Consider the following 72,089-nt stretch of genomic DNA (forward strand, 5'->3'; position numbering starts at 1 on the left):
AGAAACTAAGAGAGAACTTCTCACAAAAGAAAAGCAGTAATAGGAGGCCAACACCGTGCAAAGGGTATTCTTTCAGTTTTGTTACTCTTTAAAGTATTCGGTTTATAAGACGCAACCCAAATTTAGAAAAAAAAGGTAAAAAAAAGGGGTCCATCTTGCAATCTGGTGATATCTTACTGGGAGCAAGACTGCCAGGACCCAACAACCACCATTTTTCCCCCCCTAGAAAGACACGACACCGTTCTCTTATAAATTAAAATACTTTTATTTGAATTTTCCATTTTGGAGAGAGGTATGGGGAAAAAACCACTCTCATCTTTTGGCATAAAATTTGGTCGCAGCTTTTAACCAGGCATTAACTTGCCAACATCACGGGGTTCAGGCAAATGTACCGCCATCCGGCCGTCCGGCGCGGGTATTTCACCACCACTTTTTCTACCCCTTCCGCTGCTGCGACTTAAAACACAGTAAACTCCAACAAACTTGGAAAACAAAAGGGAGGGAGGGTGGGAAACAGGTCCGGGTCCTGCAGCCGAGAGGCTGGAAGCTGGGCAGCACGATGATATGTATCCAGGAGGCGGGGCTTAGGCCAGTCACACCACAGGAGGCGGGGGCGGCAGGTCAGTGTCTTTCCAGGGGGGAGAACTCTATTTTAACATGCAGAGGGGCCAGCAGTCAGGGGGCAGCATCTCAAGTTTCTGGCTGCAGTGCCCCTCAGACTGCCAGGACCCAACAACCACCATTTTTCCCCCCCTAGAAAGACACAACACCGTTCTCTTATAAATTAAAATACTTTTATTTGAATTTTCCATTTTTGGAGAGAGGTATGGGGAAAAAACCACTCTCATCTTTTGGCATAAAATTTGGTCGCAGCTTTTAACCAGGCATTAACTTGCCAACATCACGGGGTTCAGGCAAATGTACCGCCATCCGGCCGTCCGGCGCGGGTATTTCACCACCACTTTTCCTACCCCTTCCGCCAAGGAGCAGCACAGCGCCAGCCAGCTGCGACCCCACCCAAAAAACTGAAATACCTGAGCCGTCCCAGGAATTTCCGCAACCACCATATCCACAACATCATCATTCGGGATGTACCCATCTGAGCTTAAGGACAGCCAAATATTGCCTTCCAGCTGGCGGTGCCAGACCTCCAACCTTTTTTTTTTTTTTTTTTTTTTTTTAAAACACTTTATTAACAGCACAACTTGGGTAGGCCCTGATCGCTCATGCGCCATGAGAGATCCATATCACATTCTTCCTTAGCGCCTTGCCCCCTGGGCCAGAGGGTAACCTTCGGCCGGATCGTTGTAACACTCCGAACGAAAACAGGGAAACTTGTACCTCTGTGACCAGATAAGGGTAAGAGGCCTAGCTAGACGGCCTTGGACCAGATACTTGAAGCCTATGTGTATCACCAAGTCGGTTGGAGAAAAGAGAGCTCACACAATCTTGATCACCTCTGATAGACCCACAGCTGAGCCAAGCTCCGGCAACCTCTCCAATTACATCCACTGTAAAGGGAACAAAGGACCGACCACCAAGGCGAAGATCCGCTCTCCTCGCAGCCAACATATACGGAAGTAACCTCGGACCCAGTCACTAGGCCGACTTAGATCTGAAAGGAAAAACACTGTCAAAACAGAGAATTCTCGTAACCATCAAACACCTCTTCTTTCCAAGGTGTTACTGGCAAAACCCAAAACCCCCTTTTTTTTTTTTTTTTTTTTTATAAAAAGAAACAAATCACAATCATGTCATTTTACATTAGCCCTGTACGCTGTTCTGAATCTTCTTACGTGCCTGATAAAACCCGATTTCAAAAACAACTCAGTACTAACGTCCCTCACAATGCATTTCAATTGCAGTCACCAAAACCACTGAAACTGTGCTCATGTATGCTGGCCCCCGAAGCCTTGGAACACCCCAACTCTGGGAGAGTACGTACCGGGTACCACGGCTGACAAACACCGAAATAACCAGGAACCGTCGCATTACCGACCAAAACCAGCCCACGAAAAGGAGGACTAAATCCGTGACGCTAAAATGAAGGGCCGTCGTCGTGGGTAAAAACTGGTCCCATCACACACGCTCGCCTAATAGACATGACCGAGTGATGGAAAAAGAGATCCAAAACATCAATGTATAGATTTGCAATGGGGCGAACAATCCAAAAAAAACCCCCTTTTTTTTTTTTTTTGAAACAATCTACGGCTAGATAAGAATAGGCCTACTGTGATCCACTCGCTTGCCGCTAAACATCCAACCCTTCAATACCTTACACCCCACAAGCCCTCATCGCTTCAGTACCGTTCCACAATTTAAAATGGGAAGACCGACCTCGTCACAGGTTGCTTGCAACCGAACATGGTGCACGTTCGCTGAATACTGCCGGGTGTGTATTACTAGAGGGTGGCTTGGAAAATCATCACGCACATCAACCACCGAAGCAATACCCGCTGCATAACGTACATAGAACCGTCAGGTCAATGCAAAACGGGGGCCCGGATCATAGGCCTAACTTCACCAAACACCCCACCATCTAGCTGAGAACTCCAAACCTTGATCCTGCTGGTGGGTTGAGTTACCAAAATACCTGAGATTGGGATTGCAATAAGGTGCCCGATACTAACCCGGAACCCAGATGCCTGTTTTGCCTCCAACCCTGCGTTGACCCATAAACATTCCAAGCCACAAAAAAAACCTAATCAGCCTGATTACTTATTCGAGGAAAGGGCTGTAGTTGGTTAAGGCTTTTACCCACCGGCATCGTCGGACCACTGGTCATTCTCCTATTTCCCAGTCCACCCCCCTTATTGTGTAGCTGGAACCGAAATAGTGGGAAGGCGCAATCAAAGTTAGGTTAATGGACCATGCCCCCCCCCCGGGCCCAGCATAAGGAGCATTTTTTTTTTTTTTTATATATATAACTATATAAACACTTTGTATCGCGAATGATCCCAAACAGCTGGCCCTGCAACACCGTAATACTCCATCTAAAAATCTGTCTGTTCCTCCTCTTGAAACTATTTTGGCCTGGCACGGTGGCTCAATGGCTAGCTGCAGCCCTGGGGTCCTGGGCCCAAATCCCACCAAGGACACCATCCGCAAGGAGCCTGTACGTTCTTCCCGTGACTGCGTGGGTCTACTCCGGGCACTCTAGCCTCCTCCCACACCCCCATAAACATACAGGTATGAAATCCAGACCGTAAGCCCCGATGGGGCAGCGTCCCCAATCCATGCAACGCACACAAAAACTAAAAGTGAATTTATACCTTTTAGAATATTTAAGTGGAAGTAATTGTCCAAAAATATTAGCGAGCCTAATTATTCTGCGAATAGCTAACCTTGCCGGTTTTCCCATCTCACTTGTTTATTTTCAGTTCCTACGGTAAGGAAAACCAACTAAAACATACGTAATTAACCAAAGAGGGAAAATCTTAGTACAAAAGGATGAAAATTACTTCACTACAAAAGAGAAACAATTTAAAAAAAAAACAGTCAAACCATGCAAATGTACAGAAATATACTTCTCACATTTCGATAAAACTATCTGTGGCCAATATAGATCCCTTCTTTCAATTACAGCATGAAATTAGGGGTAAAACAGGGGTGTGAGATCCCGTGATCCCATCATATTGTCACTAATCACTAAATCACTTGAAGGGTCAGTTAACCGGTGGCAACAAGATTATTACCAGGAATGGAAGCCGCCTGTATTAAACTAAGGTTGAAAAAATAAGATATGTTTAAGTTTGGAAAGACGTCTCAGAGGATATCTCATTTGTACCTCGTCCGACAAGTCTACAAGCTGCCGTAACCCTCCGTCTGATACAGCGCCGCACAATCAGCTCTGCCCTCATCTACTGTATCCTCACCTATCCCTTGTAGACTGTGAGCCCTCGCGGGCAGGGTCCTCTCTCCTCCTGTACCAGACTGCGCCTTGTATGGTCTATGATTAGTATACTGGTACGTATTTTGTAAAACCCCCGTCCCATGCAAAGCGCCATGAATTATATGGCGCTATAATAAATAATAATAATTTGTAAAAATACCCGTGTGGTCAATATAAATCCACTGTCACCAAACTTAATCCTCCGAAAAAGGGGAAGCTTCTTTACAGTTAGAGCGGGTAGATTGTGGAATGCTGTCTACAAGGGGTAGGAATGCTAGATACCATCACAGCTTTTAACAGAAAACGGGGGAAGGCGATTCCCTCAGCACCAATAACATTGTTTGTTATAAATAACTTAGTGACAACATGTAGAGCTGGGCGGGAAGCCTGTTACCTGTGACATCACGTTATCCTCCCTAGGGGCACTTATTCCACCCCGCACTCCCCATCAGGGTACTCACCTGGTGATTCAGGAAATGACAAGACGACTGGATCTAGATCTACCCACGTAATGCCTGCTACGACGACGCTCACACCTATCCAAGGGTTAAGATGACAGACTCCGGACATGGTGGCTACCCATGCCAAAGCTTGCTACCGTGACCCCTGCACATGACCGTACAACGCGATGGTCGGCACCGAACCCACCGCCGCATAACATGCTGAAATCCACTGTGTGACAACGGGGCGGGGCTGTTAACAGTCACCATTGTCATAATGTCAAATGGAGTGTGTTTTGGCCTGGGAGGGGGCTCGGTGTAGGTGTGGTATCAGCAGGAGGGAAAACACGCCACCTGCTGACTGTTGCTTCTTGCCCCTGTTCACTACCAGCCCCCCTCAATTTGAACATTGAAGTCCTAACAGAATCCCTTAAACCGCCCGCTCACTGGGAGACCCACATGGTCCCTGGTTCATTCCCAGGCTAGCCCCCTTGGCATTCCCGGGGCATACAAACGGAGGGGAGGGGAAGTTCAGTGTGTGTGGGATGGGATGATTTGAACTCTTGCAGGTTAGTGCCTGCATACTACATTCCCCCCCACCGTGCCTCCAACCTGCGCTGTGACAGGGACAGCACTGAGTCTGCACTTCAATTAGGCTGTGTGCGTAATTCATGCGTCCTGCGTCCCCTGCACAGTCTATGGAGACTGTGCAGAGGCCGTACGCACGTTGTATAGTAGAACGCAGCGATTCAGCTGTTGCCCGAATCCCTGTGTTCTAAGAAGTGACATGTCACTTCCGTGCGCTCCGCCGGCAGCTCCTGCTCTCTCTATGGCAGAAGCTGCAGGCTGAGCGCACGTTCTCTGCCGGCACCATGCGCCTCAGAACGGAGCTTTTCAGCTGCGCTCTGAGGCACACCTTTTAGGTGCCGTGCAGAGCGCACACAGCCCTACCCTGCTCCTTCTCAGTACTGGCGGCAGTGGCTGGGCGGCGGTGGCTGGGCGGCGGGTAGGCGGGGCCAAAGACAAAAAGCGCGAAGCGCTCTTTTTTTTTTTTTTAAAACTTAATGGCGGCTCAAGCTGACCGGCGGGCGGGTAGTTCCCTCTTAACGCCGCTCGCCGGCGCCCATAGCTTAAGCCTCAGCATGGAGGGAGCCGCTCACAGCTAAAAGCGCCGTGAGCAGGACGCTTTCCTCCATGCTGATTTTTGGGAAGGCTGGAGGGAGGGAGGGGGTTAAGGGTGTTTAAAGAATGACAAGCACAAGCGGACCAGCGGGCGGGTAGTTCCCATAGAACACCGCGCTCACCGGCACACATCGCTTGTGCCTCAGCAGAGAGGGAGCCGCTCACAGCTAACAGCGCTGTGAGCTGAAACGCTTACCTCCCTGCTGATAGCTCTCTTACCGCCTCCAGGAGCAGGTCCCTGTGTCCGGCTGCCCAAACAGGTCCGGGTCCTGCAGCCGAGAGGCTGGAAGCTGGGCAGCACGATGATATGTATCCAGGAGGCGGGGCTTAGGCCAGTCACACCACAGGAGGCGGGGGCGGCAGGTCAGTGTCTTTCCAGGGGGGAGAACTCTATTTTAACATGCAGAGGGGCCAGCAGTCAGGGGGCAGCATCTCAAGTTTCTGGCTGCAGTGCCCCTCAGTGGCAGCGGTGGTGCAGCGGGGTCACAGGAGGCAAGGGCAGTGGTGGAATAGGGCGATGCTGCAGGTACTGTGCTGGGGCTGTGGGTGCTTTGCGAGAGCTGTGGGCGCAGTGCTGGGGCTGTGGGCGCGGTGCTGGGGCTGCGAGCGCTGTGCTGGGGCTGTGGGGGCGCGGTGCTGGGGCTGCGGGCGCTGTGCTGGGGCTGTGGGGGCGCGGTGCTGGGGCTGCGGGCGCTGTGCTGGGGCTGCGGGCGTGATGCTGGGGCTTTGGGTGCAGTGCTGGGGTTGCAGGCCATGTGCTGGTGCTGCGGACAGTATGCTGAGGCTGGGCGCTGTGCTAAGGCTGCGGGCAATGTGCTGTGGCTACAGGCAATGTGCTGGGGCTACGGGCGATGTGCTGGGGCTGCGGGCGCTGTGCTGAGGCTGCAGGCAATGTGCTGGGGCTGCAGGCACTGTGCTGAGGCTACGGGCGCTGTGCTGGGGCTGCGGGCGATGTGCTGGGGCTGCAGGCACTGTGCTGAGGCTGCGAGCGCTGTGCTGAGGCTGCGAGCGCTGTGCTGAGGCTGCGGGCACTGTGCTGGGGCTCCGAGTGATGTACTGGAGCTGCGGGTGCTGTGCTAAGGCTGCAGATGATGTGCTGGGGCTGCGGGCAATGTGCTGGGGCTGCGGATAATATGTTGGGGCTGTGGGTAATGTGTTGGGGCTGTGGGCAATGTTCTGGGGCCGCACTGTGTTCCTGGAGCAGCAGGCTGTGGGTGATGTGCTGGGGCTGCGGGTGATGTGCTGGGGCTTTGGGTGCAGTGCTGGGGCTGCAGGCACTGTACTGAGGCTGCAGGCGCTGTGCTGAGGCTGCGGGCGCTGTGCTGAGGCTGCGGGCGCTGTACTGAGGCTGCGGGCGCTGTACTGAGGCTGCAGGCAATGTGCTGGTGCTGTGGGTGATGTGCTGGAGCTGCAGGCAAAGTGCTGAGGCTGCGGGCGAAGTGCTGGTGCTGTGGGTGATGTGCTGAGGCTGCAGGCAATGTGCTGAGGCTGCGGGCAATGTGCTGAGGCTGCGGGCGATGTTCTGGAGCTGCGGGCGATGTGCTGGTGCTGCGGGCAATGTGTTGGGGCTGCGGGCGATGTTCTGGAGCTGCGGGCGATGTGCTGGTGCTGCGGGCAATGTGTTGAGGCTGCGGACGATGTTCTGGAGCTGCGGGCGATGTTCTGGAGCTGCAGGCGATGTGCTGGTGCTGCGGGCAATGTGTTGGGGCTGCGGGCGATGTTCTGGGGCTGCGGGCGATGTTCTGGGGCTACGGGTGATGTACTGGGGCTGCGGGCGATGTGCTCGGGCTGCGGGCGCTTTGATGGGGCTGCAGGCAATGTGTTGGGGCTGCGGGCGATGTTCTGGAGCTGCGGGCGATGTGCTGGTGCTGCGGGCAATGTGTTGAGGCTGCGGACGATGTTCTGGAGCTGCGGGCGATGTTCTGGAGCTGCAGGCGATGTGCTGGTGCTGCGGGCAATGTGTTGGGGCTGCGGGCGATGTTCTGGGGCTGCGGGCGATGTTCTGGGGCTACGGGTGATGTACTGGGGCTGCGGGCGATGTGCTCGGGCTGCGGGCGCTTTGATGGGGCTGCAGGCAATGTGTTGGGGCTGCGGGCGATGTTCTGGAGCTGCGGGCGATGTTCTGGTGCTGCGGGCGATGTTCTGGTGCTGCGGGCGATGTGCTGGGGCTGCGGGCAATGTGTTGGGGCTGCGGGCGATGTTCTGGGGCTGCGGGCGATGTTCTGGTGCTGCGGGCGATGTTCTGGGGCTGTGGGTGATTACTGGGGCTCCGAGCGCTGTGCTGGGGCTGCGGGCAATGTTCTGGTGCTGCGGGCGATGTGCTGGGGCTGCGGGCGCTGTGCTGGGGCTGCAGGCAATGTCTTGGGGCTGCGGGCGATGTTCTGGGGCTGCGGGCGATGTTCTGGGGCTAGGGGCGATGTGCTGGGGCTGCGGGCGATGTTCTGGGGCTGCGGGCGATGTGCTGGGGCTGCGGGCGCTATGCTGGGTCTGCGGGCGATGTGCTGGGGCTGCGGGCGATGTGCTGGGGCTGCGGGCAATGTGTTGGGGCTCCGGGCGATGTTCTGGGGCTGCGGGCGATGTGTTGGGCCTGCGGGCAATGTGTTGGGGCTGCGGGCGATGTTCTGGGGCTGTGCTGTGTTCCTGGGGCAGCAGGCTGAGGTCGTTGTGCTGTAGCTGTGGGCGCCATCCTGAAAATGTTGGCTGTGCAAGCTTCAAATAATGGCACCTGGAGTAAGCAAGTGCGCAGATTGAGCTCTCACCTCAAGATCTCCTCTGCGCACGCTCTGCTTCCGCCCATTGATCTCCCAGCAGCGGACTTAAGGAAAATGGCGCCTGGAGTCGGCACGTGCGCAGATGAGATCTCGGCTTGTCATTGAGCCAAGAGCTCCATCTGCGCACGTGCCAACTCCGGGTGCCATTTCTTTGAAGTCTGCGCCGCCGACAGTTTCTAGAAGTTGCCTACCTCACAGCGCCCGCAGCGAGCATCTGGGACATCCTCCGCAGCGCCCGCAGCATCGACCTGCTCCACCACCACCTCTGCCTCCTGTGACTCCTCCACCACCGCTGCTGCCCCTCTCCGGTAGGACACCACCGGTTTATAAGACGGAGCTTGTATTTTTTTCCCCTTTGTTTTTTTTCTGTAAATTTGGGGTGCGTCTTATAAAACAAACCATACGGTATGCAGGTGACATGCAATATCTCAGTGTCATCACTATAATAATATGATGCTAACACAATCCACGGATATCTCTGTGATCGGGGACACAATCGCTTCTGTGGGTTCAGGTGCCAGGATCTTCAGTCTTGGGAAACCATAGAAATGGAATATCAACCGAATTATGGATTTATAATAGCTACATCTGGTGTATTAATAATCTGCTCTGATCTATTTATGTCTTGATATTGTCTTTCTTTAAATATAATGTCACTCTCCTGTCACTGGACCGGGGCGGGGGGGGGGGGGGGGGTGTGGATAAGACCCGGTATCTCCCCGGAGAGATCACTCACTGATCTATTCTGTAAGGCTACTTTCACACATCTGGTTTGAGCACTGCGGCTCAATCCGGCTGTGAAACCTATGCAACGGATGCGGCGAAAACACCGCATCCTTTGCATAAGTTTTTACATGCGGCCGGTCTGTTTTTTTCCGGTTGCGGCACGCTACTGAGCATGCGCAGTGGAAGAAACCGCATGCGGCGGCCGGATGCGGTTTTTTCCGCATCGCGCAGCATCCGGCGTCCATAGGCATGCATTGAAAAATGCGCCGCAGCGGCCGGATGCGGCGCAATGCGTTTTTTTTGCCGGAGCAAAAAACGTTGCAGGCAACGTTCCATCCGGCCGCGGCATCGGCTAAATCTGCCACATGCGGCAAAAAACGGACCGAACGCAAGCCCATGCGGCACAATACAGCACTAATGTAAGTCTATGTAAAAAAAACGCAACCGGCGGCAAAAAAAACGGTTGCGGTTTTTCTGCAGAGCGCCGTATTATGTTGCCGAATGTACCCCTGGGTTGCAGAATCCTACAGCTGCTGGTTGGAAAGGGTAAACTGATACTCAACACCCCTAACCTGTAACCCAACCTCCGGGGGTCCGGCCCCGTCACCTTCAGGCCTGGATTTGATTCCTGCTGATGTTTGATGTGTGACAAAGTAGGACTTTGGTGGCAGCATAATTATTGCATAGAATTATTGGGGTGCTATCATTAAGGGTACCGAGGTATATATATATTCCATTAGCGGGAATCGGTGATATATACATTTACCCTTGCTGTGAGACCTCCAATATTTTGCATTATTAGCTCAGCAGCCTCATTCTGTTCATTGTCCTGCAGTACCAAAAGTGGCCTGCCAGCAAGAGGGGCACTAGAGAGTAGCTGTGTGCTTGACAAATCAGTGAACAGCTGCAGGATATCTGAGTGACTCCCCCAGCTGTTCATGACAAATACTTCCCAGATGGGCATGGCAGCTATAAGTCCCCTTACTGGCAGCCAGACTGGCTTGCAAAGTCTCATTAAGGAGAGTAGTGTTCCCCCGTGGTCCCCACATAGCTTCTCACAAGCCAGATCAGACACCCCATACTTTGCACTGACGAGGGGCAAGCACCCCGAAACACTGTCTGCAAATTGGGATTCTGATCTGGCTTATATATCCTGAGTCATATTGCAAAGGATTGTTAAAAATCCACTTGTGACTTTTAGGATCGCTACTTGCAATAGGTGGCGCTGCGCTAGAGTTTGTCTCCTTTACTGGAGAGACAATTTGAAAGTAGGACATGTAAGTGATCTGCCTTTACTGAAAGATGAAACAATAGGATAAAGAGTTGCACACCAGTCACAATGTACGTATAGGAGAATGATGAAAAGCAGAACTGCTATGGGAATACCAGAATGAAAAATACAATGGACTATCGGAAAAAAGTGAAAAACATGAAATGCATTTTCTGTCTGAGAACCCGGCCCCACCCATAGCCACGTGTCTTATTCCACATATATAGCTTGGTCCTTTGCTTCCCATACAGAGCAAGTTTTTTTAACTGCAGGCGAGGTTACACGTAGGTTAGGGACCCCAAAAATAGAGATTGGTTTGGTTTTGGGGCTCTTTTGCATTGATCAATACAATGGATAAACATCCCTCATTCCTATTATTCATAGCAGTTATGTAGATTCCATTTTTCATTTTTTCGGATAGTCCATTGTATTTTTCAGTCTAGCATTCCCATAGCAGTTCTGCTTTTCATTATTCCCCTATACATTGTGACTGGTGTGCAACTCTTTATCCTATTGTATATATGTTTTTGAGTCTTGCACCCTGTTCACACCATTGGTGTTCCAGACGTACATGTCATACCTACTACAGTAGCATGGAAATGTTTGTGCACCCCTGGTCACAATTACTGTTATTGTGAACACTTAGGCGGGCTTTGCACGCTGCGACATCAGTAACAATGTGTTACCGATGCTGCAGCGATAGTTCCCACCCCCGTCGCACGTGCAATATCTAGTGAAAGCTGCCGTAGCGATTATTATCGCTACGGCAGCTTTACACGCACATATCTGCCGTGTGACGTCCCTCTGGCCGGCGACCCGCCTCCTTCCTAAGGGGGCGGGTCGTGCGGCGTCACAGCGACGTCACACGGCAGGCGGCCAATTGAAGTGGAGGGGCGGAGATGAGCAGGATGTAAACATCCCGCCCACCTCCTTCCTTCCTCATTGCAGCCGGCGGCAGGTAAGGAGATGTTCCTCGCTCCTGCGGCTTCATACACAGCGATGTGCGCTGCCGCAGGAGCGAGGAACAACATCGCACCTGTCGCTGCACCGGCATTATGGAAATGTCGGAGGCTGCAGCGATGATACGATAACGACGCTTTTGCGCTCGTTCATCGTATCAAAAAGGTTTTACACGTTGCGATATCGACTGCGACGCCGGATGTGCGTCACTTTCAATTTGACCCCACTGACATCGCACGTGCAATGTCGCAACGTGCAAAGCCGCCCTTAAGCAAGTTGAAGTTGAAATGATCTCAAAAGGCAGAAAGTTACAGATTACACATTTCCTTTGTGGCAATTTTTTTTTTTTTTACATTTTCATCTTTTACATTTCAAACATTACTAAAAAGGAAAATGATCAGATGCAAAAATTTGGGCACCCTGCATGGTTAGTACCTAGTAGCGACCCCTTTGGCAGTATCACAGCTTGTAAACACTTTTTTTAGTGAACAAGAGTCTTTTAATTCTTCTTTGAGTGATTTTTGTCCATTTTTCCTTACAGACGTCTTCCAGTTCTGTGAGATTCCTGGCTTGTCTTGCATGCACTGCTCTTCCTTGGAGACGTCTTCCAGTTCTGTGAGATTCCTGGCTCGTCTTGCATGTACTGCTCTTCCTTGGAGACATCTTCCAGTTCTGTGAGATTCCTGGCTTGTCTTGCATGCACTGCTCTTCCTTGGAGACGTCTTCCAGTTCTGTAGATTCCTGGCTCATCTTGCATGCACTGCTCTTCCTTGGAGACGTCTTCCAGTTCTGTAAGATTCCTGGCTCGTCTTGCATGCACTGCTCTTCCTTGGAGACGTCTTCCAGTTCTGTGAGATTCCTGACTCATCTTGCATGCCTTGCTCTTCCTTGTAGACATCTTCCAGTTCTGTTAGATTCCTGGCTTGTCTTACATGCGCTGCTTTTCTTTGGAGACGTCTTCCAGTTCTGTGAAATTCATGGCTCGTCTTGCATGCACTGCTCTTCCTTGGAGATGTCTTCCAGTCCTGTGAGATTCCTGGCTCGTCTTGCATGCACTGCTCTTCTTTGGAGATGTCTTCCAGTTCTGTGAGCTTCCTGGCTCGTCTTCCAGTTCTGTGAGCTTCCTGGCTCGTCTTCCAGTCCTGTGAGATTCCTGGCTCGTCTTGCATGCACTGCTCTTCTTTGGAGATGTCTTCCAGTTCTGTGAGATTCCTGGCTTGTCTTCCATGCACTGCTCTTTTGAGGTCTAGTCCCAGATTTTCAATGATGTTCAGATCAGGGGACTGTGAGGCCATTGTAAAACCTTCAGCTTGTGCCTTTTGAAGTTGACTATTTTGGATTTTGATGTGTATTTAGAAACATTATCCATTTATAGAAGCCATCCTTTCTTTTCCTCCTTCCACCTTTTTTCTCCACTTTTCACCTTCAGCTGTTTTTACACATGGTGTTATGTTTTCATCAAGAAATTGTTGAAATTTTAATTGAATCCATTCTTCCCTCTACACGTGGAATTTTCCCTGGGCCATTGGCTGCAACACAACCACAAACCATGATTGATCCACTCCCATGCTTAATGGTTGTTGAGATGATCTTTATCTGAAATTCTTTTACATTTCAAATATTCCAAAAAGTAAAATGGGCCAATTTCCAAAATGTTGGCACCCTTGGAGATTTGTGTACTCTGATAACTTTGACCAAGCGTTCAGACCTTGATAAGCCTGTTAGGGTTGTGACTCGTTCACTATTATCAGGTGATGAAAATTTATAAAAACCCGGCCTCCTCTAACCTTGTGCCAAAAACAACATCCATTTGTTCTTCTAAGCAGCTGCCTAGCACTCTGAAAATGAAAATGGTGGAGGCCCACAAAGCAGGAGAAGGCTATAAGAAGATAGCAAAGTGTTTTCAAGTTGCCCTTTCCTCAATTCAGAATCTAATTAAGAAATGGCAGTTGCCAGGATCAGTGGATGTCAAGATAATGTCTGGAAGACCAAGCAACATTTCTGTGAGAGCTGCTCGTAGGATTGCTAGAGAGGAAAATCAGATCCCCTGTGTGACTGCAAAAGACCTTCAGGAAGATTTAGCAAACTCTGGAGTTGTGGTACATTGTTCTACTGTTCAGAGACACCTGCACAAATATGGCCTTCATGGAAGAGTCATCACAAGAAAACCTCTCCTGCGTCCTCACCATAAAATACAGCGTCAGACGTCTGCAAAAGAACATCTAAAGTCTGAGGCACGTTGGATAAAGTCCTGTGGACCGATGAGGTTAAAATAGAACTAGAACTGAAAACATGGACGTGTGAAGAGGGCACTAGATCAACTCTCCCTGAACTGCTTCCAGAGGACAGTGTGTCGAGCATTGTGTCCCCGTGTGGCATGATCTGGCTGGCCAATCACAGTAATGCCAGTAGCCAACTTGGCTACGTAATTACTATATATTGTAGGCAATCCCTGCATGTTGATTGGCTGTCTAACAGCTGCAAAACAAGTGGGGCGGGGAATCGAGCACCCATGATACTCGATCTAGACTCGAGCTTTGGTGAGCACGCTCACTTATCACCATGAATGAGATGACCCTACTGTCCCTGCCCTCTAATGATGACTCTACTGTCCCTGCTCTCTAATGATGACTCTCCTGTCCCTGCCCTCTAATGATGACTCTCCTGTCCCTGCCCTCTAATGATGACTCTACTGTCCCTGCCCTCTAATGATGACTCTCCTGTCCCTGCCCTCTAATGATGGCTCTACTGTCCTTACCCTCTAATGATGACTCTCCTGTCCCTGCCCTCTAATGATGACTCTCCTGTCCCTGCCCTCTAATGATGATTCTACTGACACTGCCCTCTAATGATGACTCTCCTTTCCCTGCCATCTAATGATGACTCTACTGTTCCTGCCCTCTAATGATGACTCTCCTGTCCCTGCCCTCTAATGATGATTCTACTGACACTGCCCTCTAATGATGACTCTCCTTTCCCTGCCCTCTAATGATGACTCTACTGTTCCTGCCCTCTAATGATGACTCTCCTGTCACTGCCCTCTAATGATGACTCTACTGTCCCTGCTCTCTAATGATGACTCTCCTGTCCCTGCCCTCTAATGATGACTCTCCTGTCCCTGCCCTCTAATGATGACTCTACTGTCCCTGCCCTCTAATGATGACTCTCCTGTCCCTGCCCTCTAATGATGGCTCTACTGTCCTTACCCTCTAATGATGACTCTCCTGTCCCTGCCCTCTAATGATGACTCTACTGTCCCTGCTCTCTAATGATGACTCTCCTGTCCCTGCCCTCTAATGATGACTCTCCTGTCCCTGCCCTCTAATGATGACTCTACTGTCCCTGCCCTCTAATGATGACTCTCCTGTCCCTGCCCTCTAATGATGGCTCTACTGTCCTTACCCTCTAATGATGACTCTCCTGTCCCTGCCCTCTAATGATGACTCTCCTGTCCCTGCCCTCTAATGATGACTCTCCTGTCCCTGCCCTCTAATGATGATTCTACTGACACTGCCCTCTAATGATGACTCTCCTTTCCCTGCCATCTAATGATGACTCTACTGTTCCTGCCCTCTAATGATGACTCTCCTGTCCCTGCCCTCTAATGATGATTTTACTGACACTGCCCTCTAATGATGACTCTCCTTTCCCTGCCCTCTAATGATGACTCTACTGTTCCTGCCCTCTAATGATGACTCTCCTGTCCCTGCCCTCTAATGATGACTCTCCTGTCCCTGCCCTCTAATGATGACTCTCCTTTCCCTGCCCTCTAATGATGGCTCTACTGACCCTGCCCTCTAATGATGACTCTACTGTCCCTGCCCTCTAATGATAACTCCTGTCCCTGCCCTCTAATGATGACTCTCCTGTTCCTGCCCTCTAATGATGGCTCTCCTGTCCCTGCCCTCTAATGATGGCTCTCCTGTCCCTGCCCTCTAATGATGACTCTCCTGTCCCTGCCCTCTAATGATGACTCTCCTGTCCCTGCCCTTTAATGATGACTCTCCTGTCCCTGCCCTCTAATGATGACTCTCCTGTCCCTGCCCTCTAATGATGACTCTACTGACACTGCCCTCTAATTATGACTCTACTGACACTGCCCTCTAATGATGACTCTTCTGTTCCTGCCCTCTAATGATGACTCTCCTGTCCCTGCCCTCTAATGATGGCACTACTGTCCCTCCCCTCTAATGATGACTCTACTGTCCCTGCCCTCTAATGATGACTCTACTGTCCCTGCTCTCTAATGATGACTCTACTGTCCCTGCCCTCTAATGATGACTCTACTGTCCCTGCCCTCTAATGATGACTCTACTGTCCCTGCCCTCTAATGATGACTCTACTGTCCCTGCCCTCTAATGATGACTCTACTGTCCCTGCCCTCTAATGATGACTCTACTGACACTGCCCTCTAATTATGACTCTACTGACACTGCCCTCTAATGATGACTCTTCTGTTCCTGCCCTCTAATGATGACTCTCCTGTCCCTGCCCTCTAAAGATGGCTCTCCTGTCCCTGCCCTCTAAAGATGGCTCTATTGTCCCTGCCCTCTAATGATGACTCTACTGTCCCTGCCCTCTAATGATGACTCTACTGTCCCTGCCCTCTAATGATGACTCTACTGTCCCTGCCCTCTAATGATGGCTCTCCTGTCCCTGCCTTCTAATAATGACTCCCCTGTCCCTACTCGCTAATGATGACTCTCCTGTCCTTACCCTCTAATGATGGCTCTACTGACCCTACCCTCTAATGATGACTCTTCTGTTCCTGCCCTCTAATGATGACTCTCCTGTCCCTGCCCTCCAGTGATGACTCTACTGACCCTGCCCTATAAAGATGACTGTACTGTCCCTGCCCTCTAATGATGGCTCTACTGACCCAGCCCTCTAATGATGACTCTCCTTTCCCTGCCCTCTAATGATGACTCTACTGACATTGCCCTCTAATGATGACTCTTCTGTTCCTGCTGTCTGATGATGACTCTCCTGTCCCTACCCTCTAATGATGGCTCTACTGTCCCTGCCGTCTAATGATGACTCTCCTGTCCCTGCCGTCTAATGATGACTCTCCTGTCCCTGCCCTCTAATGATGACTCTCCTTTCCCTGCCCTCTAATGATGGCTCTACTGACCCTGCCCTCTAATGATGACTCTACTGTCCCTGCCCGCTAATGATGACTCTCCTGTCCCTGCCCTCTAATGATAACTCTCCTGTCCCTGCCCTCTAATGATGACTCTCCTGTTCCTGCCCTCTAATGATGGCTCTCCTGTCCCTGCCCTCTAATGATGGCTCTCCTGTCCCTGCCCTCTAATGATGACTCTCCTGTCCCTGCCCTCTAATGATGACTCTCCTGTCCCTGCCCTCTAATGATGACTCTCCTGTCCCTGCCCTCTAATGATGACTCTCCTGTCCCTGCCCTCTAATGATGACTCTACTGACACTGCCCTCTAATGATGACTCTTCTGTTCCTGCCCTCTAATGATGACTCTCCTGTCCCTCCCCTCTAATGATGACTCTACTGTCCCTGCCCTCTAATGATGACTCTACTGTCCCTGCCCTCTAATGATGACTCTACTGTCCCTGCCCTCTAATGATGACTCTACTGTCCCTGCCCTCTAATGATGACTCTACTGTCCCTGCCCTCTAATGATGGCTCTCCTGTCCCTGCCCTCTAAAGATGGCTCTCCTGTCCCTGCCCTCTAATGATGACTCTATTGCCCCTGCCCTCTAATGATGACTCTACTGTCCCTGCCCTCTAATGATGACTCTACTGTCCCTGCCCTCTAATGATGACTCTACTGTCCCTGCCCTCTAATGATGGCTCTCCTGTCCCTGCCTTCTAATAATGACTCCCCTGTCCCTACTCGCTAATGATGACTCTCCTGTCCTTACCCTCTAATGATGGCTCTACTGACCCTACCCTCTAATGATGACTCTTCTGTTCCTGCCCTCTAATGATGACTCTCCTGTCCCTGCCCTCCAGTGATGACTCTACTGACCCTGCCCTATAAAGATGACTGTACTGTCCCTGCCCTCTAATGATGGCTCTACTGACCCAGCCCTCTAATGATGACTCTCCTGTCCCTCCCCTCTAATGATGACTCTACTGACATTGCCCTCTAATGATGACTCTTCTGTTCCTGCTGTCTGATGATGACTCTCCTGTCCCTGCCCTCTAATGATGGCTCTACTGTCCCTGCCGTCTAATGATGACTCTCCTGTCCCTGCCGTCTAATGATGACTCTCCTGTCCCTGCCCTCTAATGATGACTCTCCTTTCCCTGCCCTCTAATGATGGCTCTACTGACCCTGCCCTCTAATGATGACTCTACTGTCCCTGCCCTCTAATGATGACTCTCCTGTCCCTGCCCTCTAATGATAACTCTCCTGTCCCTGCCCTCTAATGATGACTCTCCTGTTCCTGCCCTCTAATGATGGCTCTCCTGTCCCTGCCCTCTAATGATGGCTCTCCTGTCCCTGCCCTCTAATGATGACTCTCCTGTCCCTGCCCTCTAATGATGACTCTCCTGTCCCTGCCCTCTAATGATGACTCTCCTGTCCCTGCCCTCTAATGATGACTCTCCTGTCCCTGCCCTCTAATGATGACTCTACTGACACTGCCCTCTAATTATGACTCTACTGACACTGCCCTCTAATGATGACTCTTCTGTTCCTGCCCTCTAATGATGACTCTCCTGTCCCTGCCCTCTAATGATGGCACTACTGTCCCTCCCCTCTAATGATGACTCTACTGTCCCTGCCCTCTAATGATGACTCTACTGTCCCTGCTCTCTAATGATGACTCTACTGTCCCTGCCCTCTAATGATGACTCTACTGTCCCTGTCCTCTAATGATGACTCTACTGTCCCTGCCCTCTAATGATGACTCTACTGTCCCTGCCCTCTAATGATGACTCTACTGTCCCTGCCCTCTAATGATGACTCTCCTGTCCCTGCCCTCTAATGATGACTCTACTGACACTGCCCTCTAATTATGACTCTACTGACACTGCCCTCTAATGATGACTCTTCTGTTCCTGCCCTCTAATGATGACTCTCCTGTCCCTGCCCTCTAATGATGGCACTACTGTCCCTCCCCTCTAATGATGACTCTACTGTCCCTGCCCTCTAATGATGACTCTACTGTCCCTGCTCTCTAATGATGACTCTACTGTCCCTGCCCTCTAATGATGACTCTACTGTCCCTGCCCTCTAATGATGGCTCTCCTGTCCCTGCCCTCTAAAGATGACTCTCCTGTCCCTGCCCTCTAATGATGACTCTATTGTCCCTGCCCTCTAATGATGACTCTACTGTCCCTGCCCTCTAATGATGACTCTACTGTCCCTGCCCTCTAATGATGACTCTACTGTCCCTGCCCTCTAATGATGGCTCTCCTGTCCCTGCCTTCCAATAATGACTCCCCTGTCCCTACTCGCTAATGATGACTCTCCTGTCCTTACCCTCTAATGATGGCTCTACTGACCCTACCCTCTAATGATGACTCTACTGACCCTGCCCTATAAAGATGACTGTACTGTCCCTGCCCTCTAATGATGGCTCTACTGACCCAGCCCTCTAATGATGACTCTCCTTTCCCTGCCCTCTAATGATGACTCTACTGACATTGCCCTCTAATGATGACTCTTCTGTTCCTGCTGTCTGATGATGACTCTCCTGTCCCTGCCCTCTAATGATGGCTCTACTGTCCCTGCCGTCTAATGATGACTCTCCTGTCCCTGCCGTCTAATGATGACTCTCCTGTCCCTGCCCTCTAATGATGACTCTCCTGTCCCTGCCCTCTAATGATGACTCTCCTGTCCCTGCCCTCTAATGATGACTCTCCTGTACCTGCCCTCTTATGATAGCTCTACTGACTCTGCCCTCTAATGATGACTCTACTGACCCTGCCCTCTAAAGATGACTCTACTATCACTGCCCTCTAATGATGACTCTACTATCCCTGCCCTCTAATGATGGTTCTCCTGTCCCTGCCCTCTAATAATGACTCTCCTGTCCCTGCCCTCTTATGATAGCTCTACTGACTCTGCCCTCTAATGATGACTCTACTATCACTGCCCTCTAATGAGGACTCTACTATCCCTGCCCTCTAATGATGGTTCTCCTGTCCCTGCCCTCTAATGATGACCCTCCTGTTCCTGCCCTCTAATGATAATTTTCGTATCCCAGCCCTCTATTGATGACTCTCATGTTCCTGCCCTCTTATGATGGCTCTACTGTCCCTGCCCTCTAATGATGACTCTCCTGTCCCTGCCCTCTTATGATGGCTCTACTGTCCCTGCCCTCTAATGATGACTCTCCTGTCCCTGCCCTCTAATGATGACTCTCATGTTCCTGCCCTCTAATGATGACTTTTATGTCCCTGCCCTCTAATGACTCTTCTGTCCCTGCCCTCTAATGATGACTCTCATGTTCCTGCCCTCTAATGATGACTCTTCTGTCCCTGCCCTCTAATGACTCTCCAGTCCCTGCCCTCTAATGATGACTCTCATGTTCCTGCCCTCTAATGATGACTCTCCTGTCCCTGCCCTCTTATGATGGCTCTACTGTCCCTGCCCTCTAATGATGACTCTCCTGTCCCTGCCCTCTAATGATGACTCTCCTGTCCTTACCCTCTAATGATGACTCTCCTGTTCTTACCCTCTAATGATGGCTCTACTGTCCTTACCTTCTAATGATGGCTCTACTGTCCTTACCCTCTAATGATGACTCTACTGTCCTTACCCTCTAATGATGACTCTCCTGTCCTTACCCTCTAATGATGACTCTACTGTCCTTACCCTCTAATGATGGCTCTACTGTCCTTACCCTCTAATGATGACTCTAATGTCCTTACCCTCTAATGATGGCTCTACTGTCCTTACCCTCTAATGATGGCTCTACTGTCCTTACCCTCTAATGATGACTCTACTGTCCTTATCCTCTAATGATGACTCTACTGTCCTTACCCTCTAATGATGGCTCTACTGTCCTTACCCTCTAATGGTGACTCTCCTGTCCCTGCCCTCTAATGATGACTCTCCTGTCCCTGCCCTCTAATGATGACTCTCCTGTCCCTGCCCTCTAATGATGACTCTCCTGTCCCTGCCCTCTAATGATGACTCTACTGACACTGCCCTCTAATGATGACTCTTCTGTTCCTGCCCTCTAATGATGACTCTCCTGTCCCTCCCCTCTAATGATGACTCTACTGTCCCTGCCCTCTAATGATGACTCTACTGTCCCTGCCCTCTAATGATGACTCTACTGTCCCTGCCCTCTAATGATGACTCTACTGTCCCTGCCCTCTAATGATGACTCTACTGTCCCTGCCCTCTAATGATGGCTCTCCTGTCCCTGCCCTCTAAAGATGGCTCTCCTGTCCCTGCCCTCTAATGATGACTCTATTGCCCCTGCCCTCTAATGATGACTCTACTGTCCCTGCCCTCTAATGATGACTCTACTGTCCCTGCCCTCTAATGATGACTCTACTGTCCCTGCCCTCTAATGATGGCTCTCCTGTCCCTGCCTTCTAATAATGACTCCCCTGTCCCTACTCGCTAATGATGACTCTCCTGTCCTTACCCTCTAATGATGGCTCTACTGACCCTACCCTCTAATGATGACTCTTCTGTTCCTGCCCTCTAATGATGACTCTCCTGTCCCTGCCCTCCAGTGATGACTCTACTGACCCTGCCCTATAAAGATGACTGTACTGTCCCTGCCCTCTAATGATGGCTCTACTGACCCAGCCCTCTAATGATGACTCTCCTTTCCCTGCCCTCTAATGATGACTCTACTGACATTGCCCTCTAATGATGACTCTTCTGTTCCTGCTGTCTGATGATGACTCTCCTTTCCCTGCCCTCTAATGATGGCTCTACTGTCCCTGCCGTCTAATGATGACTCTCCTGTCCCTGCCGTCTAATGATGACTCTCCTGTCCCTGCCCTCTAATGATGACTCTCCTTTCCCTGCCCTCTAATGATGGCTCTACTGACCCTGCCCTCTAATGATGACTCTACTGTCCCTGCCCTCTAATGATGACTCTCCTGTCCCTGCCCTCTAATGATAACTCTCCTGTCCCTGCCCTCTAATGATGACTCTCCTGTTCCTGCCCTCTAATGATGGCTCTCCTGTCCCTGCCCTCTAATGATGGCTCTCCTGTCCCTGCCCTCTAATGATGACTCTCCTGTCCCTGCCCTCTAATGATGACTCTCCTGTCCCTGCCCTCTAATGATGACTCTCCTGTCCCTGCCCTCTAATGATGACTCTCCTGTCCCTGCCCTCTAATGATGACTCTACTGACACTGCCCTCTAATTATGACTCTACTGACACTGCCCTCTAATGATGACTCTACTGTCCCTGCTCTCTAATGATGACTCTACTGTCCCTGCCCTCTAATGATGACTCTACTGTCCCTGTCCTCTAATGATGACTCTACTGTCCCTGCCCTCTAATGATGACTCTACTGTCCCTGCCCTCTAATGATGACTCTACTGTCCCTGCCCTCTAATGATGACTCTCCTGTCCCTGCCCTCTAATGATGACTCTACTGACACTGCCCTCTAATTATGACTCTACTGACACTGCCCTCTAATGATGACTCTTCTGTTCCTGCCCTCTAATGATGACTCTCCTGTCCCTGCCCTCTAATGATGGCACTACTGTCCCTCCCCTCTAATGATGACTCTGCTGTCCCTGCCCTCTAATGATGACTCTTCTGTCCCTGCTCTCTAATGATGACTCTACTGTCCCTGCCCTCTAATGATGACTCTACTGTCCCTGCCCTCTAATGATGGCTCTCCTGTCCCTGCCCTCTAAAGATGACTCTCCTGTCCCTGCCCTCTAATGATGACTCTATTGTCCCTGCCCTCTAATGATGACTCTACTGTCCCTGCCCTCTAATGATGACTCTACTGTCCCTGCCCTCTAATGATGACTCTACTGTCCCTGCCCTCTAATGATGGCTCTCCTGTCCCTGCCTTCCAATAATGACTCCCCTGTCCCTACTCGCTAATGATGACTCTCCTGTCCTTACCCTCTAATGATGGCTCTACTGACCCTACCCTCTAATGATGACTCTTCTGTTCCTGCCCTCTAATGATGACTCTCCTGTCCCTGCCCTCCAGTGATGACTCTACTGACCCTGCCCTATAAAGATGACTGTACTGTCCCTGCCCTCTAATGATGGCTCTACTGACCCAGCCCTCTAATGATGACTCTCCTTTCCCTGCCCTCTAATGATGACTCTACTGACATTGCCCTCTAATGATGACTCTTCTGTTCCTGCTGTCTGATGATGACTCTCCTGTCCCTGCCCTCTAATGATGGCTCTACTGTCCCTGCCGTCTAATGATGACTCTCCTGTCCCTGCCGTCTAATGATGACTCTCCTGTCCCTGCCCTCTAATGATGACTCTCCTGTCCCTGCCCTCTAATGATGACTCTCCTGTCCCTGCCCTCTAATGATGACTCTCCTGTACCTGCCCTCTTATGATAGCTCTACTGACTCTGCCCTCTAATGATGACTCTACTGACCCTGCCCTCTAAAGATGACTCTACTATCACTGCCCTCTAATGATGACTCTACTATCCCTGCCCTCTAATGATGGTTCTCCTGTCCCTGCCCTCTAATAATGACTCTCCTGTCCCTGCCCTCTTATGATAGCTCTACTGACTCTGCCCTCTAATGATGACTCTACTATCACTGCCCTCTAATGATGACCCTCCTGTTCCTGCCCTCTAATGATAATTTTCGTATCCCAGCCCTCTATTGATGACTCTCATGTTCCTGCCCTCTTATGATGGCTCTACTGTCCCTGCCCTCTAATGATGACTCTCCTGTCCCTGCCCTCTTATGATGGCTCTACTGTCCCTGCCCTCTAATGATGACTCTCCTGTCCCTGCCCTCTAATGATGACTCTCATGTTCCTGCCCTCTAATGATGACTTTTATGTCCCTGCCCTCTAATGACTCTTCTGTCCCTGCCCTCTAATGATGACTCTCATGTTCCTGCCCTCTAATGATGACTCTTCTGTCCCTGCCCTCTAATGACTCTCCAGTCCCTGCCCTCTAATGATGACTCTCATGTTCCTGCCCTCTAATGATGACTCTCCTGTCCCTGCCCTCTTATGATGGCTCTACTGTCCCTGCCCTCTAATGATGACTCTCCTGTCCCTGCCCTCTAATGATGACTCTCCTGTCCTTACCCTCTAATGATGACTCTCCTGTTCTTACCCTCTAATGATGGCTCTACTGTCCTTACCTTCTAATGATGGCTCTACTGTCCTTACCCTCTAATGATGACTCTACTGTCCTTACCCTCTAATGATGACTCTCCTGTCCTTACCCTCTAATGATGACTCTACTGTCCTTACCCTCTAATGATGGCTCTACTGTCCTTACCCTCTAATGATGACTCTAATGTCCTTACCCTCTAATGATGGCTCTACTGTCCTTACCCTCTAATGATGGCTCTACTGTCCTTACCCTCTAATGATGACTCTACTGTCCTTATCCTCTAATGATGACTCTACTGTCCTTACCCTCTAATGATGGCTCTACTGTCCTTACCCTCTAATGGTGACTCTCCTGTCCCTGCCCTCTAATGGTGACTCTCCTGTTCCTGCCCTCTAATGATGGCTCTACTGTCCTTACCCTCTAATGATGACTCTCCTGTCCCTGCCCTCTAATGATGACTCTCATGTTCCTGCCCTCTAATGATGACTCTTCTGTCCCTGCCCTCCAATGACTCTTCTGTCCCTGCCCTCTAATGATGGCTCTACTGTCCTTACCCTCTAATGGTGACTCTCCTGTCCCTGCCCTCTAATGGTGACTCTCCTGTTCCTGCCCTCTAATGATGGCTCTACTGTCCTTACCCTCTAATGATGACTCTCCTGTCCCTGCCCTCTAATGATGGCTCTACTGTCCTTACCCTCTAATGATGGCTCTACTGTCCCTGTCCTCTAATGATGACTCTACTGTCTCAATAATGAGATGACTCTATGATTCTGCCCTCCATGTATAATGACTCTGCTGACCCTACTCCCTAACAATAATGTAACGACTCTGCGTATTTTGACCTCTCATCATAATGAAATTACTTTTCTGCATCTCCCTTTTAATAATTGTGAGATGGCTCTGCTCACTCTGCCCCAGTCTACACAACAAAGCAGAAAACTGCTGAAAATAGGTAATGTCCACCTATTGTGCCTGCTCCTTTGTACAGTGTAAAAATTGCAACAATGTATCACTTATAAATCACAATCAAATAAGCTTCTAATAAAACCCGATTCCTTGATGTGTCACTCTCATACTTATTTTATATTCCCGTTAAGTGATATTTGTAGCCTCCTGTGCGCGGTCTGATATCTATAAATCTGGCTCTTCCTCATACCCTGGGCACCCGGTGATGACTGCTTTGCACTGATGAGGCGCCTGCTCCGCTGTGACACTTTCAGCGCCCTCCCGGATTAGCTGAGAGGTAATTAGTTTCCTTGTGTACCTAACTCACTTCTGCAAATATTGACTCGCGAGGATCACACACAGTAATGTATACTTACAGTAATTTGTAACAAAACAAACAAACTTCTAATGACCCCGAGAATCCGGAATGTTAAGAATAAAAAAATGGGAAATTCCAATTCAGCACCTGCACCCCCCCCCCCGCCCCGCCAGATTACTTGTTTTTATGGCTTTTAATGGGTCCATTTCCAAGAACACAAGGAGCCGCATCATGTCATGTGCCACCCTACTTATACTCAAAAAGATTGTATATAAACAAATTGCGTACATAAAAAGTGTATATAAAAGTATATACAGTATGTATAAAAAGTCTACACACCCTGTTAAAATAATTGGGTCTGTGGTTGTAATCAGAATTAGCCAAGCACATTTACCCGTATGTTACATAATAGTCAGTGCCCGGCCACCATCATGTACAAGGAAAGTGTTCCTGACATTTTCATAGTTGCATTTTACAGAAGACATGTGACGCCCTGGCCTATCAGCCTCCCTATTATGGGATGAACCTGTGTAAATAAAAATGTTCTTTTTTCTATGTTTTACAGTTGAAAAAAAAGAAACCTGTGATGTCCTGTAGCTCGGGGACGAGCTACGTTTAACCAAGGGGGAATGTGACGCCCTGGCCTATCAGGTCGTCACAGGGTATTGTGCAATCTGCCCTTCTGTGCAATATCCACTTCCTCCTTGGTTACGGGTCCCTAACCATTGGTGTTGCCAAAACCAGCTAATCAAAATCCTAGGAACACTCTGCACCACACCCACCAGACACATCAGTGGACGGCCTGAGTGGAATAGGGTCGCCCACGTGGGGGGTTGGTTAAGGGGAGGTCAGGAGTGTCAGGAGTAGGCCAGTGTAGTGTTGGAAGTGAAGGAGAGAGGAGGTCAGGAGCTGAGCTCCTTGGAAGTACTAGGTAGCAGACGTTGGTCTGGGCCTGGTAGGAGCTGGACCCCAGGTCGCAGGGGATCATGACAAGGGGCACAGCATTGTCGTGGAGGACAGCCGGCGGCCTTGTACCATCACCAGTCTGGGACCAGGGTACTTAAGCAAGCATTGTTGACCTTAGGGAGATCAACATATCCACTGCGGAGACACCATCACGTGTTTCTCAACGCAGTGATTCTAGAGCAACGCCCCCTGGGAAGTATACAAATAAGAAAGCCGCGGAGACACCATCACGTGTTTCTCAACGCTGGCAGGAAACTAGCCAGGTCTTTCACCGGGAAGGAACAACCACGGGAAGGGCAGTCTCCAGTCAAGGAGACCACCTATGCCAAACATGGTATCCATCCACAGACAGCCGTTTCGGGGTATTTGCCCCTCATCAGTGTGGAGTAGGAATCTGGCTAGTGGGGGCAATGCCTAGTTTCCCAGGGGGCGTTGCTCTAGAATCACTGCGTTGAGAAACACGTGATGGTGTCTCCGCAGTGGATATGTTGATCTCCCTAAGGTCAACAATGCTTGCTTAAGTAGTCTTTTACTAGGCATTGCCCCCACTAGCCAGAGTCCTACTCCACACTGATGAGGGGCAAATACCCCGAAACGGCTGTCTGTGGATGGATACCATGTTTGGTATAGGTGGTCTCCTTGACTGGAGACTGCCCTTCCCGTGGTTGTTCCTTCCCGGTGAAAGACCTGGCTAGTTTCCTGCCAGCGTTGAGAAACACGTGATGGTGTCTCCGCGGCTTTCTTATTTGGGACCAGGGTACGACGGGGTACGTGGACCCTAGATCAGGGAGTAGCTTCAGGCAACCTGACAAATTACGTGACGAGAACAGAGCCTTCAAGATCCGCTCTCCACCCGCTCCAAAATCGGGGTACTAGGGGATAGGACTTTCCACACATACGGTCCAGAAAATCACAAGCGTGAACCCTGAGAGCAAGCTCCCTCAGCCACACTGGGGAGCGGGACCCGACTAGTTTCAAGCTACAGGGGCCAACTAGGAAGAGAACAAGGTGCCAACGGAAAGGTCAAAGATCAACAGGAAACACCAGCAGAAATGGGACCCAGGCGTGCTTCCCTCAGCGGCAGCGGTGTCCAGAACTTTGGTTTACTAAGTTGTCGGTGTCAGCGTCATTGGACTGAGGGAGGTAAGTGACCCTTACCTCCCCAACGGCACCTCCCTGTCACCATCACTGAGTCCCGGGGCTTTCCCCCTACCCGTGGAGTGGTTAAACACCTAGCTGCCCACTACATTGCCACCGGGTACTCCCCAGCTGCAGCGGTGGTACTCCACCTTACCACACACCATGGGTGGCGTCATGAACTGTAAATCTGAGTAGCCTGGCTGCTGACGCGGGGGCGGCACACATGATCCTTCAACAGCTGCCAACACAGCAAAGGGATCTCATTATGGAAAGTTATCAGTAAGGACAAGGTACAAAAATATTTCCAAGGCATTAGATATACCATTGTACACTGTGAAGACATCATCAAATTAGCAAAACATTGATATTATCTAGAATTGGACGTCCCACAGAATTCATAAAAAGACAAGAAGAATGTAAAGTTTGCGAGTCTAGAAGTGACCTACGGAAGTAGGGGTGGACCCTCTGGACCACTGGGGGGACCTGGCATCACCCTGATGAGAAAAGAGTTTTACTAAGCGTGGATGCCGGATCCCACTCCCAGGGCAGTGTCCGGGACTGTGGCAGCTGACCCCCAGGGCAGGGGTGGGCTTAGATACAGACAGAGTTTCTGATGTAGACAGGATGGTTGGGTGTGGGCAGGTACGATTGGCATAACAGGGGTAGATAGGTATAGGTAGGTGGACACAGGTAAAGGTAACAGGGTAGAAGCACGAGACCTGACAACTAGCTAGCAGACTAACTAAAGACGTTGCACAGGCACCTCCCCTAATGGGAGGATGCCTTAAATACCTAGAGCCTTTTTGGGAAATAGAGCGCCAGCCCTTTAAAAGCAGGGTAGGCCCACACATGTGCCCTGGGAGCATTTCTGAGGACCTGTCCTGCATGCACAGACACAGGGAGGAGGAGGCCGCCAAGCACATGGATGGCCATGGGAGTGCAAGGTACGACGCCGTCCAGCTGCGAGGATAAGTTAATCAACATCCCTGCTGGGTAGAGGCAGGCCAGTGCAGGGACGCCGGCGCTACAAAGAATATTGGTCCGGGAGGCTGCAAAGAAGCCGATAACAACATTAAAGGAGCTGCAGTAATTTCTGGAAAGTACTGGTTGTGTCCTGCTTATGACAACAATCTCCCATAATCGCCATGCCTCCTGTCTGTAGGGTTAGTGGCAAGAATAAAAACATCCAAGCTCCGCTATGTTTTTCCAAAAGCTACATCAAATCTGTCAAAAGCATGGGGCAAATGAGTTATATCTGATGAGACTAAGGATGACATTTTTGGCTATTATTTCAAAAGATGTGTTTGGTGTAAAACTAACATTGTGCATCACCAAAACAGCACCATACCCACAGTGAGGCATGGTGGAAGCAACATTGTGCTTTGTGGCATTTTTTCGGCAGTCAGATTTGGGGCTTTAGTCAAGGTGGAGGTAATTATGAACAGTTCCAAATATCAGTCACTTTTCCAACAAAACCTTCAGCCTTCTGATAACAAGCTGAACATGAATAGGAAGCCCAACAATGTAACTTGAGTGACCTCCAAATCAACAGAAGAAGCTGGAAGTTCTGGAATGTCTTAGGCCTGAGCTCAGACCTAAGTCTAATTGAGAATCTTTGGTGACCTGAAGAGGGCGCTGCACACAGAAGAAGCCCCCCAAAATCAGACAGGTGTGGAGCTACTGAAAGGAGGAGGGGGCAAACTGGAGAATTATGGAGGTGTCAGAATTGGAGAGGAGGATGGTTAAGGTGAATGTTGTTTCTCTTATTTTTTGAATTAAGGAAAAGTCATTGTGGACAGCGCCCCCAGTGGCCGGTCTGTTATACAACTCCACAGATTTCAATCATGAGGTCCTCGGAGTGAGATGAACACAAGCACTGACCATCTGGAGCGCCATGATGAGGGCGTCCATTGTGGAGCGGCTGCACCTGGGTCTCAGGACGCTCAATGCCAGGGGTCTGCTAGAGAGAAATAAAAAACATGCTGCTTCCCACTGAGAATCAGCCATTAATGCTTTACTAATGGAGGGACTGCGGCACCTCAGCATCTGCACCCCTCTGTCACCCACTATAAGATGAAGGCTCAGTCCTTACATCCCATTATGTCCAATATAGGATCATAGGATCATAGGATCCCATGGCCCTTGATCTGCAGGTAACAGTCAAAACTGCACTGACACTTGCACCCCCTGTGGGTCATAGTCTGCTCAGACACTGTATCTAAACCTATTGTGTGTGATACTGTCAGCTGAGCGGATATAAGTGTTTCATATAAATGTCAGGCTGAGAAATATTCTAACATCAAATTGTATGAATGTAGGAAAGATAACTTCCTAAATCTGCCCACTAGAGGGAGACATCCACCAAGCAGAATGAAGCACATTACACATCAAAGGCCAATGTATATGTGCTCAACTGATTCATCTAAGTCTATAATGTGTGTGCATGTATATGTATATAGCTGCTATAATACTGCTCCTATGTACAAGAATATAACTACTATAACACTGCCCTCTATGTACAAGAATATAACTACTATAATACTGCCCCCTATGTACAAGAATATAACTACTATAATACTGCTCCTATGTACAAGAATATAACTACTATAATACTGCCCCTATGTACAAGAATATAAGTACTATAATACTGCTCCTATGTACAAGACTATAACTACTATAATACTGCCCCTATGTACAAGAATATAACTACTATAATACTTATCCTATGTACAAGAATATAACTACTATAATACTGCCCCCTATGTACAGGAATATAACTACTATAATACTGCCCCTATGTACAAGAATATAACTACTATAATACTGCCCCCTATGTACAAGAATATAACTACTATAATACTGCCCCTATATACAAGAATATAACTGCTATAATACTGCCCCCTATGTACAAGAATATAACTACTATAATACTGCCTCTATGTACAAGAATGTAACTACTATAATACTGCCCCTATATACAAGAATATAACTACTATAATACTGCCCCTATGTACAAGAATATAACTACTATAATACTGCCCCCTATGTACAAGAATATAACTACTATAATACTGCCCCTATATACAAGAATATAACTACTATAATACTGCCCCCTATATACAAGAATATAACTACTATAATACTGCCCCTATGTACAAGAATATAACTACTATAATACTGCCCCTATGTACAAGAATATAACTACTATAATACTGCCCCTATGTACAAGACTATAACTACTATAATACTGCTCCTGTGTACAAGAATATAACTACTATAATACTGCTCCGTTGTACAAGAATATAACTACTATAATACTGCCCCTATGTACAAGAATATAACTACTATAATACTGTTCCCTATGTACAAGAATATAACTACTATAATACTGCCCCTATGTACAAGAATATAACTACTATAATACTGCCCCTATGTACAAGAATATAACTATTATAATACTGCCCCTATGTACAAGAATATAACTATTATAATACTGCCCCTATGTACAAGAATATAACTACTATAATTCTGCCCCAATGTACAAGAATATAACTACTATAATACTGCCCCTATGTACAAGAATATAACTGCTATAATACTGCCCCTATGTACAAGAATATAACTACTATAATACTGCCCCTATGTACAAGAATATAACTACTATAATACTGCTCCTATGTACAAGAATATAACTACTATAATACTGCCCCCTATGTACAAGAATATAACTACTATAATACTGCTCCTGTGTACAAGAATATAACAACTATAATACTGCCCCCTATGTACAAGAATATAACTGCTATAATACTGCTCCTATGTACAAGAATATAACTACTATAATACTGCCCCCTATGTACAAGAATATAACAACTATAATACTGCCCCTATGTACAAGAATATAACTGCTATAATACTGCACCTATGTATAAGAATATAACTACTATAATACTTCCCCTATGTACAAGAATATAACTACTATAATACTGCCCCTATGTACAAAAATATAACAACTATAATACTGCCCCCTATGTACAAGAATAAAACTACAATAATACTGCTTCTATGTACAAGAATATACCTGCTATAATACTGCCTGCTATTACAAGAGTGGAGCCATCTGACTGTTGGTGATTAGAGGCTTTCTCGGTGATGAGTCCGTGCATGTTATCTCGCTAGCGCTGTGTTTTCTCCCAGTATGAGACCATTATTCTCGCTGTTTATGGACATCATCATTGGGAACACAATTATCAGATAGAAATAGGATTTTCTACAAATCATGCCATTAATGGCGTATCGCAGCTCTCATGGAGAACATTTCCCCGTCCATATATTGACTGATTCATTCTGACACTTCCATTAAAGGAAGCTGTTATTAGATTGTCTCTTACTGATGGGCAGTTATCGGCTTCATTATAACTGAAAATGATTCTACAATGGAAGTAAATATAAAACAAATTTCGAGTGCAACAACCACATTTTATAATAATAATATTTATTCATTGATATAGCGCTAACATATTCCACAGCGCTTTACATACATCAGGAACGCTGTCCCCATTGGGGCTCACAATCTAGAGTCCCTATCTGTATGTTTTTGGAGTGTGGGAGGAAACCGGAGAACCCGGAGGAAACCCACGCAAACACGGGGAGAACATACAAACTCCTTGCAGATGGTGTCCTTGGTGGGATTTGAACCCAGGACCCCAGCGCTGCAAGACTGCAGTGCTAACCACTGAGCCACCACAAGACTGCAGTGCTAACCACTGAGCCACCACAAGATTGCAGTGCTAACCAATGAGCCACTATAAGACAGCAGTGCTAACCACTGAGCCACCACAAGACTGCAGTGCTAACCACTGAGTGACCACAAGACTGCAGTGCTAACCACTGAGCCACCACAAGATTGCAGTGCTAACCAATGAGCCACAATAAGACAGCAGTGCTAACCACTGAGCCACCACAAGACTGCAGTGCTAACCACTGAGCCACTATAAGACTGCAGTGCTAACCACTGAGCCACCACAAGACTGCAGTGCTAACCACTGAGCCACCACAAGGCTGCAGTGCTAACCATTGAGCCACTATAAGACTGCAGTGCTAACCACTGAGCCACCATAAGACTGCAGTGCTAACCATTGAGCAACCACAAGACTGCAGTGCTAACCACTGAGCCACCGTGCCACCCGCATTTTGGAATATTGTTGGTGCCTCTGGTGCTTTACCTGCTACCAGATATAGGGGCTAAAGAACCATCAAATTGAATATCCCAGCGGGACAGGTAGGACAGCAGGTGGAATAGTGGGGATCAGCAGAGCCGGAGATGCTGGAGGGTACCGGTTTCCGAGGAGCCGGAGTGTGAACAGGCACCATAGAATAGCAGATAGGAGTGTTTGGACAGCACCTTGGAATAGCAGTGCCTTGTAGATGGATGTGTATCTTGATACAGCAGATCCGAGTTGGCAGGCAGATATCTTAATGTAGCAGAGCTGAATGTACAGATAGATCTCTGGCACAGCAGAGCTGAGTGTGCCGAGAGAACCTTGGTACAGCAGAGCTGAGTGTGTGGATAAAACCAAGGAATAGCAAAGCTGAGACAGCAGACAGGTGCCCTAGTGTACCCGAGCTATGTGTGCAGACGGCACCATCAAACAGCAGAGATGAGATCCCAGACAGGCACCTTCATACAGCAGAGATGAGATCCCAGACAGGCACCTTCATACAGCAGAACCCAGTATACAGACAACACTTTAGAACTGAAAAGCTAAGTTGATGTAGCAGAGCTGAGAGTGCAGACAGCAGCTTGGTAAGCAGAGCAGAGTAAGTGATGAAGTAGAACCCAGCATTACCAGAGCTGAGCTTGTCTTGTCACTAAATACACTGTCACCATATAGTACTGGTTATGGGCTCGCTACCCGAATACTCAGGCAACCTGCAGCTACCTGAGCAGGCCAGAGCCCTGACATCAGAGCTGCATGCCGGATTACCATGCCACCCTGACATGCAGTACAGCAGACAGAGCTGGACACTGGAGATGAACCACACACGGATCAGCACTCCATCCGGGACTGATCAGTAACAAGCAAATTAGAATCACGTAGACTTTTTTCATATTGTACAGTGATATACAGTGACATTTTCTGGAATTACTATTTGTCAGGGCCGGGCGGTCGGGCAGACCCAGGAGGTGGATCCACTGGACCGAACTCTAAGATGGTGGTAGGGAGTCCGGTAGCTGAAGCACTGATGGGCAGCAGAACAGTCCGTGCAAGTGAAGGTAGCGAAGGAGTCCCTGGGACCACGGAGTCACAGATGGTAGTCCGGGTGACGTAGCTCAGGTTCGGAGGCCGAGATGATGTCAGGCGGGGTCCGGAACCTTGGGAGCGAGATGACAGGTCACCGCAGGGATCCGAGATGGTACGGACTGTCAGATGGCAGACGGACAGCGTGCGGGGCTCGGAATTCAGCAGGACTGGATGGCGAGGCGGGATCAGCTCTAGAAGAGAGATACGTAAGTATGGCAGGAAAACACAAGGAGACCTGACTCCTAGCTCAGAAAACACGAAGATCAGGCCCCGCCCCCTTGGACAAGAACCCCCTTTATACCCCGTACCTGTCTAACCTCATTTCCTGTTAATGGGCGCTGGCCCTTTAAGAAAGGGTCAGTGACGGCGCGCGCGCCCTAATGCGCATGCGCGCGGCCCGGGTGCCAGAAGCCAGGGAAGGAGGCTGAGAGGAGGACGCAGGGGAGCCGGCCAGGGCCTGGGAGGCCGTCGGGCGCCGGGATCGGCGGCCAGGGAGCCTAGGAAGGACGGGCACAAGAGACTGGGACGCGGGGAGCGTGGCAGGTGAGCCGGGGAGCGGGACAGGAGACCCGGGAAGGGGAGCCGAGGGCCCGGGGAGCGTGACAGTACCCCCCTCCCCACGCCCCCCTCCCCGCAACCGGGACATGAAGGCACGGATCAGAGGAGAGCCCACGTTCTCCCTGGGTTCCCAGGATCTATCCTCAGGACCATACCCCTCCCAGTCCACCAGGAAGAACTGCCGGCCACGAACAGTCTTCATGGCCACGATATCCCTTACCGCATAGATGTCGTCCTCAGCAATAGGAGGAGGAGCTGGACTGGCAGCAGCGGAGAAGGGACCAAGGAACACCGGCTTGAGTAGAGAGACGTGGAAGGAGTTGGGTATTTTCATCGTGGTCGGAAGCCTCAGTTTGTAGGAGACCTCATTGATCTTGCTGAGGACCTTAAACGGCCCGATGTAGCGAGGACCCAGCTTGTAGGAAGGTATCTTCAGTCGGATGTACTGGGAAGCAAGCCAGACCAGGTCACCAGGAGAGAAACACGGAGGATCTAGACGCCTTTTGTCAGCGTGTTTCTTCATCCGCTGGGAAGCGCGCCCAAGGGACGCCTTGACAGAGTCCCAAATGGTAGCGAAGTCACGGGCTACAGTATCAGCAGCAGGGACATCCGAAGAAGGGGATATAGGCAACGGGACGGAAGGCTGCAGTCCGTAAACGACATGGAAGGGAGATTTGGAGGACGACTCACTGACGTGGTGGTTATGGGAGAATTCAGCCCAAGGCAGAAGCGTGGACCAGTCGTCGTGATGGGCGTTGACATAGTGACGTAAGAAGGAGGTCAAGATTTGATTGACCCTTTCCACTTGGCCATTAGACTGAGGATGGTAAGCGGAAGAAAAGTCCAGAGTCACTCCCAGATGTTTGCAGAGAGCCCTCCAGAAGCGGGAGGTGAACTGAGTTCCTCTGTCGGACACGATGTGGGAAGGAAAGCCATGCAAGCGGAAGATATGTTGTATATAGGCTTCCGCGAGTTCCTGAGCAGAGGGCAGTCCGGGCATAGGGACGAAGTGAGCCATTTTGGAGAACCGATCCACCACGACCCATATGACTGTGTGTCCGGATGATACTGGCAAGTCCGTAATAAAGTCCATCGCTATGTGTTGCCATGGAACTGAGGGTATCGGCAGAGGCAGAAGACGGCCATAGGGCAGGTGTTTGGGCGTCTTGTTCCTGGCACAAGAGGGGCAGGCAGAGACAAAGGCGGCAACGTCCGTGCGAAGGGATGGCCACCAGTAATGGCGTACAATCGCACCCCATGTTCTCTTCTGGCCTGCATGGCCGGCTGTTTTCGAGGCATGACCCCAGTGTAACACTTTTTGCCTGTCGGTCTCAGAGACATAGGTCTTCCCGGGTGGTATCTGGGCCAGAGTGACAGGAGCCACCGGAACAATCTTGCTAGGAGAGATGATAGGTTGGGTAGTCTCTTCCTCCTGCTCCAGAGGCATGAGAGACCTAGACAAGGCATCAGCGCGTATATTCTTGTCTGCGGGTCGGAAGTGAAGCTGGAAGTCAAACCTGGCAAAGAATAAGGACCACCTGGCTTGTCGTGGGTTCAGTCGCTGAGCGGACCGCAGGTATTCCAGGTTCTTGTGGTCCGTGTAGATAATCACAGGGTACACTGCTCCTTCCAGGAGGTAGCGCCACTCCTCCAGAGCCAGTTTGACCGCCAATAGTTCTCGGTCACCGATGGTGTAATTACGTTCAGGTGCTGAGAAGCTTTTAGAGAAGAAACCGCAAGTCACCATCTTCCCGGAGGAGGATTTTTGCATGAGCACTGCTCCGGCTCCCGAGGAGGAGGCATCCACCTCTAAGGTGAACTGGCGGTTTAACTCCGGTCGGTGGAGTACAGGAGAGGAGGCGAATGCTCGCTTCAGGGAGCAAAACGCGGCGTCGGCCGCAGGTGACCAGTCCTTTGGATTAGCCTCCTTTTTGGTCAGAGCGGAGAGAGGAGCAGTCAGGGCGGAGAAGTGAGGGATAAACTGGCGGTAGTAGTTGGCAAATCCCAGGAACCGTTGGATTGCCTTCAGTCCAGAAGGGGGAGGCCAGTGGAGGATGGAGGAGACCTTCTTTGGATCCATCTGCAGCCCAGTACCCGAGATGATGTATCCCAGGAAAGGAAGAGAAGACTGCTCAAAGACGCACTTTTCATATTTGGCATAGAGACGATTCTCTCTCAGTCTTTGTAGAACCAGCTTTACGTTCTCTCTGTGGGTCTGGAGGTCCGGAGAGAAGACAAGGATGTCATCCAGATAAACTACTACACATACGTAGAGGAGGTCCCGGAAAATGTCGTTCACCAGTTCTTGGAATACGGCAGGAGCGTTACACAGACCGAAGGGCATCACGCAGTATTCATAGTGCCCATCGCGAGTATTAAACGCGGTCTTCCATTCGTCTCCAGAGCGGATACGAACTAGGTTGTAGGCACCCCGAAGATCCAGTTTGGTGAACACACGGGCTCCTCTGAGCCGATCGAATAATTCGGGGATGAGCGGTAGGGGGTACTTGTTTTTTATGGTAATCTGATTCAAGCCCCGGTAGTCAATGCATGGGCGTAGGTCACCCTCTTTCTTCTTAACGAAGAAGAAGCCTGCTCCCGCAGGAGAGGAGGATCTCCGGATGAATCCCTTTGCCAGGCTTTCCGTGATGTAGGTGGACATGGCCCTGGTTTCGGCTGGAGACAACGGATATATCCGTCCTCGAGGTGGTGTTGTTCCTGGGAGCAGGTCGATGGCGCAATCGTAGGGACGGTGTGGCGGAAGTACCTCAGACTCCTTCTTGTCAAAAACGTCCGCGAAGGACCAATAGGCCGAGGGCAGACCCGGTAGGTACTCAGGAACCGGAGGTCGTCGGACTGGTTGTATAGACTTTAAACATCTTTCATGACAGGCAGAGCCCCAACGGGTGATTTCGCCAGTACCCCAGCTGACTGATGGTTCGTGTGTTCGCAACCAAGGAAGTCCCAGCAGGATTTGATGGGACATGTGTGGAAGAACGTAGAGAGAGATGTTCTCGGTGTGCAGAGCACCGATACGCAGTTCCACCGGCTTGGTGATCCAGGAGATGGTATCAGAGAGGGGTCTCCCATCCACCGAGGCAATCAGTAGGGGCTTCTCGAGTAGAGTAACAGGCAGCTGGTGCTTGTCCACCGTGGCCTGCTGGATAAAATTGCCTGCTGCTCCGGAGTCGAGGTATGCCTCAGCCTCTCCTTTTGATACTTGTACCGTCCACATAACTGGGTCTGAGAGAGTCCCAGCACCTAGGGTGGCCTCTCCTACCAACCCTAGGCTTTGGAGTTTCCCGGCCTTTCCGGACAGGAGCGTAGGAGATGTGTGCCCTCTCCGCAGTAAAAGCAGAGGCCCTTGGCGAGCCGCTCTGCTCGACGTTGGTCAGACTGTCGTACTCGGTCAACCTGCATGGGTTCGTGGACAGGAATCCCAGCTGTTGATGACTGTGGCACAGAGGATTTCTGTGGCGGGGAGGAGTGCCGTACCGCACGTCGCTCACGAACCAGCTCTTTGGAGCGCTCCTGAAAACGAATGTCCACTCGAGTGGCTAGGGCAATCAGGGCATCTAGGGTGGAGGGCACGTCACGACCCGCCAACTCATCTTTGATGCGACTCGAAAGTCCTTCCCAGAAGGCGGCTGTCAGGGCCTCATTATTCCACCCGAGTTCAGAAGCCAAAGTGCGGAAACGGATGGCGTATTGGCCCACCGTCAGTGTTCCTTGACGTAGGCGGAGAAGTGATGAAGCAGACGCAGAGGCGCGTCCCGGCTCGTCAAAGGTACTGCGAAAGGCCTGCAGGAATTCTTGAAGATCCTTGGTCATGGGGTCCTCCTTCTCCCACAAGGGGTTCATCCACGCCAGTGCCTCGCCCTCCAGGTGAGACATTATAAAGGCGACCTTGGCTTGGTCGGAGGCGAACAGATGTGGCAGCTGCGTGAAATGAAGGGAACATTGGTTTATGAAGCCCCTGCAGGTCTTGGGATCTCCAGCATAACGAGGTGGTGACGCCAAACGGAGTCGGGAGGCATCCGACGCGGCTGCCACTGGTGCGGGAGCCGTGGATTGCCTAGTGGGGGATCTGGTTGCCGCAGGCGTCATTGATGCTTGTAACGTGTACAGGCGGGTGTCCACGGAGGTCATAAATTGCAGCATGCGGGTCTGGACTTCACGCTGGCGTTGGAGTTCCTCTTGCAGGGCCAATAGTGCTGCAGCGGGATCCATGGCCTGATCTTACTGTCAGGGCCGGGCGGTCGGGCAGACCCAGGAGGTGGATCCACTGGGCCGAACTCTAAGATGGTGGTAGGGAGTCCGGTAGCTGAAGCACTGATGGGCAGCAGAACAGTCCGTGCAAGTGAAGGTAGCGGAGGAGTCCCTGGGACCACGGAGTCACAGATGGCAGTCCGGGTGACGTAGCTCAGGTTCGGAAGCCAAGATGATGTCAGGCGGGGTCCGGAACCTTTGGAGCGAGATGACGGGTCACCGCAGGGATCCGAGATGGTACGGACTGTCAGATGGCAGACGGACAGCGTGCGGGGCTCGGAATTCAGCAGGACTGGATGGCGAGGCGGGATCAGCTCTAGAAGAGAGATACGTAAGTATGGCAGGAAAACACAAGGAGACCTGACTCCTAGCTCAGAAAACACGAAGATCAGGCCCCGCCCCCTTGGACAAGAACCCCCTTTATACCCCGTACCTGTCTAACCTCATTTCCTGTTAATGGGCGCTGGCCCTTTAAGAAAGGGTCAGTGACCGCGCGCGCGCCCTAATGCGCATGCGCGCGGCCCGGGTGCCAGAAGCCAGGGAAGGAGGCTGAGAGGAGGACGCAGGGGAGCCGGCCAGGGCCTGGGAGGCCGTCGGGCGCCGGGATCGGCGGCCAGGGAGCCTAGGAAGGACGGGCACAAGAGACTGGGACGCGGGGAGCGTGGCAGGTGAGCCGGGGAGCGGGACAGGAGACCCGGGAAGGGGAGCCGAGGGCCCGGGGAGCGTGACACTATTGCAGTGTTTTATGAACTATATGGCAATATTATTTTTGATGTATGGTGGTAATAGGTATAATCAAGGTGAATGTTCCCTTCTTTATTTCTTCTTTACTTTTCAGTTTACCCCTGTGTATGACCTAATCTAATGTTTAACCCCTTCAGCCCCCGGGCACTTTCCGTTTTTGCTTTTTGCGCCCCTTCTTCCGAGAGCCGTAACTTTTTAATTTTTCCATCAATCTTGCCATATGAGGGCTTGTTTTTTGCAGGACGAGTTGTACTTTTAAATGAAACCATAAGTTTTACCATATAGTGTACTGGGAAACAGCAAAAAAATTCCAAGTGTGGAAAAACTGCAAAAAAAGTGCGATCGCACAATAGTTTTTGGGATGTTTTATTCACCTTGTTCACTATATGGTAAAACTGATGTGTCGGTGTGATACCTGAGGTCGGTGCAAGTTTGTAGACACCAAACATGTATAGGTTTACTTGTATCTAAGGGGTTAAAAAAATCACAAATTTGTCCAATAAAAGTGGCGCACGTTTTATGCCATTTTCTGAAACCCGTAGTGTTCTCATTTTTTGAGATCTATGGCTCAGTGATGGCTTATTTTTTCCGTCTCGATCTGACGTTTCTAATGATACCATTTTTGCGCAGATACTACGTTTTGATCGTCTGTTATTGCATTTTGCACAAAACTTGCGGCGACCAAAAAACGTAATTTTGGCGTTTGGAATTTTTTTTGCCGCTACGCCGTTTACTGATCAGATTAATTGATTTTATATTTTGATAGATCGGACGTTTCTGAACGCGGCGATACCAAATATGTGTATATTTTTAATTTTTTTAACCCTTTAATTTTCAATGGGGCGAAAGGGGGGTGATTTGAACTTTTGGTTTTTTGTTTTTTTTTTTTTATTTTTTTAAACTTTTTTTTTTACTTTTTTTTTTTTATTTTACTAGTCCCCCTAGGGGGCTATAGCGATCAGCAATCCGATCGCTCTGCCCTATCTGCTGATCACGGGTACAGAGCAAGAGAACTAGATACGGTGCTTTACTTTCAATGCTGGCTGTATTACAGCATTGAGAGGAAGTGACTCATGTTAGCTACAGGCGTCATCACATGACCCTGTGCTACCATGGCAACCACCGGAAGTCACGTGTCGCGTAGAATACACTTATTTCTCGCTGTTTGTAAACGTGTACTCAATGATTCAAGGGTGTTAACATTTGTTACTGATATTTCTTCTTTTAGAGCCCATCCTTCTTTTAGAGGTTCTCCTTTTGGAGGCTGTCCTTCCTTTAGAGGCCGTCCTTCTTTTAGAGGTTCTCCTATTGGAGGCTGTCCTTCCTTTAGAGGCCGTCCTTCTTTTAGAGGTTCTCCTATTGGAGGCTGTCCTTCCTTTAGAGGCCTTCCTTCTTTTAGAGGTTCTCCTATTGGAGGCTGTCCTTCCTTTAGAGGCCTTCCTTCCTTTAGAGGCTGTCCTTCCCTTAGAGGCCAGGCCTACTGATCTCAATTGCTACAGGGCACACAAGACATTCAAAAATCGATGATTTTGGTTAGGTTTTAGGCGATTTCAATTTCGCCTGGGAGATTTGCGAAGTCTTCTAGCTTTCTGGGAGTTCCCTCCTTCTTGGAGGCGCCCAGAAGAGTGGGCATGTACAGTTCAGACCAAAAGTTTGGACACATCTTCTCATTCAAAGAGTTTTCTTTATTTTCATGACTCTGAAAATTGTAGATTCACATTGAAGGCATCAAAACTATGAATTATCACATGTGGAATGAAATACTTAAAAAAGTGTGAAACACCTGAAAATATGTCTTATATTCTAGGTTCTTCAAAGTAGCCACCTTTTGCTTTGATTACTGCTTTGCACACTCTTGGCATTCTCTTGATGATCTTCAAGAGGTAGTCACTGGAAATGGTTTTTCAACAGTCTTGAAGGAGTTTCCAGAGATGCTTAGCACTTGTTGGCCCTTTTGCCTTCACTCTGCGGTCCAGCTCACCCCAAACCATCTCGATTGGGTTCAGGTCTGGTGACTGTGGAGGCCAGGTCATCTGGCGTAGCACCCCATCACTCTCCTTCTTAGTAAATAGCCCTTACACAGCCTGGAGGTGTGTTTAGGGTCATTGTCCTGTGGATAAATAAATGATGGTCCAACTAAACGCAAACCGGATGGAATAGCACGCCGCTGCAAGATGCTGTGGTAGCCATGTTGCTTCTGTATGCCTTCAATGTTGAATAAATCCCCAACAGTGTCACCAGCAAAACACCCCCACACCATCACACCTCCTCCTCCATGCGTCACGGTGGGAACCAGGCATGTAGAGTCCATCCGTTCACCTTTTCTACAAAGACACGGTGGTTGGATCCAAAGATCTCAAATTTGGACTCATCAGAACAAAGCACAGATCTCCACTGGTCTAATGTCCATTCCTTGTGTTCTTTACCCAAACACGTCTCTTCTGCTTGTTGCCTGTCCTTAGCAGTGGTTTCCTAGCAGCTATTTTACCATGAAGGCTGCTGCACAAAGTCTCCTCTTCACAGTTGTTCTAGAGATGACAAGGTGTGTCCAAACTTTTGGTCTGTACTGTATTTGTGGTGCCCCTGAGGCTTCAGTCACCACAGAGGTACTGCACCTCATCCTGAGGTGTGGTATTCCATCCTGGGTAAGGAGGAGGTCACCACCGGCTCACACAAAAACACAACACTCTCACTCAGCAACACCTCATCACACATGGCAAGGGCAGGTTATACCCGAAGCCAGGCCTGGGGGGGTGGAGCCATAGGGGTGAGTACACTCAATAGTGGAGTGTGGAGAAAGTCAGAAGGTTGAAGAGGAGCAGTGGAGGAGGAAAGACCTGTGGGCTGGAGCTGGCGTGGCTCGACCAAAGCGCAACACAGAAGGGGTCCTAGAGACCACGGGAAGTGCAACATCCTCCCGTGACCTTGTTCCATATACATTCTTCAGGTGGAAGGACTTGGCTGCAAATCGGCGACTGGTCCAAGCAACCACAGGATCCAGTCCCCTAAAAGGACTAAAAAAAATGAAAAAAATAACAAATAAATATTTATAAAAATAGAAAAGTTTTAATCACCGTCCATTTCCTAAACTTTATTAAAATATTATTTTTTTTTTAAATATAACATAATTTGGCGTTATTATGTGTTGTTATCTGAACTAAAAAGAAATAAAAATATATTTATATCATACTTTAAAAAGCATCAAAAGGGCAAAATCACTAGTTTTATAGATCCAGAAACAATAAAATCTACAGCTCGGCGTACAAAAATCAATCTCTAATAACCAAAATATATATATATATATATATATATATATATATATATATATATATATAAAAATATATATATATATATATATATATATATATATATATATATATATATATATATATATATATATATATATAATTGAAAGCACAAAAAAACAAAAAAACACCTCGGCCGTCTCTTTGAGAGGATAAGGTTCTTTATAAAAATGTAGGAGCTGAAATGGGAGTAAAGACTTTTTTTTATTTTGGGAGCAAAATATTTTTATATTCAAAATAAATTCTTTTTTTTTCTTTTTTTTTTAAAAAAAAATAAAAAAATAAATTCTATGTAACTGGAGAATATGAAGCCACAATCTAGAGGTCCCTGCAGTATATTATATTCTGCCCATTACCTATAATGCATTGTTTAGTTTACACCATTTATAGGGATTTTTTGTAATGTAACATATGTTCAAAAATCAATTCCTTCTGGAAACTCATGATGTTTGTGTGTAATAAAGATTATTTAATGTTTAACATGCCGCTAATTAGTCCTGGCCTGATTACTCCATGTGCAGCCCCGGAGGACGCGGAGGGCAATGGACCGTTCCAAACCAAATAATCAATAATCACTTACTACAGGGATCAATGGCTGCCTGGCTTGTTATCATTAGAGGATAGGCTCAACAGGATCTGTCATTAGCACAAAAGTGAGGCAGAGGAATCATCCCATCATGTGGATGTAGATTAAGAAAAGCCTCATGATTATCATTAGAGGATAGGATCAGCAGAGTCATCTCATTGGTAGAAAGAGGGGACAGTAGAACTATCTCATTATCATGTGGTCAGTAGAGTCATTATCAGGTGAGGGAGCAGGTAGCACAGTAATCTCATTATTATTAGAGTAGGGTCTGCAGAGTCCTCTATTATAAGAGGACAGGATTATCTTATATACATTATAAGGTAGTGTTGGTAGAGTTATCATCATTATATGTTGGGGTCGGAAGTGATATCTCAATGTCATTGTAAGGTGGGGTCAGTAGAGTCTTCTCATCATGAGACGTTAGGGTCGGTAGAGTCATCTAATTTTCTAGGAAAGCGTTGTTCTGTAGATTTCTCTCCATCATTAGAGGTCAGGTTCATCAGAATCATCTAGGGTTTCACTTTTTAAACAATGACATTTCCTGAAGTCTCATATAGAAGAGAGACAACCGTGACAGAATCAGCAGAGTCCTCTCATTATCATTAGAGGACAGGTTCAGCAGAGTCATCTTATTATCATTAGAGGACAGAGTCAGCAGAGTCATCTCATTATTGTTAGAGGACAGGGTCAGCAGAGTCCTCTCATTATCATTAGAGGATAGGGTCAGCAGAGTCATCTCGTTATCATTAGAGGACAGGGTCAGCAGAGTTATCTCATTATCATTAGAGGACAGGGTAAGCAGAGTCATCTCATTATCATTAGAGGACAGGTTCAGCAGAGTCATCTCATTATCATTAGAGGACAGAGTCAGCAGAGTCATCTCATTATTGTTAGAGGACAGGGTCAGCAGAGTCCTCTCATTATCATTAGAGGATAGGGTCAGCAGAGTCATCTCATTATCATTAGAGGACAGGGTCAGCAGAGTCATCTCATTATTATTAGAGGACAGAGTCAGCAGAGTCATCTCATTATTATTAGAGGACAGGGTCAGCAGAGTCCTCTCATTATCATTAGAGGATAGGGTCAGCAGAGTCATCTCATTATCATTAGAGGACAGAGTCAGCAGAGTCATCTCATTATCATTAGAGGACAGTCAGCAGAGTCATCTCATTATCATTAGAGGGCAGGGTCAGCAGAGTCAACTCATTATCATTAGAGGATAGGGCCAGCAGAGTCATCTCATTATAATTAGACAACAGGGTCAGCAGAGTCATCTCATTATCATTAGAGGACAGAGTCAGCAGAGTCAGCTCATTATCATTAGAGGGCAGGGTCAACAGCGTGCTCTCATTATCATTAGACGGCAGGGTCAGCACAGTTATCTCATTGTCATTAGAGGGCAGGGTCAGCAGAGTCATCTCATTATCATTAGAGGGCAGGGTCAGCAGAGTCATCTCATTATCATTAGAGGGCAGGGTCAGCAGAGTCATCTCATTATCATTAGACGGCAGGGTCAGCAGAGTTATCTCATTATCATTAGACGGCAGGGTCAGCAGAGTTATCTCATTATCATTAGACGGCAGGGTCAGCAGAGTTATCTCATTATCATTAGAGGATAGGGTCAGCAGAGTATAAAGAAATGAATGTATTCAGCTCACCCCTCTTCACTCTAGGATCCACCACCGATGCACAGAACGCCCTGGCCCGGGCGGAGAGACACAATCATGGAGAGAAAAAATATCCAGCATCGGATAGAATCCGTTGCTGGATATTTTTTCTCTCCATGATAGGGTCAGCAGAGTCATCTCATTATCATTAGAGGATAGGGTCAGCAGAGTCATCTCATTATCATTAGAGGATAGGGTCAGCAGAGACATCTCATCATTAAAGGGCAGGGTCAGTAGAGTCATCTCATTATCATTAGAAGAGAGGGTCAGTAGAATCATCGCATTATCATTAGAGGACAGGGTCAGCAGAGTCATCTCATTATCATTAAAGGGCAGGGTCAGTAGAGTCATCTCATTATCATTAGAGGATAGGGTCAGCAGAGTCATCTCATTATCATTAGAGGATAGGGTCAGCAGAGTGGGAGAAAGGCAGGGAGTTACTATGCCGGGTAACGCCAGATACTACAGCTAGTTGCAAAATAAAAGTGCAATTCCACAACTGTTTTTGGGTTTTGCAGCAGTGATTATATTGGAAAAATGACCTGTGAATGATTCTCTGGGTGAGTCTGATTATGGCAAACCCAAACATGCATATTCTTTATTATTTACAGTAAGTAGTGAAAAAAAATAAGAAGTTTGCAGAAAAAAATTGCCCGTGTCTCTATTTTTATTTTTTTCAAAACATTTGTTGGCTTTGCTGTATTTGCAGGGTTTTTAGGTTACTTGAACCTGCGTTGTCAGATCTCTGTATATACAATGTATCAGGCACAGCAGTCTTCAGCATGGCAACCCATCAGCGTCCCACGACCACAATGCGAGCGCACTGAGGGGTGGTAAGAACAAAGGTTGATATTGGAAAATATAGGTTAACAGCCAAGGAATGGCAAAGCCATCATCTGCCGGAAAAAATGCGGGCTCAGCTCCTGAGCCTGCACCAAAGAACAGGATCAAACATGACGGCTAAATTAAAATAAAATACAGAACAAGAAGAAATAAATTAGGGTGCATGTTTTTTACAGGCAATATATATATATATATATATATATATATATATATATATATATATATATTTTTTACAAATAATTACTTCTATACATCATTTAGCTCCCAGTTCTCACTTTGTCAGTGCGCATTCCCTCCAACGCCGTTTATTTTTGCCTCTGATACAATGAGTTGTGGCGCCCCTGACCTGGTCAGGCACCACTGAGTACTGCACCCATGCTGGGGACAGTACAACACAGGTAATCCAGAAGGCTGACCGGGGTGTGGTACACAGGCGCATAGTGATCAGGTCTCACACATGTACCCATGAGAGGACCCCTGGGGATCCCAGGAGGGGGAAAAGCCTTCACCTTCACTGGAATAGTGGAGGGGGCCAAAAGCCTCCATCTCCTCTCAAGGGGTGTGGTAAGAGAGTCTGGTTGCTAGGTGGCGTAGGCAAGAACAGGAGAGGAGGGGCAGTGAGCCAGGCAGTGCAGAGTCCAGGGAGCTCGAGTGAGGAGCAGATCCCGTGGGCTGCTGTAGTCTGACAGCGTCCGCGCAGTGGCTACCGACGGGGGAGAACGGTCAACTAGGAGTGCTACCCGAAATCCATCTTCAGCTAGAGAGAGAGCAACGGAGTGGGAAGTAAGGAGACTGCTAGAGAGCACCAGGCCCAAACGGGCGGCAGATCCCGAAGCGGAGATAGATCCAGCTTTCTTTTGCTAAACCTGCCGGTGTGGGGCTCTCAAAGCCCACGCCACAACACCACAAAAGCCGCAGCCACGTAGCCACAGTTAGGGCCCATAGGTCACAGGAGGCAAGCAGCTGGAGTGGCCTGGTCCAGGCGACAAGCAAACGGCAAACGAAGGGGAGAGAGGCTGCAGCATCTTCCCTGGGTGACCCCCATAGGGACTCAAAGTCGGGGTTACCCCAAACCACCAAGGGCTAAGGAAGGCGAGTCAGTAGTCACCCTCACAAGTCAGCCTGAAGGACACCTGGTTCCCACTTGGTTCATCCCAGCTACGCCCGGGTCACTCACCCCGCCATCAACTGTGAGTAAAAACCCTGAAAGACATCCTGCCTGTGTTGAGTCATTCTGCGCCTTGTAGTTCTACACATCTACACAGGGCCCTGGGGCTTGCCTCACTCTCAGGAGGCTACTACAACTGGCTGCACCCACCATCAGCCCCAGGCATCCCTTAACCTGCAGTGGCGGTCCCCCACTGACCGCAAATCTGAGAGTGGCGTCACGACAAACTACAAAGAAGGTTTCCTACCTGTGACCAGACAGATCCAGCTGAGTGGAGTCCCTGAAGGTAATGCACCGACACAGCGTTTGCGGGGCTCCACATCTGGCGTCACGAACAGGATAAGGACTAGACCTGTTGAGACAGGTGACCATGTGCCTGGGCGGTCCGCTTGAAAAATTGGAAGCGCCGCCATATTGCCACCATGAAAAGCGCGCTGAAAAACAACAGCAGCCCGCGCTGGAAGAAGTTACCGCCCACGAAGAGGTGTGGCTACCCAGAGATCCCCTGCAGAGTTCTGACCTCGCTTGTGAAGAGAGCGGAAGCGTCCAGAGACGGCGGGAAGGAAAGAGAGCCACAAGCCTGCTGCTGCAGAGAGAAGAGATGGAGTCCGGACGTGGATACCCAGAACCAGGCTCTGCTGCCTGGTGGTGCCGGGAGCTTGCTATCTTCTGCGATCAGCTGGAGGCGAGGATTATGCGACAGCTCAGTGAGGGACGCACGGAGCTTCTGGAGATGGCTGCGGCGGTTCGGACCTACGAGGAGGGAGCCGCGCGACGCATGCCAGATCGAGCGGCGACGACTCAGATCCCGATGGTGCCACCGATGGGTGAGTCCAGAGTTGCCCCGGCCAGCGCAAGTGCTCCGACCCCTGCTGCTACGACCGCGGTCCCAGAAGAGGCGCCTGGCGCGGCGACGCTGAGCGAGGCCGCAGCCACGCTAGGTGCGGCCCGCCAAATCCAGGCCGCCGCAGCGACACCCCGCCTGGCCCGCAAAGGTCCGACTGCCACGGCGATACTCATCCGTGCCGCAGGTGTGACGCTGACCCAGGCTGCCACCCTGCTGAGCCCAGTCCGCCAAGACCCCACCGCAACAGCGACGCAGATTCAGGCCGCCGCCACGCCAGGCTCGGCCCGCACAGACCAGGCCGCCGCCATGCCAGGCGCGGCCCGCCAAGACCAGGCCGCCGCAGCGATGCCCTGCGCGGCCCGCCAAGAAAAGACTACATCACCATTTATCCCGGCCTGCAAGGCCAGAGCAGACACCGCTCCCCAGTCTAAGGAAGTCCCTACTAGGAAATCCCTGGTAGGTGAGGACCCCGCATACTGGCAGCTGAAGGCTGACCTGGAGGCCAAGTTCCCACAGGAGATGGTGGACCAGTACATGCTCCCTCCGCACACCCCTAAGGCAACCCCTGCGGCAACCACGCCGAAGAGTCCACCGCCTGGGCCAGCTGAGGAACACTCATCCCCAGCGCTGCCACGACCAGAGTGCAGCGAAGAACTAAGGGGGAGAGGAGGGCAAGAAGCTGAGGAGTTGCCCCCGGAGCCAGCAGCAGTGCTAGTCCCAGAGCCGGAGATGCTGCCATATTCCCGCTGGGACGAGGAAGACCTGACACCTCCTGCTGAAGAAGACCTGCCCAACCGCCCCACCTGGGAGCTTGTAAGCTGTACTTCACAGAATCCAGCCCGCAAGACACGGCGCCGAGGCGGTAGTACAAAGTATTCTCCAACATCACAATCTCCTGAGCAGAAAGACGAAGTCACCGCCAGAGACCTAGAGGAGAAACGGTTCCTGAGAAGGTTCAAACCCCAGATCAGAGGACCCCTGCGTCGAGGAATTGTCGAAGATTTCAGCCTCAAATCAGGATACGGCTTTATAGTATCACCTGGTGTGAAGGAAGGGATTTTCGTCAATCGAAGGGATGTGAGAGCCCATTTGCCCAGAGGACACCCTGGAAGAAATTTGAAGATAGGAGACTCAGTGGAGTTCACTATGCATCAGGGAGAAAGAGGCTGGTATGCCCTAGATGTTGCACCATGTCCTAGAAGTCCTTGCAGAAGCCCTGCAGTCACAACAGAAGATGAAGACAGAGACACTGAAGAAGAGGAAAGAAAGGATCAAGAAACAGACGATAAAAGCACAGGAAGTAACAGGTGCCGCAGCCCTACAGGCCCAAGCCCTGGTATGGAAGAGTAGAGGAATCTGCATAAAGTAAAGCATACAGCAAGTTAAAGTTTTGAAAAGTTTGAAGTTTTGCAACGTTTACGTTTAAGTATGTGCCCACATAAACTTGTGTGAGAAAACCATAAACCTTAAGGCTATGAACTGGCTATAGCCACAAACTCTCGCAGTGTAAATAGTTACACCAGAGGCACCACCACCAGAGTCAGCCTGTTTAGGGGCTTGGCTCGTCTGCAACCAGGAGGAGCCCGTCCGTATATAGGGCCTTGGCTCACCTGCGACCAGAGAGCATGCCTGTTTATGGGGCCTGGCTCTCCACCACAAAGAGGGTACCTGGTCAGCACCAACTGTGGAGGCCGCCTCTACATCCTGCCAGAAGAGGCTGAAGGCGCGGATCCATCAGGCCAGGTATACCCTGAAACCACCAGCCCATGAAAGCCGCCTCTACATCCTGCCAGAAGTGGCTGAAGGCGCGGCCAACGGGAGAGGCAGATTGGAGGAAAGGTCTGGGGAAGTAGATGGCCCAGATCTGGTTACCAAAAGGACCGGTGACCTACCTCCTGAAAGGGTTTGGGTGGGTTAACGGACTTGTGGGTGGAGGGTGGTGATGTATGATAGCTGGTGGTCTTAAAATGTTTTACCATGTTTTAATGTTTTATGCATTTTAAAATGTTGTCTTGCAGCCCGAGGACGTGCTGGTGATAACTAAGGGGGAATGTGGCGCCCCTGACCTGGTCAGGCACCACTGAGTACTGCACCCATGCTGGGGACAGTACAACACAGGTAATCCAGAAGGCTGACCGGGGTGTGGTACACAGGCGCATAGTGATCAGGTCTCACACATGTACCTATGAGAGGACCCCTGGGGATCCCAGGAGGGGGAAAAGCCTTCACCTCCACTGGAATAGTGGAGGGGGCCAAAAGCCTCCATCTCCTCTCAAGGGGTGTGGTAAGAGAGTCTGGTTGCTAGGTGGCGTAGGCAAGAACAGGAGAGGAGGGGCAGTGAGCCAGGCAGTGCAGAGTCCAGGGAGCTCGAGTGAGGAGCAGATCCCGTGGGCTGCTGTAGTCTGACAGCGTCCGCGCAGTGGCTACCGACGGGGGTAGAACGGTCAACTAGGAGTGCTACCCGAAATCCATCTTCAGCTAGAGAGAGAGCAACGGAGTGGGAAGTAAGGAGACTGCTAGAGAGTACCAGGCCCAAACGGGCGGCAGATCCCGAAGCGGAGATAGATCCAGCTTTCTTTTGCTAAACCTGCCGGTGTGGGGCTCTCAAAGCCCACGCCACAACACCACAAAAGCCGCAGCCACGTAGCCACAGTTAGGGCCCATAGGTCACAGGAGGCAAGCAGCTGGAGTGGCCTGGTCCAGGCGACAAGCAAACGGCAAACGAAGGGGAGAGAGGCTGCAGCATCTTCCCTGGGTGACCCCCATAGGGACTCAAAGTCGGGGTTACCCCAAACCACCAAGGGCTAAGGAAGGCGAGTTAGTAGTCACCCTCACAAGTCAGCCTGAAGGACACCTGGTTCCCACTTGGTTCATCCCAGCTACGCCCGGGTCACTCACCCCGCCATCAACTGTGAGTAAAAACCCTGAAAGACATCCTGCCTGTGTTGAGTCATTCTGCGCCTTGTAGTTCTACACATCTACACAGGGCCCTTGGGCTTGCCTCACTCTCAGGAGGCTACTACAACTGGCTGCACCCACCATCAGCCCCAGGCATCCCTTAACCTGCAGTGGCGGTCCCCCACTGACCGCAAATCTGAGAGTGGCGTCACGACAAACTACAAAGAAGGTTTCCTACCTGTGACCAGACAGATCCAGCTGAGTGGAGTCCCTGAAGGTAATGCACCGACACAGCGTTTGCGGGGCTCCACAGAGTGACCGAAGGAAACAATGGAAGACAAACTAAAAATAAACAAACTGAAAAATATGGAAAAAACCTTCCATGTGAAATATGAGATTCCCTGGAAATTTGTGGGAATTCCTCATAAGTAGGAGACCACATGTTCCTTCCTGTCCCGCATTTACCTTTTCACGATATTTTAGTTTTTTGGCCTGAAGTCAAACCTCCATTGTAGAGACCCCGTCCTGCTGTCACTTGTTAGGAATCGTAATCAATCAGTTCTGTAAGTTACTGGAGTAAAAAAATAAAAAATGTAAATAGAAAATTGCGGCCAAAGGATACAAATCAGATACTTCAAGGGTGAAATTAAGACTCATAGTATGAAACTAAAAGGTTCTTTACGGTAAGAGCATGTTAGAGGGAAGCACAAATCTTCTGTAGCATTTTTGTAGTTTTATACTTTGTTAGTTAATTTTGTGCAGTATGAAACAAATATGAGAATATATATATATATTATTTTTTTTATTTTATTTTTATTCAAAGCTCTGCACAATTTTTAAAATCAATTAAGACATTACCCCCCACTTATTTTACCCCTTTGTGTCCATAACATGGATGCACATGGAGGGGCATGTGCCAAGATGCTGCCTCAATTAAAACATACAGTCATGGCCGAAAGTGTTGGCACCCTTGAAACTATTCCAGAAAATGAAGTATTTCTCCCAGAAAATTATTGCTATTACACATCTTCTTATACACATGTTTATTTACTTTGTGTGTATTGGAACAACATAAAAAAAACAGAGATAAAAGGAAAATATTGGACATAATGTCACACAAAACTCCAATAATGGGCCGACCAAAACATCCCCCTCAGCTTAATATTTGGTTCTGGCCCTTTGCCCTTTGGAGTAAGGGGTACTTTGCACGTTGCGACATCGCTAGCCGATGCTGCGATGTCGCACGCGATAGTCCCCGCCCCCGTCGCAGGTACGAAATCTTGTGATAGCTGCCGTAGCGAACATTATCATTACAGCAGCTTCACACGCACCTACCTGCCCTGCGACGTCGCTCTGGCCGGGGACCCGCTTCCTTCCTAAGGGGGCGGGTCGTGCGGCGTCACAGCAACGTCACGCAGCAGCCGGCCAATAGAAGCGGAGGGGTGGAGATGAGCGGGACGTAAACATCCTGCCCACCTCCTTCCTTCCGCATTGGCGGTGGAGGCAGGTAAGGAGATGTTCCTCGCTCCTGCGGCTTCTCACACAGCGATGTGGCTGCCGCAGGAACGAGGAACAGCATCGTATCTCCTGATGTAGCGACATTATGGAAATAACCGACACTACACAGATCGTCGATTTACAACGCTTTTGCGATCATTTATCGGTGCTTCTAGGCTTTACACATTGCAACGTCGTTACCGGCGCCGGATGTGCGTCACTTTCGATTTGACCCCGACAATATCACACTAGCGATGTCGCAACGTGCAAAGTACCCCTAAATCCCTTCCATCAGTCGCCTCCTGTCCCCGTCCACAGCTTCTTCCTCCTCTCTCCTGGAATCTTGGACTCTTCTTTATAAATGTCTCCAGGTCTCTCATATCTGAAGACGTCTTATCTCCTCTTCTCTTCTCCTTCTCTCTTCTTTTCTCTCTTCTCTTTCGCTTCTCTTCTCTCCTCTTTTCGTCTTCTCTCTTCTCTTCTCTTCTCTTTTTTTCTCTCTTCTCTTCTCTTCTCTCCTCTTCTCTTTTCTCCTCTTCTCTTCTTTTCTCTCTTCTCTTCTCTTTTTTTTCTCTCTTCTCTTCTCTTTTCTCCTCTTCTCTTTTCTCCTCTTCTCTTCTCCTTCTCTCTTCTCTTCTCTCCTCTTTTTTTCTCTCTTCTCTTTTCTCCTCTTCTCTTTTCTTCTCTTCTCTTCTTTTCTCTCTTCTCTTCTCTCCTCTTTTTTTCTCTCTTCTCTTTTCTCCTCTTCTCTTTTCTCCTCTTCTCTTTTCTCCTCTTCTCTTCTTTTCTCTCTTCTCTTCTCTCCTCTTTTTTCTCTTTCTTCTCTTTTCTCCTCTTCTCTCTTCTCTTCTCTCCTCTTCTCTCTTCCTTCTCTCTTCTCTTCTTTTCTCCCAATTTTCAGATCTCTCCACAGGTGTGAATGGGATTTAGATCCGTACTCATTGCGGCCTCTTCAGAATGCTCCAGCGCTTTTTTCCATTCATTTCTGGGGCTTCTTGAAGTGTTTGGGGTCATTGTTCTGCTGGAGACCCCTGATCTTGGACTATACCCGGCTTTCTGACACTGGGCTTTACATTGCCACCTACTGTAAAATCCTTTGGTAATCTTCAGATTTTATGATGTCTTGCACACAGTCACCGCACCCAGTGCCAGAGGCATCAGAACCTCTCTGACCTCCACCATGTGTGCCTGTAGGTGCTGTGTTCTTTACTCTGTAGGCCTCATTCTGTTTTCGGTAAACAGTAGAATGATTTGCTTTACCACAAAGCTCCATCTTGGTCTCATCTGTCCACAAGACGCTTTCCCAGAAGGATTTTGGTTACTCACGTACATTTTGGCTTTTTTATGTCTCTGTGTCAGCAGTGGGGTCCTTCTGGGTCTCCTCCATAATGTTTCATGTCATTCAAATGTGGACGGATAGTTCATGCTGACACTGATGCTCCTGAAGTGCAGGACGACTTGAATATCTTTGGATCTTGATTGGGGCTTATCCACCATCCGGACAATCCTGCGTTACAACCATTCATTAATTTTTCTCTGCCTTCCACATAGAGGGAGATTATCTACAATGCCATGGGCTGTAAAATTCTTGATAATGTTGTGCACCATGGACAAAGGAACATCAAGATCTCAGGAGATTGACTTAAACAGTTTTAGTTCTCAAGTCCTCAGACAGTTCTCTTCTCTTCTTTCTGTTCTCCATGCTTAGTGCGGCACACACACAGACACACAATGCAAAGATTGAGGGAACATCTCCCCTTTTTATCTGGTTTCAGGTGTGATTTTCATATTGCCCGCACCTGTTACTTGTCACAGATGAGTTGAAAGGAGCATCACAGGCTTGAAACAAAGTTGTTTGCCCACAATTTTGGAAAGGTGCCAACAATTTTGTCTGGCTTATTTTTGGCATTTTGTGCAAAATTATCTCCAATTTGCTTTTTTTCCTCTGGGTTTTTTTGTGTGGTTCCAATACACACAAAGGAAATAAACAAGTGTATAACAAAACGTGTGTAATTGCAATAATTTTCTGGGAGAAATACTTCATTTTCTGCAAATATTTCAAGGGTGGCAACATTTTTGACCATGATTGTATTATGCATTAGTAGTGTGCTGTTATATACAGTGCTGGCCAAAAGTATTGGCACCCCTGCAATTCTGTCAGAGAATACTCAGTTTCTTCCTGAAAATGATTGCAATCACAAATTCTTTGGTATCTTCATTTAATTTGTCTTCAATGAAAAAAAAAAGATTGTCATAAAGCCAAATTGGATATAATTCCACACCTAACATAAAAAAGGGGTGGACAAAAGTATTGGCACTGTTTGAAAAATCCTGTGATGCTTCTGTAATTTGTGTAATTAACAGCGACTGTAACTTACCTGTGGCACCTAACAGGTGCTGGCAATAATAAATCACACTTGCAGCCGGTGACATGGATTAAAGTTGACTCCACCTCTGTCCTGTGTCCTTGTGTGCACCACATTGAGCGTGGAGAAAAGAAAGAAGACCAAAGAACTGTCTGAGGACTTGAGAATCCAAATTGTGAGGAAGCATGAGCAATCTCAAGGCTACAAGTCCATCTCCAAAGACCTGAAAGTTCCTGTGTCTACGGTGCGCAGTGTCATCAAGAAGTGTAAAGCCCATGGCACTGTGGCTAACCTCCCTAGATGTGGAAGGGAAAGAAAAATTGGCGAGAGATTTCAACACAAGATTGTGCGGATGGTGGATAAAGAACCTCGACTAACATCCAAACAAGTTCAAGCTGCCCTGCAGTCCGAGGCTACAACAGTGTCAACCCCGTACTATCCGTCAGCATCTGAATGAAAAGGGACTGTATGGTAGGATACCCAGGAAGACCCCACTTCTTACCCCGAGACATAAAAAAGCCAGGCTGGAGTTTGCCAAAACTTACCTGAGAAAGCCTAAAACGTTTTGGAAGAATGTTCTCTGGTCAGATGAGACAAAAGTAGAGCTTTTTGGAAAAGACATCAACATAGAGTTTACAAAAAGAGGCGTTCAAAGAAAAGAACACGGTCCCTACAGTCAAACATGGCGGAGGTTCTCTGATATTTTGAGGTTCCTTTGCTGCCTCTGGCACTGGACTGCTTGACCGTGTGCATGGCATTATGAAGTCTGAAGACTACCAACAAATTTTGCAGCATAATGTAGGGTCCAGTGTGAGAAAGCTGGGTCTCCCTCAGAGGTCATGCGACTTCCAGCAGGACAATGACCCAAAGCACACTTCAAGAAGCATTAGAAAATGGTTTGAGAGAAAGCACTGGAGACTACTAAAGTGGCCAGCAATGAGTCCAGACCTGAACCCCATAGAAAACCTGTGGAGAGATCTCAAAATGGCAGTTTGGAGAAGGCCCCCTTCACATCTCAGGGACCTGGAGCAGTTTGCCAAAGAAGAATGGTCTAAAATTCCTGCAGAGCATTGTAAGAAACTCACTGATGGTCACCGGAAGCGGTTGTGCGCAGTTATTCTGGCTAAAGGTTGTGCAACCAAGTGTTAGGCTAAGGGTGCCAATACTTTTGTCTGGCCCATTTTTGGAGTTTTGTGTGAAATGATCAATGATTTGATTTTTGTTTCATTCTCTTTTGTGTTTTTTCATTGCAAGCAAAATAAATGAAGATAATACCAAAGAATTTGTGATTGCAATCATTTTCAAGAAGAAACTGAGTATTATCTGACAGAATTGCAGGGGTGCCAATACTTTTGGCCAGCACTGTAGGTCTTGGATTTCAGGAATCGAGCACACAGGGAAAGATTCATTAAAGCTTTTACTTTGGAGTTTACTTGGTAGTTTGAATCAGCTCCACAAGAAATGGGCAAAACTGAGGAGGAGGCGGCGCGGGAAGGGATGTGGGCGTGGCTACGTCCTCCTGTCCAATTAAGCAAAAGCCTTTAATGCGCCATTTATTCTACTCCAGGATGATGCATCAAATTAACTAAGTAGCTTGCACTTCTTAATGAATTTGGCGCCTTGTACTCCAGCAAGACTGGTGTATGTACCAAAATGTTGTCACCTGTATAAGGGCAGTTTCAGGATCTTCGAAATTACCATCTGAGAGCATGCACAATTAAACATTGCTTTTTTCCTTCAGGCAATTAATGGTTAATCTCTTCCCTGGTTCAGCAGCAGACTTGCTCAGCTGCCGTCAGTTGAGCACTTCCGGGCTGTATTTAATGCCTCTGCTTCCTGGAGACCTTGATGGTTATTCAGTTCGTTTTGGGAATTAACCTGGAGCAGAGAAGACGTAGTGGTCGCTGCTGTCTGCTGAGATTAGCGCAAGTTAAGTGGGTTCTTCTACCTCCTTTTTTAATACAATACCCTTATCCTTATTCCGTGGTTATTCCCTGGTGCACATTATTGGTGTGTGTAGGTTTGGGTACTTTCACACTTGCGTTCAGCGGAGTCCGTCACTATGGAGAATAGCGCAGTCCGTTAACGCACTGCGCTATTCTCCATAGACTTGTATGGACGACGCACTGTAACGCAAGTGTCAGCGTTGCATCCGCTGGACGACGCAGCGTCGTTATTTTGACGCTGCGCCGGGCGAGAGGAACGCAGCATGTAACGTTTTTTTGAGCAGCGCAATCCGTTGGATTTCACTGCACATGCTCTCTCTGGCTCCCTGCACCTGTAACCAAGGTAAATATCGGGTAACCAAGCAAAGTGCTTTGCTGATATTTACCCTCGCTACGTGTGCAGGGAGCCCGACACTTCACCGCTTGGTTCCGCCCCCTCCCGCACTCCACTCCGCATGTATGTACACACACACACACACACATACATACACACACGCACACTCACCTGTCCTCAGCGCCATGACCCCGCTCGGCTCCACCCACTCCTCACTCCGCCCCCCGCACACATTCTCGGCGGCCGAGCGATCAGCTGATCACCCGGCGGCCGGCTACTGGGAGCTATAAGCTGATCACCCGGAGGCCAGCTACTGGGAGCGATCAGCTGATCACCCGGCGGCCGGCTACTGGGAGCGATCAGGTGATCACCCGACGGCTGGCTGCATGGAGCGATCAGCTGATCACCCGGCGGCCGGCTACTGGGAGCGATCAGCTGATCACCCGGCGGCCGGCTACTGGGAGCGATCAGCTGATCAACCGGCGACCGGCTGCTGCGAGCGATCAGCTGATGAACCGGCGACCGGCTGCTGTGAGCGATCAGCTGATCAACCGGCGACCGGCTGCTGTGAGCGATCAGCTGATCAACCGGCGACCGGCTGCTGTGAGCGATCAGCTGATCGTTCACAATAGTCTGCTGCTGGTAAACTGTAAAAAAAAAAATCAAAACGGATTCCGTTGTTTTGCAGCATCCGTTGCATCCGTTGTGCCACTATATGCAAAACATAATCACAGAAAAAATACTCCTGTAAAATGTTTTCGTTAAACTTTTATTAAATATCAATATATTGAAACATAAAGTGGGGGGGGGGGGTGTTCAGAAAAATATAAAATACCCTAAGGGTCTAAAGTACAATATAAAATACAGTCTAGCGGACCAGCCAGCGGTATATCCCAGCAAATAGTGGGAAAGGCTTATATCGCTCCACCAGTCAACTTTACAAATGATCATACATCAATTTTTTAACATTCATTGCAGAAACATTTTTAATATACAATTATTATCATCCAGATCCAATAATTAACCATGCATTGAAAAAGAGACTTACATAAAATGTAAATTTTTAGATAGATTTGGCATATATCTCTCAAATACAGAAACTTTAACTATATGTATTATTGGTAGGACAGTGTAAGAAGATATAATTATAGAGTACTGTAGTGGGATAAAATAAACATACAGTATTCTTTTTATGTCAAAAAAGCGTAAACAAGTAAGCCCCAATAAATATTACCCAACGCGTTTCGCCTCCTTGGGTGGAGCTTCATCAGGGGTATAAATATTACATATGTTCCATAGTGTATCACACGTTGTAATATATCAGTTTAGATTCTCATTCTTCAAATAAAGATATTTTTACAATGTAATAGAATTCATCAGTGGGACCTCTTTTCCATTCATAAATATGATGAATTGATGAACTGATGAATTCTATTACATTGTAAAAATATCTTTATTTGAAGAATGAGAATCTAAACTGATATATTACAACGTGTGATACACTATGGAACATATGTAATATTTATACCCCTGATGAACCTCCACCCAAGGAGGCGAAACGCGTTGGGTAATATTTATTGGGGCTTTCTTGTTTATGCTTTTTTTTTACATAAAAAGAATACTGTATGTTTTATCCCACTACAGTACTCTATAATTATATCTTCTTACACTGTCCTACCAATAATACATATAGTTCAAGTTTCTGTATTTGAGAGATATATGCCAAATCTATCTAAAAATTTACATTTTATGAAAGTCTCTTTTTCAATGCATGGTTAATTATTGGATCTTAATGATAATAATTGTATATTAAAAATGTTTCTACAATGAATGTTAAAAAATTGATGTATCATCATTTGTAAAGTTGACTGGTGGAGCGATATAAGCCTTTCCCACTATTTGCTGGGATATACCGCTGGCTGGTCCACTAGACTGTATTTTATATTGTACTTTAGACCCTTAGGGTATTTTATATTTTTCTGAACACCCCCCCCCCCCCTCACTTTATGTTTCAATATATTGATATTTAATAAAAGTTTAACGAAAAAAATTTTAGGAGTATTTTTTCTGTGATTATATTTTCGGGTTACTCCCCTTTGATCGTTTTTTCTGTGATTTATATGCAACACATCCGTTGCATCCGTCACACAACACAATGCAACGGATACCGTTCAACGCAAGAGTGAAACTAGCCTTATTTGTTTCTGTGTTGGTGGGTTGTAGGGCTCCATCTGGGTCAATCCCCGAGTGGTGGGGACTTAGTTGTTAGGGCCTGGACAGGAGACAGGGTTACGCTGGTGGCTCGATCCTGACTACCTCTAAGTCTACTGTCGGGACAAGGGACAGCGCAGGGTCCCCAGACTTAGGGTCAGCCTCGTAGTCCCAGTTCCATCTACTATCCCGTTACACTAAAAATATTAGATGAGAATGTGTCCTCTTGTGTGAAGGACATAGCCCGATTGAAGACACAACTTATGGCAAAAACAAATGTTTAATCCTTGAATGAAACAGTGAAGGTTCTTCAAAATTACCAGCAAGCAGAGGTCTTAAAAGGGAACGTCATTTTTAACAAATTTAGCATAAATGAATGGTACACATGGAAATACGAATCTTTGTAATGTATCTTATCAGAGAAATCTACTTTTTTCTCCACTTATGAGACACTTTTTCCCCTCTTGAACTCCTCAACTACTCTTAAAAATACAGATCAGCTCCATCTTGCTCAAGACATGATGGACTGCCAGCACAATGAGGCGTGTTATTACACCTCTTATTATACTTTATGGAGAACAGAGTGAGACATCAAGTGGAGGAAGACAGTAAGAATGTGCTGAGCTTTCTAACAAGTCTTTAACCTCATCCTGCTTCTGACTTCACAGCTGCACTGCTCAGTACTGACGTCTAATGATGTCAGCACTTCACCATTTCAAAGAAATTATAGTTTGCGGATCAGGCCAGGAACCATAGCCGGCGATGAGAATTGATTCTCCCAGCACCCTTGGTTTCTCCCAGAACGAGAGACCTTTCAATCACCTGGATCGCACTGGAGTAGTCTCATCTCCAGCAATGGTCCCTGGCCCATCCTTTAAAGTATATATAATTCTACAGCCAGACTCTGATTCATTTTGAAATTATTGTCTCTACATATTAGTGACTTGCCGCCATAGGTGTGTCATAGGTGACAGACAGTCATGTGGTTTCTGGCAATAGAAGGTCATAGCATTTCCTGTTGTTATTATTCATTGTACTAGGTAGCCATTCTGTTGGGTTTTCATCTGTTCCCCTTTAAGACCCAGGGGAGCACTCCTTCTGTCCAGCTGATGATTATCAGTATTCTCCTTGTGCTTAAATATCTCTTCCTTCCTTGTACTGGCGCTGGTGATATTTTCAGTTCATTCAAGGCTTGGTTGCAAGCAGGTGGCTTGTACTCATCTGTGGTATTGTTACTGAAAACGTTTCTGAACCTCTACCTAAGTCATTTGTGGATAAGTAATTCATGCTTTTCCCCGTGTGTCCCCCTTATGTCTTCTATAGTTGTTTAGTGGGGTTGATGAAGAGCTCATCCCGCCCGTTCCCTATTTAGGGTCCAGCACTAGGGATACCAGGGACAGGTATCCGGTTTGGCGCATAGGTGCAAAACCTATCTAGGGTAGTGAGGGACAGCAGGGACCAGCGGTAGTTTTGGTCAGAGGTCACCGTCTCCCCCTTCCCTAGATGCAAGGGTCCCCTTCCCTTCCGCCGTTTGCTTGGTACTTCCCTGTACCTAGCGTTACAGTTGTTATATGAGTTATTGGGTCACTTGCTCATCAGAACCACAATAGATAACTGACCCATAGATTCTCAGCCATTTCCAGTAATCTTCTAGCTTCTACATTTCCGCCCGGTAATACTGACCGAGGTTATGGACTGAGATGAGTCCCATCCCGGCTGCTGTGAGGGATTCGTGGCTCTGGGTCCTGGCAGGGTGTCAGTGATGACCACGCGCTTCCTCCGGCTTTTATCCTTGTTATTACAGAGCGCTGTATCATTATCAGTGCTGGTTATAATCACAGTGTGAGCAGATACGGGCGGTGGTCAGTGTGTCAGCGGCGGTGGGAGAAAGAACAGTCATCATGGACATCACTGTGACCTTTCTGGAGGAAAAGAGCAAACATTAGTAATAGATTTAGGGTTATAGATGGATATGTTATTCCCATCATATTATCCTCACCTCCGTGTCTTATATAGATCGAGGGGCTCAATGCTCGGAGTCGGCACATTGTCCTCTAGAAGCAGTTCAGGGAGAGTTGATGTAGGAGGGAGAGCAGGCATATAGGCAGGGTTATACACTTGTACCCTACAGTGCTTTTCATGTGGCACTAAAGAGTGTTTTTAGCTTTTTTTAAACTAATAAACTAAAAAAAATGGCGTGGGGTCCCCCTTATTTTTGATAACCACTCAAGGTAAAGCAGACAGCTGGGGGCTGCTATTACCAGGCTGGGAAGGTCCATGGATATTAGGCCCTCCCCAGCCTAAAAATATCAACTAATTCTGGTGCTTTACCTGCCTTCTCCCTGGTTGCCTGGGTGCGGTGGCAATCAGGGTAATATTTTGGGGGATTGACAGCTGGCATCAAGCCCATGGGTTAGTAATGGAGAGGCATCTATTAGATATCAGACACCCCCATTACTAACCCTGTAAGTGAAAAGAAAAAAAAAAGACACAGGAAAAAATAGTTTATTTCAATAAAGACTCCGCCACACTCCCTCATTCACCAACTTATTATCAAAAACGTTCCACAAGAACCATGATTAGCAGTAAAGTCTTTTTTCAAATAACAAAAATTTCCTGTATGTCTTTTTTTTCTTTTCACTTACTGGGTTAGTAATGGGGGTATCTTTTAGACTACTATCCATTACTAATCCCTGGGCTTGATGCCAGCTGACATTCCACAGCTGACATCCACTCCAAAAAATATTACCCTGAATTCCACTGCACCAGGGCAAATGAGAAGATCTAATGGATGCGCCACTTCTGGGGTGGCTGTGGGCTGCTATTTTTAGGCTGGAAAGGGCCAAATAACCATTTACTTTCCCAGCTTGATAATTTTAGCCCCAAGCTGTCTGCTTTACCTTGGCTGGTTATTAAAAATTGGGGGGTCTCCACATAATTTTTTTTAATTATTTATTTATTTAGCTCCCAGCAACAACCTGGGTGTCAGAGATGTGTCCAGGCATCTTCCCCATGCTGTTCCCATTCATTTCAGTAATTTGCCAGCCCCCATCCATCCTGTTGGGGTCTTCTGAAAAAAATGATCAGGTTCCCATTAACTTCTATTATAATCATTACTTGAATTAAGCCCATCCGAGTAAGAAGCACCCGAGCATTTTAGGGTTTTTTTGCTCATAACTAGATTTTGTGAGTGGTGAGTTACGGACGCCACCAGAGAGAGGAGGAATGAATCAGGTAATATGATAAATTATTTATCCCGGAAACATAAAAACATCGCGTTTCGGACTAAACTGAAGAAGTTGTAACAACTCCGAAATGCGTTGTTTTTATATTTGCTGGAATAAATCCTTCATCATATTTCCGGATTCCTTCATCCTCTTTGGTGGTGCTCGGACCTCACCGCTGGCAAAATCTTCATTGAGGACATCATTTCTTTCCATCCATGGGTGTAAATGGAGCGGCCGGAGCAGCAGCCTTATAACATTCCTCTGCCTAATACGGAGCTGTGCCGGACTCAGCTCATTCAGGTGAGTGGTAATAACCAGCATTCCTCCATTTAATCTGCGTAAATACACAGAGAGCGCTTTCCTCTCTCTTCTCGTGCATGATACAATGACTTATCAATAAAATCTGTATTATTCTCTTTTCCTCACAATCTAATCTTCACTAATATGCTGTCACACACTATCTGTACAGTTTTATCAGTGTTTTATGTCTTTCTATCCTTTTCTCTATGACTGAGCTCTGAGCTCTGATGTCCTCTCACTATTCAGATTAACTACAAAATAGCTGCTGTATTCCCTGCCTTGGCTTTTATACAGGCTCTGAAAGTCCCTCCGTATTTTCTCACAATCTAATTGTGAGGCAAATCCTGGGATATGAAGAGGAATTGTGACTTCCAGTCATAATCGCTCTCATCACTCCATGGCCGTGCCCCCTCCCTTCTTGTTCTCAGATGTCCAGCATCTGTGAAGGCGTCACCTCCTAGCCACACATCCCAGGGCCATCTCCTGTGATATGGAAATTGGATGATTGGGGAACACTGGACACAGGATGACTCCCTGCCGTGACCCTGTGGTAGGGGCTGCTATCTAATTAGCAAGGCTATGGAAGTATCCAGACAGAACGACTCCAGTAAAAAATGGTTCATATCTCGCAAGCCATATTTCCGATAAATATGGCAACCATAAAAATGGTGTCTCCGCATGCGGACGATGCTGGCACACCCTTTTTATGGGAGCAGGACCTGGGGAAATACCCCAGGCGTGATATCAGCCAATGGGGAACTAGTAGGCAAGTCATGAGTCCTCTCGTTCTGTAGCTAAATTCATAGCTGTCACAATGAGAGCGTTGGCGTCCGCCTACGACGCTCCCAGGCAAAGTTATGGCCCATATTCCATGTTGGGATATTGTCCATAACTCAAGCCAGGGGTGGAGCAGTGCTCCCTCTGAGGTCACGAAGGTAGGAGGGGACCTGGATTTGCCCAGGTTGATAACCCTACTTCGGCCATTTTCCAGCGTTCTTTCGCCGGGGGTCACGTGTAGGAAACATCTGTGGGAAGGATCCTAGAAACCTGGTCTACAGCGCCACCCTGTGGCCAGACGCACAAGGTAACTGCTGGAACTGTGTATGCCTGTTTGTAACCCATGCTTTGCTTGTAACTGTACTCTGACATAACTGTATATTCTGTAGATTCCCTATTGTATATATTGTAGTTCTAGTGTGCTTTAGGCTGATTAAATTATATAATTAATCTTGGGCTGTTCTGTTATCTCGATCTTGAATCCCACGTCTGTGTGTTCGGCTAATAGTTACCGTGAAGCGGTTGGTGGCAGCGAGTTGTGCCAAGGATTATTGTGGGGAGGCCAGTGAGATTCGGGGAGGTTTTATATATTCCGCCCGCGGAGGTCGGGGGAATATATACCCTACTCTCACCGGGGACCCTTCAATAATCGGCATAAGTAGTATAGCGGCCTCCTTGCTTATCGTCGGGCAATTCCATAATTGGCCTGACTATAAGAGGGGCGCTAGAGAGCGCGTCGCGTGCTCTGTCTGTCGGTCGGGAGGTATAAAGGAGGGGTGACCCCCACTTGTTACCCCCCGATTGTGACGTACTGGTAGCCAGCGCGGGGGATTTCTGAGTGACCCCCCCGGTGGTTTGTGACATATTGGTGGCAAGCGGTGGGATCGAGATAATAGTGTGTGTGAGTGTGAGACCCATACTCCCAGACACTAAAGACTGCCTGCAGCAGCTGTGGCTGCTGGGGTCTTCAGACTAGCTCAACACTAGAGTGTCAGAGTGCAGATACTGTAAGGTGTGTGGAGGCATCAGGTGTCAGTTCTGTGTCAGTGACCAAAGTCTGCAACAATGGCTGAGAGCACCAGGAGCAAAGCCAAAGGAATGGCCGATGCTCAGGCCAGAGACGATGAGGAGGTTGTCCACGAGCCCTCCAAGAGCCCGACGCCAGAGAACCGCTCTGCAGAGGACATTGCACAACCTGGCACTGCTGGACAAGATGAGGAGGAGCTCGCCCAAGGGTCCTCAACGAGCCAGATGCCAGTCCTCCGCTCTGAAATGGACAGTGAATCACCAGGCTCCGCAGCGGGCCGCAGATCACCACGTGCCATTCCACCGAGCCTGGGAGGCTCGGATAGCCTTCTTCAAATGGCTATGGCCCTTCTCCAGGCTGGAGACCAGGAGGGCTACAAGGAACTCCTGGCAGAGCGCAGGGCAGAGCGGCAGGCAGCGCGTGACGCTGAGGCTGCGGAGCGGCAAGCAGTGCGTGAGGCTGCGGAGCGGCAGGCAGCACGTGAAGAGCGACAGCAACAGGCCGAGCGTGACTACCAGCTGCAGCTAGCTCAGCTCCGGCCCTCATCAGCCACACGTGACCTTCAAGACACCAAACTTCCAAAGGTCCGTGTTGAGGACTTTCCCGTGCTGGAGAAGGATGGAGACTTGGACTCTTTCCTGACTGCTTTTGAACGGACTTGCTTGCAGCACCATCTGGACAAGGACCAGTGGGCCAAATACCTGACCCCCCGTTTAAGGGGTAAGGCCCTGGAAATCCTTGGGGACTTGCCTACTGAGGCAGATCAGGGCTACGACACCATCAAGCGGGCCCTGATCCAACAGTACAACCTCACTCCGGAGTCCTACCGCAAGAAGTTCCGGACCCTGCAGAAGGGACCAAAGGACTCCTGGGCTGACCACCGGCGGGCACTTGCCCGAGCTGCCGACCACTGGACCCAAGGCCTGCAGCTTTCCACCGGACCGGAGATCCTGGACTTGGTCATCACAGAGCAACTCTTGTGGAACTGCCCTGAGGATCTCCGCCAGTTCATCCGAGACCAGAAGCCAAAGGGGTCCACGGCTACAGCTGCCCTGGCCGATGACTACACCAACAACCGGGCCCCTGAGGCCAGGAGAGCGGCCACCAGCAGCACCTGGAGAGGGGGTAAGATGAATTCTGCGACTGCCCCACCTGCCCCTAGACTGCAGGGGGTGTCCCCCTCAACTCCCCTCTCCAGGCCCGTGCCAGAACCAAGACGGTGCCACCAGTGCAACCTACCTGGACACTTCAAGGCCATGTGCCCTCAGCGTCCCAAGGCCCCGGCTCCGTCCCCGTCCCAAGGGCCGCCCAAGGTGTATTGTGTGGGTGGGGGTGGTGGTAGGTCCCTGGACAGCTTCCAACCTGTCACCGTCGGCCGGTCTGTGACCATGGGACTGCGAGACAGCGCCTCGGAGGTGACTCTGGTGCGGCCTGAGATGGTGTCCCCCCAAGACTTGATCCCTGGAAAAACCCTCGCTGTCTCCGGGATTGGAGGCATTGACCCGGCGCTGCCTGTTGCTGACATTTATGTGGACTGGGGCGCAGGGCGAGGGGTGAGGGAGGTGGGGGTAACTGATCGGATCCCCGCAAACGTGCTACTTGGGACAGATTTGGGGCAGATAACCTCCCAGTTTGGGCCCCCCCCAAGGGCTGAACCTTCAGCCAGTACTGACGTGCCTCCGGACAATGTTAATGTGTATTCTATGAATGATGTGAGGGAGGGGGGAGTGAACTCTGATACTTCTGCTTGCATAGACACCATAGACACACACACAGCTGCAGCTGTGACAGGGGAGGGGGTCAGAGAAAGGTGTGACAATGCCTCTACAAGTAATCAGCCTGTGAGCTGGGATCTGTTGCCCTCTGCAGGGATAAGCAGAGAGCAGGGTGCTGCAGGGGGAGGACCAGTGTGTGGGGTGGGGGCTACCACAGCAAATGTGGGGTCCCCAGAGATTTCACAGCGGGGTTCTGTTGCTGCAGGAGGGGAACAGGCAGGTGAGATTGGGGCCGGTCCAGGAGCGGAAGTGCTCCCAGGTAAGATCTCGGTGCATGGTTCCCCCACAACCGGGGTGTCAGGAAGCCAGGTAGGTCTGCCTGAACCGGCGACTTGGTCAGGAACGGAGGAGGAGCAGGCACGACCCACGGTCGCAGCGGCTGTGGCCGCTGTCACCCGCAGTGGGAGTGCTGGAAGCCAAGGGGCCTCCCGGAGGTCCGATAGCTCTTCCCCTTCTGACCAAGTGGCAGCCGAGTCAGGTGGAGGCCAGGACACAGGTCCCGGGGTACTGACTGAAGATGTGACAGTCTCGTCGATTCTGGCCACATCTAGTCAGGGGTTTCAGGCAGCGTTAGAAGCTGACGACAGCCTGAAAGCTCTTAAGGAGCAGGCGGCACAGCCTCCCTCGGACTCGGACCCGGAGCGAGTGGTCTGGGACCAAGGACGGCTGTACCGGGTCACGGTCCAGCAGGGTTCACCGGAGGCGTGGCCCAGGGACCGACAGTTGGTGGTACCCTATCCGTTCCGGACGGAGTTGTTGCGGATCGCACATGAGATTCCGATGGCCGGACACCTAGGGATCGCTAAGACCAAGGCCAGGTTAAACCAGCATTTCTACTGGCCAAAAATGGGGGCCGATGTGGCTGCCTACTGCCGTTCGTGTGAAACCTGTCAGAGAGTGGGGAAGGCGGGGCCACACCCCAAAGCCCCACTGGTATCTCTGCCCATCATCGATGAGCCTTTCAGGAGGGTGGCTGTGGATCTGGTCGGCCCGCTGGCCATCCCCAGCAGCTCCGGGAAACGCTTCATACTGACGGTAGTGGACTATGCCACCCGGTACCCAGAAGCAGTGGCCTTGTCGTCCATTCGGGCTGACAAGGTGGCCACCGCATTGCTGGAGATTTTCTCCCGAGTGGGTTTTCCCCAGGAAATGCTCACTGACCGGGGGACCCAATTCATGTCCCAGCTGATGGAGGCCCTCTGTAAGCAAGTCCAGGTGCGACATCTGGTGGCCAGCCCGTACCATCCACAGACTAATGGCCTGTGCGAGCGGTTCAATGGCACCTTAAAGCAGATGCTTAAGATGTTGGTCGACTCCCACGGGCGTGACTGGGAGCGGTATCTCCCACACCTGTTATTTGCTTACCGGGAGGTTCCACAGGCCTCAACAGGATTCTCACCGTTTGAGCTCCTGTACGGGCGACGTGTGCGGGGCCCCCTGGCTCTGGTGAAAGAGGCTTGGGAAGGGGATTTGGCCACCCCTGGAGTGTCGGTTATCGAGTATGTCATGCGCTTCCGGGACAAAATGCAGGCCTTGACGCAACTGGTACACGACAATATGGCTCAAGCCCAGGCCGATCAGAAGCGTTGGTACGACCAGAACGCTTGTGAGAGGACCTACCAAGTGGGTCAAAAGGTGTGGGTACTGGTCCCCGTACCACAGGACAAGCTTCAGGCAGCCTGGGAAGGCCCATACCTCGTGTACCAGCAGCTCAACCCTGTAACGTACCTGGTCACCCTGGACCCTGCCCGTGGAAGGCGGAAGCCCTTCCATGTGAACATGATGAAGGCACATCATGAGCGGGAGGCATGTGCGCTCCCCGTGTGCAACCTGCCCGAGGAGGGAGAAGCGGAGACCCTCTTGGATATGCTAGCCCAGGTTAGGGCAGGCGGATCCATTGAGGATGTGGAGGTTGGCCACCAGCTCTTGGAGGACCAACGGTCCCAGCTGTGGGCCACCCTACACCCCTTCCGGGGGTTGTTTACCAACCAGCCCGGAAGGACTGACTTGGCTGTCCATCACGTGGACACTGGGGATCATCCCCCGATCCGGCGTTCAGCATATCGGGTCTCCCTGGAGGTGCAGCAACACATGCGCCAGGAGATTGACGAGATGCTGAAGCTGGGGGTGATCCAGGCATCCAACAGCGCTTGGGCCTCGCCTGTAGTCCTCGTCCCTAAGAAGGACAGAACCACTCGGTTCTGCGTGGACTACAGGGGGCTCAATGCTGTCACGGTCGCCGATGCGTACCCAATGCCACGCATCGATGACCTGCTCGATCAGTTGGCCGGGGCTCAGTACCTGACCATCATGGACCTGAGCCGGGGATATTGGCAGATCCCCCTGACTCGCAAGGCCAGGGAACGCTCTGCCTTTATTACCCCATTTGGACTGTACGAGTCCACGGTGATGCCATTCGGGATGAGGAATGCCCCTGCCACCTTCCAGCGGATGGTCAACACCCTGCTCAAGGGACTTGAAGGGTACGCGGCCGCGTACCTGGATGACATTGCCGTCTTCAGTCCCACCTGGGAGGACCACCTAGAGCATCTAGCACAGGTGCTCAGGCGGATCCACCGGGCAGGTTTGACCATCAAGCCGGGAAAGTGTCAGCTGGCCATGAGCGAGGTCCAGTACCTCGGTCACCGGGTAGGTGGGAGAACACTGAAGCCCGAGCCTGAGAAAGTGGAGGCCATCGCATCCTGGCCCACCCCCAGGACCAAGAAGCAGGTGATGTCCTTCTTGGGGACCGCTGGGTACTATAGGAGGTTTGTTCCATGCTATAGTAGCCTGGCAAAGCCCTTGACGGACCTCACCAAGAAGAAGCTGCCCTCTGCAGTCGATTGGACAGTGGACTGCGAGACAGCCTTCCGGGCCCTAAAGGACGCCCTGTCCAGCCCGCCCGTGCTACAGGCAGCCGACTTCACGCGGCCGTTTGTAGTACAGACCGACGCCAGTGACTTCGGCCTCGGTGCGGTGCTCAGCCAGGTGGACTCTGCGAGCCAAGAGCACCCAGTCTTGTACCTGAGCAGGAAGCTGTTACCAAGGGAAGTGGCCTATTCCACGATGGAAAAGGAGTGCCTGGCCATAGTGTGGGCCCTGCAGCGTCTGCAACCCTATTTATACGGGCGCCACTTCATCGTGGAGACGGACCACAATCCCCTCAGCTGGTTGCACACCGTCTCTGGGACGAATGGGCGATTGTTGCGATGGAGCCTTGTGCTCCAGCAATACAACTTCACCATTCGCCACAAAAGGGGCCGTGACCACGGTAACGCAGACGGGCTGTCCCGACAAGGAGAGGTCGCGGACGGGCGCACGGGGGAACACCGGAGTGTGCTGCCCCCTAGCGCCCTCAAAAGGGGGGAGGTGTGAGGCAAATCCTGGGATATGAAGAGGAATTGTGACTTCCAGTCATAATCGCTCTCATCACTCCATGGCCGTGCCCCCTCCCTTCTTGTTCTCAGATGTCCAGCATCTGTGAAGGCGTCACCTCCTAGCCACACATCCCAGGGCCATCTCCTGTGATATGGAAATTGGATGATTGGGGAACACTGGACACAGGATGACTCCCTGCCGTGACCCTGTGGTAGGGGCTGCTATCTAATTAGCAAGGCTATGGAAGTATCCAGACAGAACGACTCCAGTAAAAAATGGTTCATATCTCGCAAGCCATATTTCCGATAAATATGGCAACCATAAAAATGGTGTCTCCGCATGCGGACGATGCTGGCACACCCTTTTTATGGGAGCAGGACCTGGGGAAATACCCCAGGCGTGATATCAGCCAATGGGGAACTAGTAGGCAAGTCATGAGTCCTCTCGTTCTGTAGCTAAATTCATAGCTGTCACAATGAGAGCGTTGGCGTCCGCCTACGACGCTCCCAGGCAAAGTTATGGCCCATATTCCATGTTGGGATATTGTCCATAACTCAAGCCAGGGGTGGAGCAGTGCTCCCTCTGAGGTCACGAAGGTAGGAGGGGACCTGGATTTGCCCAGGTTGATAACCCTACTTCGGCCATTTTCCAGCGTTCTTTCGCCGGGGGTCACGTGTAGGAAACATCTGTGGGAAGGATCCTAGAAACCTGGTCTACAGCGCCCCCCTGTGGCCAGACGCACAAGGTAACTGCTGGAACTGTGTATGCCTGTTTGTAACCCATGCTTTGCTTGTAACTGTACTCTGACCTATGTATATTCTGTAGATTCCCTATTGTATATATTGTAGTTTCTAGTGTGGCTTTAGGCTGATTAAATTATATAATTAATCTTGGGCTGTTCTGTTATCTCGATCTTGAATCCCACGTCTGTGTGTTCGGCTAATAGTTACCGTGAAGCGGTTGGTGGCAGCGAGTTGTGCCAAGGATTATTGTGGGGAGGCCAGTGAGATTCGGGGAGGTTTTATATATTCCGCCCGCGGAGGTCGGGGGAATATATACCCTACTCTCACCGGGGACCCTTCAATAATCGGCATAAGTAGTATAGCGGCCTCCTTGCTTATCGTCGGGCAATTCCATAATTGGCCTGACTATAAGAGGGGCGCTAGAGAGCGCGTCGCGTGCTCTGTCTGTCGGTCGGGAGGTATAAAGGAGGGGTGACCCCCACTTGTTACCCCCCGATTGTGACGTACTGGTAGCCAGCGCGGGGGATTTCTGAGTGACCCCCCCGGTGGTTTGTGACACTAATCTTCACAATTATGCTGTCACACACTATCTGTACAGTTTTATCAATGTTTTATGTCTTTCTGTCCTTTTCTCTATGACTGAGCTGTGAGCTCTGATGTCCACTCACTATTCAGATTAACTACAAAAGAGCTGCTGCATTCCCTGCCTCGGCTTTTATACAGGCTCTTATAGTCCCTGCTGATCTCCTCACAATCTAATCTTCACTAATATGCTGTCACACACTATCTGTACAGTTTTATAAATGTTTTATGTCTTTTTATCCTTTTCTCTATGACTGAGCTCTGAGCTCTGATGTCCTCTCACTATCCAGATCAACTACAAAATAGCTGCTGCATTCCCTGCCTCAGCTTTTATACAGGCTCTGAAAGTCCCTCCTGATTTCCTCACAATCTAATCTTCACTAATGCACTGTCACACATTATCTTTACAGTTTTCTGAATGCTTTAGGTCTTTCTATCCCTTTCTCTATGACTGAGCTGTGAGCTCTGATGTCCTCTCACTATCCAGATCAACTACAAAATAGCTGCTGCATTCCCTGCATTGGCTTTTATACAGGGTCTGAAAGTGCCTCCTAATTTGCTCACAATCTAATCTTCACTAATATGCTGTCACACAGTATTTATCAGTGTTTTATGTATTTCTAGCCTTTTCTCTATGACTGAGCTGTGAGCTCTGACATCCTCTCACTATTCAGATTAACTATAAAACACCTGCTGCATTCCCTGCCTCGGCTTTTATACAGGGTCTGAAAGTCCCTCCTGATCGCCTGCACTATACTGTAAGATGTGATAACTGCACAGCATCATAGGGAACCCCTCCTGGCAGGGTCTGAGGTCATGTGATCTTAGGGCAGCTTTGCACAATGCAACATCGCACGTGCGATGTCGGTGGGGTCAAATCGAAAGTGACGCACATCCGGCGTCACTTTCAACATCGTTGTGTGTAAATCCTAGATGATACAATGAATGAGCGCAAAAGCGTCGTTATGGTATCATCGGTGCAGGCTCCGACATTTTCATAATGCCGGTGCCGTGACATGTACGATGTAGTTCCTCGTTCCTGCGGCAGCTCACATCGCTGTGTGTGAAGCCGCAAGAGCGAGGAACATCTCCTACCGGCGTCACCGCGGCTCCCGTAGGATATGCGGAAGGAAGGAGGTGGGCGGGATGTTTACATCTCCGCCCCTCCGCCGCTATTGGCCGCCTGCCGTGTGACGTCACTATGACGCCGCACGACTCGCCCCCTTAATAAGGAGGCGGGTCGCCGGCCAGAGCGACGGTCGCAGGGCAGGTGAGTGCATGTGAAGCTGCCGTAGCGATAATGTTCGCTACGCCAGCTATCACAAGATATCGTACCTGCGACGGGGGCGGGGACTATCGCATGTGTCATCGAAGCATCGGCTCGCGATGTCGCAACGTGCAAAGCCGCCCTTACTCTACTTTCTGCAATGTGTAAAACTGCAGAGGTCATTTTTGCCAATTTGTGTGAAGCAAATTGCAAATTGTTCAAATTCAGCAGATTCAACACATTTTTAAAATCTTGGCACAAATTTGTTTCTCATCTCCAAATTGCACCAAGTAGAAGCTATCGTCAGCTTAAAATGTGCTTCCACAGTCAGACTTGGTGCAGGGATAAAGGGTCCATGGTCTCTTTACAGGGATTGGGGCTCCCAGGTTGCGTCTGCGGAGTGGTTACTTACTTGTGGAGTGAGCTGAACATGTCTACAAGTCTTAATGGAGTCCAAGAGTAAAGTGAGGGGAAGCTGGGATAGAATTTAGGGGAGGGAGGAAGACGACCGAAAGGACGAGGCAAATATTGGCGCAAATAGCCAAGGGACTGGGGCTCCCAGGTTGCGTCTGCGGAGTAGTTGCTTACTTGGAGAGTGAGTTGAGCAACGTAGCATTGC

Source organism: Anomaloglossus baeobatrachus, chromosome 2 (genome assembly GCF_048569485.1).
Source record: "Anomaloglossus baeobatrachus isolate aAnoBae1 chromosome 2, aAnoBae1.hap1, whole genome shotgun sequence".
Taxonomy (NCBI): domain Eukaryota; kingdom Metazoa; phylum Chordata; class Amphibia; order Anura; family Aromobatidae; genus Anomaloglossus; species Anomaloglossus baeobatrachus.